The sequence below is a fragment of the Haemaphysalis longicornis genome, unplaced genomic scaffold (genome assembly GCF_048455015.1).
Source record: "Haemaphysalis longicornis isolate Haplotype H1 unplaced genomic scaffold, Haemaphysalis longicornis Haplotype H1 scaffold_9, whole genome shotgun sequence".
NCBI lineage: Eukaryota > Metazoa > Arthropoda > Arachnida > Ixodida > Ixodidae > Haemaphysalis > Haemaphysalis longicornis.
The window spans coordinates 150,579,005-150,650,946 of NW_027526460.1; the positions used below are offsets into that span (position 1 = coordinate 150,579,005).

The 71,942-nt window shown below is 47.0% G+C and overlaps 2 protein-coding genes and 1 pseudogene across 3 annotated transcripts; all 3 read right to left on the reverse strand.

The window, feature by feature from the left end:
• Positions 1-4,719: 4,719 nt before the first annotated feature.
• Positions 4,720-10,549, reverse strand: LOC144152534 (thiol S-methyltransferase TMT1B-like). 2 transcript variants are annotated; one of them, XM_077683828.1, is made up of 4 exons: positions 10,243-10,544; positions 7,826-8,232; positions 7,461-7,610; positions 4,720-5,081 (listed from the first exon to the last, which is right to left on the reverse strand). In XM_077683828.1, the coding sequence occupies exons 1-4, from the start codon at positions 10,325-10,327 to the stop codon at positions 4,845-4,847; spliced, it is 879 nt and encodes a 292-aa protein (XP_077539954.1). In that variant the 5' UTR covers positions 10,328-10,544; the 3' UTR covers positions 4,720-4,844. The 2 variants fall into 2 exon arrangements, with proteins under 2 accessions (XP_077539954.1, XP_077539955.1); XM_077683829.1 differs by lacking the exon at positions 7,461-7,610 and having other exon boundaries at positions 10,243-10,549.
• A 16,966-nt stretch (positions 10,550-27,515) lies between these two features.
• Positions 27,516-58,813, reverse strand: LOC144151521 (thiol S-methyltransferase TMT1B-like). Its single transcript, XM_077682603.1, has 4 exons — positions 58,711-58,813; positions 47,644-48,050; positions 47,279-47,428; positions 27,516-31,002 (listed from the first exon to the last, which is right to left on the reverse strand). The coding sequence occupies exons 2-4, from the start codon at positions 48,028-48,030 to the stop codon at positions 30,766-30,768; spliced, it is 774 nt and encodes a 257-aa protein (XP_077538729.1). The 5' UTR covers positions 48,031-48,050; positions 58,711-58,813; the 3' UTR covers positions 27,516-30,765.
• Positions 58,814-64,725: 5,912 nt separating this feature from the next.
• Positions 64,726-68,148, reverse strand: LOC144151462 (uncharacterized; annotated as a pseudogene).
• Between the last annotated feature and the right edge of the window lie 3,794 nt (positions 68,149-71,942).

A 71,942-nucleotide genomic window follows, 5' to 3' on the forward strand; every position in this document is an offset into this window, starting at 1 on the left:
CATGACACTGCACCAGGCCCTTCACTACAGTCTAGGACGCATGCAGCTAAGGCCCTCTGCATACTTGCCCGGGAATTAACAATCTCAGTGGTATACGGAAAAACTCACATGGGTACGTATTAGTACCCTTGACCCGCACCTGTAACGTCCCCTTCCACTAACCCTCCCACGGTCTCACGCAACTCTTCTTTGCCATTTCTGGCTGGCATCCACAAATGCTAACTCATATCAGAGCCCTTCAATGCTTTACATTGAAGGACTCTGCTCATAATTAATAGGAATGGCAGCAATTGAGGAGTGCTAAACGTGCGGCACGCCGGGGACGATACGCCACGTTTTATGCGAGTGCCCACGCTATTTGCCTGAAAGAAACAAGCTGTCGTCAGCACAGAGGAAGCTCGACTCTCGGCGGCCATTTTTGGAGGAGAACATTCTGTGTCGCTGGCCTTTTTTGTCATGCACTAAGAAGGCGATAGAATAACATTTACGCTTTCTACGGTGGACGAACTTAAACTCAAGGCTACAGACTGAAAGCCTTCAGTGGCTATCACTTAACTTGAATGTTTAGTGATTCAGCGCTCAGCATACGTGTCTGCTGCAACCTTTCTTCATTCTTTCGTTTCAAGTTTTTGCCTATGTTCTCTTTGGTATGTGTGGGATAGCAAACTAGGCTCTAGCCACGTAAATTTTTGCTGCCTTCGCTCTACATCTTTCCTTACTTCGTGTCTGGCCGATTTACGTTTCTGCAGCAAAGGCCGCCATTGCACACAACGCCATTTTCAGCTTGTTTCTTTTGTGGCTGTACATTGCAGAGCACATCCTTGCTAATTTTTCCGGAGACGAAAACACGACGTGACAGCCCTCCCTGGCCACCTGGCCACCTGGGGTCATGGGTAATTATTGTGGTCACCGGGTTTACCCTTCCCTTAATGGCGATTTCAAAAGCTCACTAACGTCGTGCTCCTGACTTTGTCGCTCAGGAGTTGTAGCTATTGAAAGGTTCCTATAACTGCTGATCCTTCATCACTCACCCCTTACCGATCGAACAGCGAAAGTTTCTTCGAGAAGGAAGGATTATGCAGTGTGTGGTGCATTAGTACGGGTGTAGAGTAGTGTATTTACCAAAGTGCGAACTAGGCATTCAAATGGGTATTCTAACCCTGAATATATAAACGAGATAACATTGGTTGGTAACTTCATGGTGGTTAAAATTTTTCCTGAGCCTTAACAGGCGAACCGTGGAGTAGAATAACTCATGTTATAAGGGCTTGAAGTTTGCTATGAATTCCTGAATGAAGGTGCCTTGAAGAATGTTGACGTGTGTTTCAGTGTTAAAGTTGACTGTTTGTGCTGGCAGTAGAGTTCGCTTACCTAGAAGGCAATGTAGGGTCATTGTGCGGCGTGTTTGAATATAGCGAAACGAGCTCCTCGGGCAATATATCTTTGTTGTGATTTTTAGGCGTGCGTTAAGCAACAAGTCAACGGTAGTGTTGTGGTAAGATTTGGGATTTTCGGGGTGGTGTGTTACGTGGAGCATCGGCACGACCCAATGGCCAACGCCTAATTGGAGCAAGCGCAGGAAAGTGTTAATGACGGGAGGCACCGACGACGAGAATGTGGAAGGAGACGAAGGCGTGCGAAGGAGGAACGGTTAAAAAATTCCCCCGCATTTCCCCGAGGGGGAGAATGTGAAAGTGCGAATGCACGGTTGTCGGCCCGCTTGCGGCGCTTGCGCTCGGCCCCCGCAGCCCACCGCCTCGCCGCCTTCTCTTCCATCTCTTCCATCGGGTTTGTAGTATCACGTGTACACCACGCAGTTATCAAGCCGCTATAACGCCGCTGAGTCGCCAACGCACGCCGCTGACGACGTAGTTTGAATGCGTTAAAGATATAAGGCCCGTCACTAACACTGATATCACCGTCGCGTCCGTGGCTTGGTCGGTAGAGCGTCGCGCTGCGGCCGCAAAGTCCTCGGATCGAAACCTGGCGCCGGATGCTGTTTCTTTATAGAGGAGCACTGCGGACGCCGACGCCGCCGCCGGCGGTGGATGGTTTGGGGTCGCTTATAAAGTGTATTCACACTTAAAAGAAGCTACTCGTTTCTGTGTTCTCGGACATCCGGGCTGGTCTGCGGGCCTTGCGTACCTCTCGTTACTGTGTTCTCGGACCTCCGGGCCGGCGAGCTGGCCCGACGTACCTCTAGTTTCCGTTCCTGAGGAGCACTCCTACAACCCCGCTGCCCGCATGCCTCACGGAGTAAACCCGAGGCGGGGAACCTGATAGCGCTGTGCGGTCGAGGCTTAACATCAACGCAACCTGATGCCTTGGCGCTTCGTGGCGTAGGCCCAAGGAGCACAACCTCATCAACAGGCTCGGCCGATCACCGACCGCAGAGACATCCATGCCTACACAGTGGTGTGGTTAGACGCCGTAGGGAGATTTTTTGTAAACATTTGTTCCACAACTGTCCTTGTGCTTGTGAAGTAGTCGCAGGTCTGTTGTTTCGCTGGTTGTTTGCATAAAGGAAAGTACATGTGATGGAGATATACCGGAACGAGTCGTTAGGTTTGGTGCGAGGGGTTGGTTGGACCTACGACACTTCCAAAAGTGTCAGCCCGCCAGGATCCAGCTAGCATACTGACCAGTACGATTTACGTACCGTGAAGAGAGGCCTCACTATGGACTTAAAAATCTTACAGCCCTAGGCGTCCAGAACGACTTATCTGGGCCTGAGCTCGGGAAGTGGGTCGACAAAGAACGCGCCGACCAGTGCGTGCAATCAATCGCTTAACGGGAAGCAAATCGCGAGAAGGACGAAATTCAGAAGTCCGCGGACGAAACGCAGAAAGCTGCGGCTAAAAGGCGCAAAGAGCTTCTAAGGCTGGAATTCCGACGTCTGGAAACGCCGGCAAGAATACTTCCAAGCATATTTACAATATTTTGAGCGGGTAGCGTCTGCACAAGCATGGCCACTAGAGATGTGGGCCACGGCGATCATCATGTGTTTCTCTGGGGAGGCCTCGACCGCTACAGGCCGTATAACAGCCAAGGAATCACTGAATTACCCAACGGTCACAAAGGCTCCGCTGTTGCGCTTTCGCTTCACTGCCCAGTGCTGCCAAGATAAATTACCGAAAGCGCAAGCGATGGATGGCGAGACTGGATAGCAGGTGGTTGAAGGCTCTCAGGATACTTCGACCATTGGTAGATAGATGGCGAGCATGCCAAAAACATTCCTAGGACTCAGGGACCTCGTCGTCACTGAGCTTTTTGTTTGGTGTTGTCACGCCAAGCTCATTGTATTCGTGAAGGAGTGAGACTTCAAGATGCTGAGTTCTCGCGCCGCCCACGCCACTTGCTTCATGGAGGCCCAAAACATCACGAACATTAGAACGACAGTGAAAAGAGTACCGCTAGAGACGGAATTGACGCCAAAAAAATCAGCTGAAATGCTACATATGCAACTGCATCTACCACACTGCACCTGGCTGTCGCGCAACTTTACGGGGCCCACCAAAATGCAAGAAATGCAGCAAGGTTGGGCGTAGGACTGGAGACTGCAGGACGAAACAACCGGACCAACAACATGTAGATTGCGCCGTCACACGGGCCCGTAAACAAGTTCGTAGTTTTCACTGCACCCGCCCCTACTAAGGACCTCGAAATCGCAGACCTTCATAGTTCAGCAGACTAGAAGGCGCCTTGATTCTAACTAGGTGGAGTACCCGTCATTGAAGGATGCTTACCGAGGAAACGGGTCCGCGTCCTCAGGGCACGAAAAGCAACACAGTCATTGTTGGACAGGCACTCGGGGCAGATGAGAGACTCAATGTAGAAACGAAGGACTTTTTGCTTCTCGACGGGGCTGCCAAACAACTGCCGCAAACGTCATTAACGTTGATACACCCTTCTTGTTTGGTGATGTCACTCCATCCTGCATGGAAAACCCGCTTTATGATCAGGTCATTGGAAATTTACCTTGCGTGAGAGAATCACACGATCCTGACCCATGCTGGGAACCCTCGTGAAGCACCAAGAAGGGACGAGCCAACCCCGGTAACCAAACCGTACCGCTGGGCACTCCTGCGCTTATATCTGAAGTACCCAGGGCTAACTAAAACAGGGTCACACCTTTGAAGGTTCCATCGATTAGCGGTTCCCAGGTGTCGCCAGCCGAACTAGCGCAGGAACAGAAAGATTGCACTCTACGTCGCTGCTACGGCAAAATCGGCAACCCGTTCTTTTCCCGGGAAAGGGCCCTCCTGTAGGTTCCTGGAGGAAGACGCTATCGTGTACCGACGGTATACGAACTGGCGACACGTCGAACGTACCATCAAGTGGTTGTGCCGAAACCACTTCGCAAACCCATACTGGCAAATGTGCATGAGACCACCATGGCCAGCCACCACGGAATACGGCACACAAATAAAACAATTCTTTAGAAGTTCTACTGGCCTGATTTACACGGTGACGCACGGTGGATTGTCAGCTCCTGCGACACCTTCCAGCGTTCTACGCCAAAGGGAAAGGTTGGCATCCATTGCCTCTTTGGGCAACATCACAAACAAGCATGTCTGCGATATTTATTCTTGCTTATGGTGTGAAAGATCGGTTTAGCTGGAAGAAAAGGTTTAGACATCGCAGACAAAAGGAGCATTGCAGAAAATATTTTTATTATTTATTTAGAACCATTTACCACGTGTACGGATGTATTTTGAAATATGGAGGTGGCTAAATCCGAAATAGGCATTGTATTCTGCACACGTCTGCACTTAAGCGATTGGAAGATACGTTAAAATTCTTGTAATTTTTCACACACGGCTTGAAAAATACACTTGGTAGTTCTACGCCACAGCCTGCCCATAAGCATGACGGCTAGTCACTATGGGCATGTCGACATACAGATAGTTAACGGTCACGTCTGAGAATCCCAATTTCTTCATCAAGTCATGATGGCAGTTCCTGGTGAGATGACAGTGACAGGCGGTCAACTTCCAGAGAGGACTAACCACGTCTTGAAGAAGCCTCTGCCATGTTCCTCTTGGATAAGCTACGTGTTCAATAAAAATGAGGCGACCACCCTGCAATAAAAACATAAAATGGCCCATCAAAATGGCGTTATCAGAAATTGCTACCAAATCATGGCTGGTAAATGGCATAATTAGTTCTATTAGGGTTATGTGTGTGGTGGTTTTCAGCCTGCTTTCCTTCAAGGTGCCGCTGCAATGTGTTTGAAGCGATTTAGGAGCATTTTTGGTGCATTTTTCCCCAATAAATGCATTATGAAACCTGTCGCACACGCTTCAGCTTTTGGGTATCAGAAAATAACCCGTAAATTAAGCTGGAAGCTGCTCTAAAACGTCAAAATGCTTTTGACATTCCAAATTCATATATCATGTATTTACGAATTATTCCTGCATTGTGAATATATAGGCGGAAACCCCGCAAGTTGCAGGCACTGATGCAGCTTCTGCACCAGTTATAATCGCTGATAACGTGCTTTAATGCGCCGACACTGCAAAGGCGATGAGACGCACCGTAGTGGAGGGTTTGGGATTACTTTGACCACCGCGGGATCTTTAACGTGCGCCTAAATCTCGAACACAGCCATGTTTTCGCTTTTCACCTCCATATGAAAGCGGCCACCTTGGCCGGGAATCAAACCCGCGTCCTTGGGCTCAGCAGTACAACACCTTAGACACTCAGGCACAGGTGTAGGTTAACCAGTCATGATCGTACTGTCGTACAAGTGTGCCTTCTGCGTTCGATGTTTTTGCAGAGGTTTGGTAACGAACCTGTGTTAGACTTAGTATGCAAACCCTAGACGAGCCGAACATAAAATATATTGGCTCTAATTCAGACTGTGAGGGCTACTTGAAACAAAGATTTCAACGACACCCACAAAAACTGCCCATGCGACGCCACTTCAATTCACACCCGTGGCTCTACAAAGAGGGAAACCAGAGGTTCTGCTAGCCGTTTCCTTGAATTGGCGGGGGTGGCGCCCCGGCGCAGCAGCGTCGGCCACGGGCGGGCGAGAGCGGCGGACGCCAACGCTGTAGCCCAGCCGTAAGTCGGCAGAAAGAAAACAGAGAGGAGCGTCTTTCCAAGGGTGGGACAGCGGAACCTAGCCATCCTGATGTGTTAGCTCGGGGCCACAAGCGCAGAAAACGAAACAATTCGGCATGTGAGCTTAGTATTCTGTTTATGCCTGTTTCAATTAGCTAGTTTAGTAAGTTTTAGAATGGCGAGAAAGATGAGGGAACGTTTATATTCGCTATTTAACAGAGCCAGTTGAACTTGCGCCTTTTTTTGGTGCGTCTGAAAACACAACCGTATTGGTGTTCACCAATTGAGAAAGTGGAGTCCGATTCCTGGAAGGCAAAGCGGAAAAGGTGGCGTTTCTTCAGCGGCGAGATGTCTGTATGTGGTCCCTACATTTTGTTTTCCCGCCCTGCAAACCAATTTTTAACGTATCTCTGACGTACAACCACTTCATTCCGGCGGGTGCGGGTGGCCCAGGGGTTGCTGTCGAACAAGTTAATCAAGCCATGGGAAGAAAGCGCGCAACGGACGTGAAGCTGCGCCAAGACAGGCGCATAATAAACGTCGCTGAGACAGTACCGCTGACGCGCCTTCCGGCGAGCAGGTTCCGCCGCTCGGGGAACGCTGGGTAAATTCGCCGCGCCATTTACAGTGTGATCCGTGAGTGAAATCCTGCGTGCCCCCCTTTCCCCACCGCCCTTGCCGCCGCCTCCGCCGCGTCGGGTGCTCATTCTCCTGCATACCGGGAAAGAACCGTTCGCTGGTAGAGGGAGAAAGCTTTGCTTTAAAAACAAATGGGTGATTGTTCTACAACCGACGAGGGAGTGCAAGTGTTTATAGTAAACAGATTATTTGAACGTACACGGGCCTTTCCGTAAGAATGGGCGACCCGCTCTCCTCCGTGCGCGATCTTCAGGCGCGCCCGAGTCGCACGCCTTGCTTCTACTTTAGACATCCACAACACGGCGTTTCTTGACCACCCCTCGTACAGCGTGCCCACCGTTCCTTGCATTCTGACATTCTCACTGGTGACGTTCGCTTGCGTGGCTGCCTGTATCTCCTTTTGTTGTCCATCACTATTGCCATTTCTTTGCCGCCATTCCTATTCCGTCTTTATTGGTCTACCCGCAGTGGCTACACACATCACAAGTACAACCGGTGATGGGAACCGCTCGTCCCGTGGAGACGGCATACGATGAGTGCGTCACCAGAGGCAGGGAGTGAGCCGCCCTTCAACTTGGCGCCTCCTTAGAAACGTCGGCAGCGGGACTAATGCAGCGCCACTGGAGCCGCACACTCTTTTGTTTCCTGTTGTGTCTCTCACGGAACGGATCTACAGCGAAAATGTTTACTCAAATTCCCAATACATTCCTCCACAAATACAGAGAAGTCATGTCTCAATCACAAATACCTACCTTCACCAACAGTCTCTTGGCCTCGCTAAGCACTTTGGCGGGGTCATTGACAGAACAAAATATGTATGTTAGCAAGACAACGTCAAACTGGGCGCTGGTCAGCTCACTCATATCCTCGCCGTAAGCTGCAACCCATCGCTCCAACTCTATCTGAAAAATCGAAGACTACAATTATTATCAAGATGGATGAAATGCATACGAAACAAAAAGAAAATTGCCTGGGTGCATTGCTTCTTTTCTTTCAAATTCAAAGAGAAACGACTGCATTTTGCTCTTCTAGCCTAAAAGGGTCATTTAAAGACGGAGGTTTCTTAGGCTAGCAACGTTTCAACAAAAGCACTCCAAACAGAAGACCTGTGTCATACCTGTGGGTGACGTTTGAGTTCCCTCCAGAAGAGAGATCCAAACTCCCGGTTCGGATCGACGTTGGTGTACCTAATGACACGTTTCATGTGTTTAAAGTTGGCTCCAGTTCCGGCGCCAACCTCCAAGAGCCTCAAGGCCCCACGTTTGTTCAACTCAGGGTCGTGAGGCTTGAGAGAGTCGAGTGTGCTGAGAGCTGTGCGCCGGGCATTGTCCATATCCACAAACAGGATGGGCACGAATTGATAGAAGAGGACAAAATAGTGTTGGCGTGCCTTGAAAGAGAACAGCAAGGGCACGAGCAACACTAGGCCGAAGAAAAGAAATAACAATGTCCACAGCGTCCCGAGCAGTGACAGGAGAAGGTTGCGCTGCCTAGGGGTGCTCATGGTTAATGACTCGGTGCGGGCTGGAATAGCAAAAAAAAAAGACTGCTGTCAAGAAAGTAGCATCTGACAAAAAGTATTTATTTTCTATTTTAAGACAATCAAAAATTACGTTGTGATTATATGCAAAGGGAAAACGCTGCTTTACAGCGCCATTCCACCTTAAAATACAGCGCAACAGTAACAAAGACACAATAACAAAGACAAAGACACTGAGGCACACAAGATGAGCTCTGATTTCCTACTGAAAGCTTATTACAGAAACAAGCCCTATTTGTAAACACGCATGCGCGCACCTACGATGAAACATTTGACCCGATAATCAATCCACATTAACTTTGCCGAAAACATGATATTGTCTCGAAGCCAAGAACGCCGTAGTTGTCTTGAAGGAGAAACAAGTTTATTGGAGCGAACTCTCGCTCCCCAAACAACTCAAAATAATACAGAGGCGGCGAAGCAGCGGTCAATAAAGTGACTTGCACAGGCGAGTGTCGTCGAATCGAATGCCGCGGCGTCTGCTCTGCAGTCTTTTATCTTTCGGCGCGAGTGTTTCTCGAACCGTCGATTCTCATCCAGAACATTGTAGATCACAGAAGATTATTCTGGGCTAGCGACGTTAGGGTGAAACAGTCTGCTTATGTGAATGTGATAGCCCGTGGGGCATAAAAATAAAGAATGGAAAGCGCGCTTTGCTTGGGAAAAAAATAACACACCCGGGCGTGGCCTGGCAGTAAAAACAAACAATAAATAAGAAAACCCGTACATGGTTCGCGGCAATATGCAAAACAAACCCCAAAATGATTGCCAAGCCGAGACTGCAAGGGCACCAGCGGAAAATGCACTGCGAAATTTGACGAATGCCAAGTCATTCAGCGTCATTGTCACCAGATTACAAGGAAAATTGTAGAGGCTGTGGAAATCGCAAAAGGCTAGGCGAAGTTTGTGTCAGCGCTGCTTCCATAGCCCTCTCCACACAGCAACTTGATTATCTGCACGTGCGAAACTGAGCAATACAGCTAGTCATCTCAATGTACGTACATACACGTGCTTAGTGCTAGAGGTGTGGTAATGATTTTGGGAATTGTTTTGTATCTCATGATTTCGGCACAGTTGATATTGATTTCTTATCGGGTCGAATGTTTTATCGTAGGTGTGCGCGTGCGTGTTTAGAAATATAGCGTGTTTCTGTAATAAAGGTTCAGTTGGAAGTCAGTGCTCGTCCTGTATGCTTCAGCTTAAGTCTGGTTCTGTTGCGCTGTATTGTCAAAACGAATCAACAACTCGCCCAATATTACACAGTGCCATTCCAATCTCACACCTATAGTGAAAATGAATTCGACATTTTTTTCATTTTCTTAGCAAAAAAACAAATCTAGAGCACTCACCATAATATGACACCTATCTGATACGCCAGTCATTTTTAGTTAAACGCATCTTGCACATTAGCAGAGTCAACCCACAATCACACACATCAGTGAGGAAAACAGCGTTAAACTCGCCGCCTGTGTACGGGAAGGGTATTGCCTACTAAAATACATTCCATTGATGTCCAGTTTGTAAAAATTACTGTATATACCACTTTTCAATTTCCTGAATTCTATGCAACACTCAAACACGGCGTGAATTTGTCGTTTCATTTTGAACATGCGTAATTGGTTATGTTATTCCCTGTATACTCTCAAGGGTTTGGACCATGAAGTACCTATTACTTCCAGCGAATACCTAATTGTGTCCCTAGAGGCAGTGAAATGCTACAACTTCTTTGTTGTTCCCGAAAGGTTTAGTACATACTATTCTACAGTTAACAAAATAATGTGCAAAGATTTCAACTATATGCAAGGTTCCCATTGCATGTACGCTTCTTTCAAGAGATTGAAATGTTAGTGGTACTGGTATGAGTTGTGTACTCAAGGCGCAAGTGGGTATAGTAAGGGCGGGTGTGCGATTCTAGAGTATATTAACCTTGACCTCATATATTTAAAATTAAAGCGAAAGTCTTACTTGTATTGCTACAAAACAGAGCAACTAACCTGAGAAAGGCTTCGGTAAATTCTGAAGGTCTCTGTATAACTTGCAATGGCGTTGCTGATAGACAATGTATATAAGAAGATACATCGGGCCTTTATGCGTTGTGCAGTGGGCAGGATGACCGGGGAGGCCCGCTGTCGGTTGTTCACCTGACTATTTGTCACTTATGCTCAAAGAACCCTTTGTGGGGAAAGAAAAATACCCTCACCTATTCATCAGCACGAAAACATGTCACAGGCTTGGTATCCTCGTTCTGTGGCTAGGTGTGAGTTATATACCCTGGCTTTTCTTTACCAGTTATTACTGTAGCACAGCCGCCAGATTGACAGTGCCATCAGGCAGTGACCGCTTACTCCTAATGCAGTACGATACATCTGCGTATGCGAATCTCGCAATATGCCTGCTTCTGGCACGAGGCACGGCGAGCGCCCCGTCATTTTCCGCTGGATGGTAATATGTCGGACTGTCAGGGTCTCGCAATTGAAATACACGGAGACGAGTCTGACAACAGTTTCAGGTCACTTGAATACCTTCAGCTGGGAAATGATGCAAATGGATCGGTGGTCGAGCCCACGAGCTTAACGCCGATGACGATGCCGCTGTGGCGGCTAACACTGCTCCCCCATCGTCATGTGCACCATCACAGTGGACAGTCCGCTGGAGCGGGTGTACACCAGTTCTCGAGGTATCGTCAACACGAATCACGAGGCCAAAGCCGACCGTCATTGTTGCGGTGTAGCTTGCCTGTTCTTCGCTATATGCTCGCAGGGTTGCGCGAAGCCACTTGCTCGTCTTTCGCACTACGAAATATATATATAAGGGTACAAGCGAACAAACACTTTGAGCTTGACTACAACAGCCCGGGGAGGCCATGTGGTACGTCCCTCGAACCACTTCGGCTGGGGTCTGGGACCTCTGGGTACCCACCACTTTAAAGGGTACAAGCGCCCCCTGTCTTGGCGGGGGATGAAGGGCTTCGACACGCACTACCACTGCGGCAGACGTGGCAGGTTCCTCGGGAGCCGCTGGTCACCCGCCACAATAAAAATGGGGACAGGCGCCGCCCGTATGGGGGATCCAGTGGAAACCGTTCCACTACGTCGGTTTGTACAATGCGCAAGCCGTAGTTTGTTACGTTTTATAGCATTTTTTCGTTGTATATTGTGTATGACTCGAGATACACGGTCTCGTAAGGGACCCAATCACGTAGGCCGTCTGGCTAGTGCCGCGGTTTCAATGCTGTGCAACACGAACGCCGGGGTTCGCAACGCCTACAAACGGTTGTTTCGTCCAGTGGAACAGAGTAAATTTTTTATTTGTATATTTAAAACTTCCTTTCCCGTTCACCAATCATAGTTTTATAAAAATATACGCGGTAATTGAAAGGCCAGAAAGTGAGATTGTAACGTTAGAATCTGTGGTACTTGCATTCCATTTTGTGAGCTTCAACAAATTGCATTGGGGATCGCCATGCGGCATCTTCCTTTTGGTGAAGTTTCTTTCATTACATGGTTGCTATGAAAGTACTTCGCGTTAAAGGTGGTAGGAGTGTTATTCTAACTGCGTAATTTAGATGTACTTGTATTTTGTCTCGTGGCAATTTTAAGCAACGGTTTGAAAGTGCATTTTTAGGGGCGAAGCTCCTTAAGACGTGGGTCTGTCCATCCTCGACGTATGTATGTAGCCACCTCTAGTTTAGTTCTTGGATTGTTTACTAGATGGCGGTACTTGTATATGATGAAAAGATGCGCTTGGATTGTTTACTAGATGGCGTGGCTACCTCTGGTTTAGTTCTTGGACTGTTTACTAGATGGCGGGGAGCGTTGTAATAAAATCCGTTCGCTGTTGGCGCGCGCTCGGAGTCGCCCGATGGATAAGGCTGCAGATGTGCGAGCCCGCGAGGCAGAAGCGCTCCGTGAAGCTGCGCGACGCCGCCGCCAAGATCCTGCCGTACGAGAGCGGGAGGCCGAAGCGTGTCGTCTGGCTGCGCGACGACACCGCCAAGATCCCAGAGTTCGAGAACGAGAGGCCCAAGCGTCACGGCAACGGCGCGAGGACCCTGCCGTACGCGAAGCGGCACGGCTGCGGCGCGAAGAGGATCTCCAAAACGTCAGAGAACGGGAAGCGGCGAGAAAGCGCGCGTATCGGCAGGCAGACCCCGATGCAGTGAGAGCTCGTGAGGCGTCTGCAAAACGCATCAGGCGAGCTCAGCCACAAGGTGCCGACGCGCGGTTTAAGCGATACTTTCTAGACGTTACGTTCGGACACAGATGTAGTGGGCGAACTTTGACTGAAGAGTCACGGTTTTACCGATGATTTCCCCTCAGGAATCGCCCACTCATCATCATTCACCCCGTGGATATGCTGTGAATTTTTTTTTAAAATACGTCTGTCAGATACCATTTCAACGACGGTTTGTTCGTCTGTTCTTTTTGGTGGACTTGATGTTATATTAACGCCTGAGACAGGGCGTTCCCCGAACACTGAGGTCAAGCGTCCTTGCATGTACAGCTTCGTATACTTATGACAGTAATAAGTTACCTTGCAGAGTCTACATTTAGGCTGCACGTAAATAGACTGCGGTACGTCGTTGCGCTTCTGCAGGGAAAATCTTCTGGTGATAACTTTTCAAGTCATGCAAGCGGATGCGTTTGCTGGAGAACCGTGGTGTATGCGGAACTCGTTGCATCAGCGGCGTAACTGGGGTGTGCCGAATATGCTTCGTCGAATTTCCCCCAGGCACATGGTACTCCCCAAAAAGCGGGACTTTGAACGCTTTGGTTGATGTGCTACGTAGCTATAAAATTTCGAGCATCGGTGTGGTGAATTTACGACTGTACACTACTACTTTCTATCAGATTTGGACCACCAAAGCCTCGAGGCCTATTGGCCTTTGCATATACAGATATAACTCAAGCAAACATCCTCGAGCAACCACCAGTATTAAATAAATGTCGTATTGGTCAAACAATTGCAAGAACAAATTTGTTTGTTATTCCGAACCCTTTCAAGTATGCCTTTACAGCTGAAATCTCTTCTCTTTGTTTCCCTTTCTTTCTTTCTTTCTTTCTTTCTTTCTTTCTTTCTTTCTTTCTTTCTTTCTTTCTTTCTTTCTTTCTTTCTTTCTTTCTCTCTCGTTCTCTCTCTCTCTCTTTCTTTCTTTTTTTCTTTCCTTCTTTCTTTCTTTCTTTCTTTCTTTCTCTCTCTTTTTCTTTTTCCATCCATGTTTGTGTGTGTGCGTGGGAGCGTGCATGTGCTGAATATGCCTACCTGGGTGCGTGTGTGTATGACAGCTAGAGCCAGAAAAATAAGGTGAATTTCACCTCAGGGGCACCTTTGTGGACCATGAATAGCTCTATTGACTGCCGATTCTAGTCTTGCTGGCGGGTGTCGCCAATAATGATGATGGGCATGTTAAGAAAAGCCGGAGAAAAAGGTTGGACATGAGTCCTGCACTTTTGTACCGTGGGGGAGAATGACCTATCATCTATTTTTCAATCATTGTGATGCACTTTTTTATGCGCGCAACATAGTCGACAGTCATTTTATTTAGCATGACAAAGTAGTTCTTGCTTCTTACTCTGTTGCAGCATGACAGACGATTCGACACAATAAGCTTTCAAAACGCACAGGAGACCTCGCATAGTACGACCTCGGACACCCAGTCGGTTGATCAACCGCTTAGTGGAAACGAGTAGTGTAACAGTCATCAAATCTGAGTACTCGCATATGTCCCGTCGTGGAAAGATTAACGTGGAGGCCGAGCCATGCCAGCTGTACTGACAGGGGGCTACCCGTGGAAAGCCGCCGCAACACGTTTGCCCTGATCTTTAGGCGGGGTATTCCCGTCCTCGTTTCATTGCCGTGTTCCCTCACCTGCTAAGGCACTTCACTGTCATAAATCAGTCAACGTCACTGTGTCACCGACGCTATCAGAGGCGCGAAGCTGGTTCTCCGTTGACGACAACGCCCTGTGATTTCCCTAAAAATACGCTTTTTGGTCCCCTGTTTGCAATTAAAAGTGTTCAAAACGATAGAAAAAATTTCCCCGCATTTCCCCGAGGGGAATTATGTGAAAGTGCGAATGCAGGAGTTGAATTTGCGCGGTTCGGTAATGTTCGCGAAAGAGATATGACTCACACACACACACAACTACAAAGACAGAAAGATGCATTAATTCACAGGCATCTATTTGTGCTGTCGTTGTACTTGATTGCTAGAGCGGATCTCAGCTTTGAAATTTCGTGTCAGTACTCCTTTAAGCGGGTGCATTAGCCCTTCTCACGCCCGATTCCTGGCCAATCCCCCACGTGGGTATGTGCCATGCACAGACGCCTATTTGTGTTGTCGTTGTACTTGATTGCTAGAGCGATCTCAGCTTTGAAATTTCGTGTCAGTACTCCTTTAAGCGGGTGCATTAGCCCTTCTCACGCACGATTCCTGGCCAATCCCCCACGTGGGTATGTGCCAGGCACAGACGCCTATTTGTGTTGTCGTTGTACTTGATTGCTAGAGCGATCTCAGCTTTGAAATTTCGTGTCAGTACTCCTTTAAGCGGGTGCATTAGCCCTTCTCACGCACGATTCCTGGCCAATGCCCCACGTGGGTATGTGCCACGTCAGCTGCCAGGCAGCGCACGCCCATCTCCCCCCGTTGCCAAGGAAGACGAGGAGATTCCTGGCCAATCCTGCACGTGGGTATGTGCCATGTCAGCGGCCAGGCAGCGCGCGCCCATCTCCCCCCGTTGCCAAGGAAGACGAGGAGCGCGCGCACCCGCAGCTGGTGCTATGTGGACGGACGGCGGTCACCGGAATTCAGGGTCGCTTGTAAAGTGCATTCGCACTTAAACATTTGGTTGGTGGCAGCCATGAGCGTCGGCAGGGGGGTAAAAAAGGGGCACTGCACCCCCCTGAACCAAAGCAGCAAAATTTATCCTTCCTCTTGCACTCCCCTTCTACGCCCACCGTACAACGGGCTTGCCCCTTAAGACAAAATCATGCTGACGTCCATGGAGGTAGCCGATCTTCTTGTGACGTGACAGTTTTTACCCGCGCTCGTGAGGCGTGACTAGACGTGGGGGGAAGGGGGGGAGGCAGGGGGTACTAATTCCTTTGAGCTCACACGCATGGATCCGCTCGCTAAGTTCTTCCGTTAGCAAATCCTAACATGAATCAAGGTTGGAAAGTTAGGTGTGCATCATGGAAGTTTTGGTGCTTATAGTGTCATTCTAAATGTTTAGGTGGTGTCACCACTGGTCACCAACATTGTCGTAGCTTTCACGCGGTACACAGGTGGTTACTGCAATTAGATATTCTTGTTTGTGGCTCTATTGCTGGCTCGTGCGCCCCGAGGAACTGCCCCTGCGCTTCTTAACTGTGCAGCTCGTCATTGGTATTTTCAGAAAAGGGTCTGTCACCGGCGACGGCCGGACCATACGTGTTATGCCTGTGTATCGGCTTGCTTTCCATTTCGAATTTTTTTATTTAAATATTTATTTCGGGATACTGTCTATCCCGTTCTGAGATTATTATAGGCGTGGACTCACATTGTAAAAACGAACAATATACACGCTAAAAAACATCTTGCAAATAATTGTCAGATATCAAAGCATATATCACGGACGTGGTGCAAAATTCGGTGCAGTGAAAGGCAAAGAATCGTCGTGAATGTTTATTTATTTATTTATTTATTTATTTATTTATTTATTTATTTATTTATTTATTTATTTATTTATTTATTTATTTATTTATTTATTTATATAAACATACTGCCAATCGCTCACGGGATTCTCGTAGGTAGGGCATATACACAATAGATTGTGGGGTTACACGATCGCTGGACTATATACACATTATATACAGCACACAAAACTTAGTATGAAACATTGTACATGTAACAAATCTAAACAAGGAAGGGATACACTTTACAAAGGCAACATACTGTACAGGCTTCAAAAATTAAAGTTAAAACATTCATCTGCGTGTGGGATTACTTACCATTACTCTTCAATGCAAACCTTCTCAAAAATTCATGCTTGCTTGACGAGATGACACACTCATTAACACGGTGATAACAAGTTAGTAACGTCGTGTTAGGTTTTTTTAAAGACGATAGTCTTTCTTGGGCTACTTAAACTGAGAAATTTTGGTCTGTCTGTATGTCTGTATTTCTGTCTGTCTGTCCGTCTGTCTGTCTGTGACTCTATTCAGCCACCCGGCCAAAGCAAAACAATGCCTGGGCAATAGTTTTATATATTCACAGCTAAATCTACCCAGCTAAGCCCGGTGTAATGTTCCTACTTGTCACATTGTTGAAGAAGAACAAGACATTACGCCAATATAAGACAACAGAATAATACAGAAGTGATATTTGCACTGTTCCTTTATAAAAAATCGTACATGCTTGATTTTTCCAAAATTAAATACTTCATCAACTGCAGAAAAAAATTCACTCCGCCGTCGCCTGCTGTCGACCGCGCCACTATAGCTACTGGTGCCATTTGAAGAAATCAACCGGCAACAGTTACGAAAGGTTCCACTAGATAGGTTCCGCGTTCTTCTTGCAACGCACGTGGAGTAGGGAAACGCGGTTCTATAAACGTTGAAGTAGGGCGCCTCGAATAACGCGCGTCTTCGCCGTAAGGCAGGGTTCGCATCAAGACACCCGGTTTGGAGCAGTGGAACGCGGGAAATTTAAAATGATTTAAGCAAACCTTTGGCGTCTTTACCTTGGGAGGAGCGCGACGCAAGAGGGACATGAGTGGTGAGCGGGTAAGCGAAGGGAGGCATTTACTTGCAAAAGCCGATAAAGACTATCGTCTTTTGACGGCATTTGCAACGAAAGGAGCAGATACGCGGCCAATATTTTTTCTACCAGTCTGAAAAACTTTGTTACAATCGCAGTACCAGTTATATAGTTGGCTGAAGCATTCCATTCCCTTATTGCTAACGGAAAGAAAGCATACGTAAAACACTCTACGCTGAACCGGTATTTCATTAGCTTTTGGGGATGTTTCAGTCTGCTTAACCTTGATCCATCAACGCATACGTAGTTTGAGGCCTTTACATTGAGGTTACCGTGAATGAGTTGAAACAAGAATTTTAATCTAGCAATTCTCGATCGGGTGCAAAGTAGGGACATACTGAGGCCACCGAAAGCATAGACACACGGATTGATATGCCTTCTGAAAGCTGCTACCCACCAAGCAGACGTACATCACGGACATAGAGGAGTGGACAAACGAAATCAGGGAGAAGGAAAAGGAAGCCACCAGAACCATCGAGGCGGAAGACAACGCCCACCTCATCGAAGCCAAACACTCGATACAGGCAAGGTGCAAGACGCAGCGAACCAACAGAAAACTGCGCAAGAAGGTGGCCGAACTAAACAGGGAGATATATTTCCACAGCATTCCCTTCCTTCGTTCCCTTCGTTCTATTGTTGGCTGTGCTCCCAACAATAGAACGAAGTGTGCAACGAGGCGGACAGCCACATGCACTGCGGCAAGACGTGGAGCATGCTGAAAACCTCTTAGACGAGAGCGCAACCAAATCCCACCAGCACGACAACCTGGCCTGAATCATCCACAAAGCCAACAAAGCCATAAAAGAGCACGGCGAAGACGAGACGGAGAGGAGAATCAACAACAAGTACCTACCGACCGCACTCACCGAGGCGCACGCTGAATACCAGGGGGAGCAGAACGACTGGCAAGACAGGGACATTGAAGCGTGGGAGGTGAGGGCCGCCCTACAAGACCTGAACACAAAGTCGGTGGCGGGACCCAACCGCGTCACAAACAGAGCACTCAAAAATCTAAACGAAGCGGCCATCGAGAACCTCACGGCCTACTTCAACAAGTGCTGGCGCGTAGGGTCGCTGCCCCGACAACGGAAGATGGCCTAGACCATCTTAATCCCAAAGCCAGGCAAACGTCCCGGCATCGAGAACCTCAGACCAATCTCGCTGACGTCCTGCGTAGGCAAGCCGCTAGAACACGTCCTCAGGAACAGATGGCAGAGGTACCTAGAAGACGGAGGGCTCTACCCCAACCACCATCATTGGGTTCAGGAAGAACCTCACCACCCAACACGCCATGATTCAATTAAAGCACGATATCCTCGACGACACAACGGGAACCAGAGACAACAAGGCCATACTGGGCCTGGACCTACAGAGCACCTTCGACAAAGTGGGGCACTTGGCGATCCTGGCGCAAGTGGCCAAGCTAAACATGGGCCGCAGGACATACGCGTACATCAAAGACTTCCTGACGAACAGAACCGCCGAGATCATCGCCGGTGACCTGCGGCTACCAGAGAAGCAGCTGGGCTGCGTTGGAACTTCCCAAGGCTCGGTCATCTCACCATTACTCTTCAGTCTGGTAATGATCGAGGTGGCCGAGAGACTCTCGCGAGTCGCGGGGGTCGACACACCATATACGCCGACGACGTGACGCTGTGGGTACCGGGGGGGAGCAACGGGTACATTGAGAGTGCGCTTCAAGAAGCAGTCGAGGCCATCGAAGAGCAACTAGATGGGTCGGCCTCATCTGCTCCTCAAGTAAGTCCGAGCTACTGGCGATTCCACCAAAGAGGACAACCGGAAGGACTAAGGGAGACAAACCCGAGAGAGAGAGAGGCAAGATCAGGATCTAGACGAGAAGCGGCCTCACGATCCCTGTGGTCGAGAAGATTCGAGTACTCGGCATGCTAATCCAACGGAAGTGGGTGAATGGCGAGACGGTCAACAAAGTTACGTCCAATGTCCACGCGGCCCTACCGCTCATAAAGAGGGTATCAAACAAGAAAGCAGGAATAAAGGAGTAGAGCCTCATGAGACTCGTACAATCCCTCGCAATGAGCCACGTAACGTACGTGGCAGCATTCCACAACTGGAGGCAATGCGAGCGGAACAAAATCAACGCGCTGATACGCACTTCGTACAAGGCGGCACTCGGGCTCATCGACCGTACGAACATGAAGAAACTCCTGGCCCTCGGGGTGCAGAACACGCTGAAGGAAATAGCAGAGGCGCAAAGAATGGCGCAGCTCGCGCGCCTCACAGAAACAAGAACAGAAATACAAATACTAACGAACCTGGGCATAAGCCTGAGGAAACAAGATAGAACAGAAGAGATAATCCCAAAAGACATCAGCAGAAGGCTACGAGTACACCCAATACCCAGTACCCCGCTGTAATGCCTGAAAGGCGCTGTGGGTACAAGAGCAAATAAATACCGAGAAACATGAATTCAGAATACAAGAGGCAAAGGGGAGAGGCAAGAGCCAGGGCACTCATCGACCTCCACGCCAGAGACGAGGGATCCGTATACGTGGACTCGGCCGAATACCCGGGAGACGAGGAAGCCTACGCAGCAGTCGCAGTCAAAACCACGACAGGGACAACTAAGGCAGCAGCAAGCGTGTGCACACGGAAGGCGCATCGGGCAGAGGAGGTGGCCATCGGACAGGCCATCGCCGACACCAAGTCATACTCAGTGACTCCAGAACGGCAGTACGCAGCTACGCCAGGGGAAGAGTGAGCAGCGAAGCCCCGCGGATACTGAGACAAACAAAAAAAAAACTCCCCCCACCTCCCCGAAGGGGATCGTGCGGAAATGCGAATGCATTGGGTGCACCGATGAGTGCGCTGCGGCAAGCAGTAACGGAGAGAGGCGTGCGCTCCACTGCATTTATATACATTTTCCGAGCGCAGCAAGCGGAGAGAGGGTACGCGGACAGGAGTGAGGACCCGCGCAACACGCCCGCCCCGCGCGCGAGCTCTCTCTCCCGCCGAGCTCCGCGATGCGAGCGCCCTCACACGCCCGAGCGCGCTCCTCCTCTCCCCTTGCCCTCCGCTACTCCCGCCCGAGCTATCACCTGCTCCGGTTGCTAGGTGCGGCACAGCTGTTGCTAGGGGCGAGGAGGAGCGCGGAGAGATAACACCTGCGGGCGCACGCCGACGGAGCACGACAACCCCCGACTAAGAAATGCATTCGCATTTACGACGACGACGACGACGACGAAGGCAGAACTACGAGGCGCGCGCTCACGTGCGCTCGTTACGACGACGACGACGACGAAGGCAGAACTACGAGGCGCGCGCTCACGTGCGCTCGCGCTGGAGGAATGCATGCGCACGCCGGCCAACGGAGCAAGACAACCCCCGGCTAATAAATGCATTCGCATTTTAAACGAGAACCGCCGCGTGGCGATCAAAAGGTTCCCAGCACACATGGGCGAAGACGTATCGGAAAGAGGGTACGCAAACCACAACGAGGTGGCGAGCGCAGTGGCGTGAGGAGTCACTAAACGCGCTGTGGCAACCGAACCCGTCGATCCAACGTGGTGGTGGGAGTCCAAAGTCAACATGAACACATACAACGAGATAACGGAGTGGTACAGACACGAGAGGAGAACGATGCCACCGCCCCACCCGGGCCTCACCAGGGAGGAAGCGTTGCTATATCGGCAACTCCAGAAGGGGACGCTACCCACCCCAGCCCTGATGAAGCACGCGTGCCCGGACGTGTACATGACTGACCTATGCCGCACATGCCAGAAGGAGAGAGCTTCAACGGCTCACATCCTATGGTACTGCAGCAAAAATCCACGCGAAGCGGCAACGAGGAAGATGATCCCGCCGCTGCTAGAAGCAGCGACGAGGAGCTACGACAGGGAGACCCAGACAAAGGCCGTCCAGCAGGTCTCGGCCGCACTCGAAAGGCAGCGACCCAGCGAAACCGAGGGAAGACTGCTGCCCCAGACCATGGGCATGCGTGATCTACCCGAGGAAGTAGCGGGGCCGCGGACGAAGTAGAGGCGACACCAACCGAGATGACGACAAGGCTGCGTCGCGGCGAAGCACCCTAACAAGACCAGGGCGTCAAGCCGTCTGCAGGCCTGTCAATAAAGTTGTACCGTACCGTACCGCAATCTAGCAATCTTGCCTCGATCATCGAAGGTAAACAGGCCAGCTTGTTTCATAGCTCGCTCTAAGCGTCGCTCATTTTATACCGGTTATAGATTATATAACAAAAACTGCTTTTCTTCGAATACCTTCGAACTTATTGATTGATTCTTTAGTAAAAGGTGGCCAGACGATAGTGGGGTATTCTAGTACGGACCGGACTTACGTCGTGTAGACCAATAGATTTACGTGAGGTGGTGCCTGTCGCAGTCGGCGTCGGAGCATAAACAGGCGTTTCAGGGCGGAAAACGGGGTGTTGTTTTTGTGCGATTCCCATCTGTAATCGGTGGTTATTGTAACTCCTAGCTTTTTATGCTCCGTTACACGCGCAAAGGTGTTATTGCTGATATTGTAATAAAAGTCAGAAATGTTTCTTTTACTGTTTACAGTCAGGAGCGAACACTTTTTGGAGTTTAGTGGCATTTTATGTATCTTGCACATACCTTAGGGAAGGCATTTTGTAGAGTTAAAGGGGTCCTGAAATACCTTCCGCCGATGCTTGGATGTACATGTAACCAAATAAAGCAATGTATTAGCAATCTCCTCCCGCAAGAAGTTTGTTAAAGCGATGAGTATTAGCTGAGAAATCGTAAATAACAAAAATGGCCACGTATCTGCTCCTTTCGTTGCAAATGTCGTCAAAACACGATAGTCTTTATCGACTTTTGCCAAGTAAATGCCTCCCTTCGCTTTACCGCTCACCTCTTATGTTGTTCCTCTTGCATCGCGCTACTCCCAAGGTAAAGACGCCAAAGGTTTGCTTATATCATTTTAAATTTCCCACGTTCCACTGCTCCAAACCGGGTGTCTCGATGCCAACGCTGCCGTACGGCAAAGACGCACGTGAATCGAGGCGCCCTACTTCAACGGTTATAGAACAGCGTTTCCCTATTCCACATGTGTTGCAAGCAGAATGTGGAACCTATCTAGTGGAACCTTTTGTAACTGTTGCTGGTTGATTTCTTAAAATGGCGCCAGACGCTATAGTGGCACGGGCGACAGCAGGCGACGGCGGGGTGAATTTTTTTTCTGCAGTTGATGAAGTATTTTATTTCGCAAAAGTCAAGCATGTATGATTTTTTATAAAGGAACACTACAAATATCACTTCTGTACTAATTTGTCGTCTTATATTTGCGTAATGTCTTGTGGTTGTTCACCAATATTGACAAGTATGAACATTACACCGGGCTTAGATGGGTAGATTTAGCTGTGACTATATAAGACTATTGCGCAGGCATTGTTTTAGTTTGGCCGGGTGCCTGAATCGAGTCACAGACAGACAGACGGACAGACAGACAGACATACAGACAGACATGCAGAAAGAACAAAATTTCTGGGTTTAAGGAGCCCAAGAAAGACTATCGTCTTTAAATACGCGCATTCTCGTCGCTCCGCGTTTCCTCCTGCTTTCAACTTACTCTCCGCTGTTGACGGAGCACGAGCCTTCCCTCCCATGATGCTGCGCTCCTCAGCGGTGACGTACTTCCGCTTTTGCACTGCTCGGACGGCCGTCTGCTACGTGCAAGCTTTGTTGACACCATGAATCCCGCACTCCGCTCAAGGCTGGAAAAGCGAAAGAAAAATCTGGCCGCATGTGTGCGGCGGCCTGGCCTTGCCCTTTCGCGGTGTACGTTGCTGGAATTGCTATTGGCGGCACGTGACTTTTTATCGGTGGTGAACTCGCAGCCGCACGGGGAGGATCGTGCGCTCGTTTCCTTTGATGCACCAACTCGGTTTATCCAAAAAGCGCCGTATCAGATGTGGCCCCGCTGGTGCCGGGCCTTATTTTGCGGCGGTGGTAATTCCTGGCGGCAACATGTGAAAAAGACATTTTAAACAGATACAGAACCCATGCACATAACGCTTCAATCATGTGACCAGTTCAGCTTGGGGCGACGCGAGGTGGAGAGCGGCAACGTTGGCAAAACATGCTCCGCCGCGGATCTGAGCTTTCTAGCGCTGGAGCGAGCGCCATTTGTTTGACATTCTCAAACATCGGTTGCCTTGGCAACAAGGCGTAAACCACTCTAGAAGTCAGTTACGGTTCCGTGATCCCGGTTCAGCTCGGGGCCCTACCTCGCGCCATGTGGGTACTGCAGGCGTACCACTCACTCCCATTGGGAAGTGCGAGATGCGTTTTGCATTACAGGAGGCGTTGGCGTGTGTGTGTGGACTCCTTTGTTTCGCGATGAAATGCGACGTTGTGCTTCTGCGGGTGGATAGTGCTTCCCATGGTCCGAATTATCTTTCTCGAGCGACGTACGACTCAACCTCGCATGGGGTATGTGCAGTGTGCGTGGCTAAAAGCCATCTCGGCTTGTGCGCCAGAGTTAAGTGACTTCCTGTTCGTCCCCGCAAACCGCGCGCGAGGTGAGTGCCGAATTTACGACGGGCAGGAAGAGGCAACCCATCGTCTGTCAATCGCGGTTGAGACTTGCAACGCATGTTGTGACGTTGTGTCTGTTCGAAACGCATCTCTGGATTGTTTTGGAGTTGAATAAAATGTGTGCACCAAACCCCGGCATTCGGCTCAGGGCGTTCTCTGCGATTGCACGAAAGAAGGGCCACGGTGCTTCAACGCTTTCTTTATGGAACGTACTCAGGTAACAGAATATCCATGTCGTGTTATGGCCGTGGTACATTCAATACAAACGGTTAAGCATTTGTTTACACCTGTTTCGTTTGTCGTAAAATGTCCAAGCACTCCGGCACTACTCTGACAGATCAGCCGGCGAGCCGACGCTGAGCAGGCGACTCATCTCTTTGCCGGAAGTGCGTGAAAAAGTCGCCCAGTAGCAGGATGTTTGGCTCATGACGAACATCTGGGAATCGTTGACGTAGACATGTGAAGATGGCGGCGTCCGAAAACACGAAGGGAAGGATGAGAAAAAAGCGAAAAACTTTGCAACAAAAGTGTGAGCTTTCCGCTGCGCGTAAAAGAGTAATACTTGGCACAGATGACTTTGACGACACAATCTAACGATTGCGCTAGTTCATTTAGTGTGCTCAAAACGCCTTGCAGGGCCCCTTTAAGATATCTTTTATTGTTGTTATTTTGCTGAAAATCTCACAGTCATCATAGGATATTTTTATGTTAACTGGGACTCTTTATGGTAAATCATTAATAAAAATAAAGAAATGAATAGGTGCTAAAACAGAGCCCTGATGAACTCCTGATGTTACCTGCGTGATTGCGGATGTCTTATTGTTGAATTCTACGTACTGCACACGATTAGTTACGTAGTGTTTAATCCACTTCACAATAACAGTGTCGCCAAGCACATTTTACAGCTTTCGTAGTAATGTTACATGAGACACTGTAACAGAGGCTTTCGAGAAGTCTAAAAGATTAGGTCAATTTGTTTCTGAATATTAGGGCACTGTGATAATTGTGCGTTATTTCGACTAACTGCGTAACAGTAGATAAAGCTTGCCTAATGCCGCTCTTCTACCTCGATAAAATGCTCCGGTTCTGAGGAAATGACATAATGTGTTTGAGGATGACCTGTTCAAGTATTTTGCACACAGTGCATGTTAAAGATATGGGGCAAAAGTTGGTGAAATTACCCGAATTTTCTGATTTATGCACTGGGACAGCCTTGGCAATTTTCTATTCTTGTGGTAGAACACCAGTTAATAGTAACTTGATGAAAAGAATGCATACCACATTTACTCGTGTAATGGTCGCACTTTTTTCCGAAACTTTTGATGCGAAATAAGGGGGGTGTTTATTACGCGGGGTAAATTTTTCGCAAAAAACTTTGAGCACAGAAAAGGCAAACAAGTTGCGGGTCAAAATTTTTACAATAGGTCTCATGAACATAAAAAAGTACGCCCATCTTCCCGCGAGGGAACCCTGATGTGATGCGACGCATTGGTGGGGGGAGGGGGTGGGGGGGGGTCAGTAGGCGTTTCCATTGGGTTGAGTCTCTAAATCGCGTGAAACGTGTTGTGAACGCGTATGATGCATTCCATCACGTGCGGGTGTTCTCATACGCGGGAAGATGGGCGTAATTTTACTTTTCATGCACATGCATACGCGACATGAGAGAGTTGCCATCATCGTTTGGATTGACGCTGGTACTCGATTGTGTCAAACCACTCGCTGACGGGACTGTTGCTTCCATCGCACTACACCGGAAGAAGCAACGGAGTCGTCGTCGTCAAGCGAAGCACAAGCAAAGTCAAGCGCAGTCAAGCGCACGCACTTGACTGAACCGGCGCAGCGCGCTCACCGCTTTATATTCAGCACTTGAAGGAGAGGAGACAAACGGAGGAGTTTCGCATGCGCAGCGAGAGCAAATGCGAGAGAGAAGCGTCAGCGAAGTGCGCGCAGCTGTTATGATAATGAGACAGAGAGCGCGCATTGCACACAGCCATTGGCGAGAAGCACGGAGGAGAGTTGGCGCATGTGCAGTGAGCGTGCGGACAAGAGCGTGACAAGAGATGCGTCGCATCTAAAAACTAATAAAAAAACTCCGCACATCGCCGCCAGCTGCTTTGCAAAGTGGAGCAAAGTGCAGTGTTTTCATGAATTATGGAACGCGCCGGAACGAGTCTGCTGCGAGGTGACAACAGGGCTACCAATAAGTGTCTGCCACTGTCACAGTTCCGGACAACAAAATAGACATGGGGGCCGATGCAGCAAGCTTAGCACATTTTTTTCTTTGCGTTGTGAGTACATTATGTGCACTTAGTGAGAGTTTCTTCCTCATAAATATTGAACGCATGCTTGCCGATATCGCTAATATCGGCAAGTCTCGATATCGCTAATATCGGCAATAACGTAGACATGTACTCTTTGAAAAGAAAGGAAGCAGGGGGGCGCACGATCATCATCAGCTAGGCTTGGCACACATACGACATACTGCTGCGGCAAGTTCAGGGTGCGTTAATTACGCGGGAAATAAAAAAAAAATCGAATTTTGACGACAGACTGCAGGGGTTCGACCATTACGCGGGTGCGATCATTATGCGACTATATACGGCATATATTTATCCTTTAGCTTCTCGTATCTGACAAAAAAATATTAGGGACATTGGCCGGGCCCGTAGCTTTGTTTGTGTCTAAATCAAGAAATAGATTAGGTATACCGTTCTAGGTTACAGTAAGTGGGTAAATCTACTTGTGGAAAATGTATTCCATTTCAGGTAAGGTACCGTTATACACAGTGAATGCAGTTTTCAGTATTCATTTAGTGAGTCTGCGTTTACCTGGCTTTCTTTTTTGGACGTTGACGTTTCGCTAGAGTTCTTAGGTTTAAGGTAATCCCAGGACTTTCGGGGAGAGTTTTTTTTTTGAGAAAGTAGGATAGCGTTATCTCAAAGTAGTTAGTTTTTTCCTTTTTTACTTGTTACTTTCATGTCATCTATGGCTTTTCTAAGATTATTCTTAGCTACCTGTCCAGGATTTCATTTCAAGGGCATGCTAAATCGCTTTACTTGACGTTGGCAATCGATTATGCCCCGAGTGACCCATGGGTTATGCCGTTTAGTTTTCTTTTCTCTTAGAAGAACCGTCGCTTTTTATGCACTGGAAAATATAGTTTCAAACTTTCGCCAAAGCGCACCCATATCACTAGCTGCAGTCTCTAAAAGATCTCTGACGGTATAAATTTCAGTAATTAGGTGATTTAATATACTGCTATTATCTGCAGAACTAAAGTCTGAGTATGTAATGCGGAAGTTTATAGGGATTTGTGAGTCTTTGATAGGGACGCTGCAGAAGATAAGCTTGTGATCCGAAAGGCCATTCAGTATGTCAAAGCCCGTTTTCTCTGACGGGAAATGGTCGCTCAGAACTACAAGATCGCGTATACTTGCACAGTAACCCTGTACACGTGTAGGCCCATCTACTATTTCCGAGAGCTTAACAGGAGCATGGTGTCTATGATGGATTAACCACTAGCTGAGTAAAACTACATCGTCTGCCAGTTTATTTCAGGAAGAATAAAATCCCCTAACAAGACCAGCCTCGCCCTCAGCACGCGGTTTTTCATATAATGGTAGAGTGACTGCATCAATGCTGATTCCGCGGGTGGCTTAAATAACAACATGCCACAATGAGCCAGCATGAACCCAGCTATAATCTACGAAATATAGCTTCAACATCTTCGACTTGGAGCACCGTGAACGTGATGTCACTACAAATTAAAAGCGCAACGCCCCGCCTCGTGTAGGCCTATCCTTCCGCACGACGGTGTAGTTAGGGGGTGCGATTTCATGATTAAGAATTTCTTCTGTTAGCCAGGTTTCCGTTCGAGCTACGAAGCCACTGTAACACTACCTCGTGGAGCAAGCTGGCAGCCGGGGTATGAAGGGCGTGTATTTCGTGGGCCAGCTGTTCGCGTGAAAATGATGCTAGTTGTTGAAGCGCCGCCCGTGAATCTGTGAAAATGACCCACACAGAAGCTTCTTGCCCACTAATGTACTGATGAGCGGAGCGCACGGCAGCAAGTTCGGAGGTCGTCGATGTTGTTTTGCGGCTTAAATTGGCCGCAATTGTGGTCCGCATCGATGGAACCGAGACTCGCACAGCACATGATGTGGCCGTCACTAATGCATCAGTGTAGATATGCTTGTGGCGCTCCAGGGTGCTCTAGAGTGAAGTACTTTAGGGCTGTGATTGGCAATCTTGATTTACTGGTAATTCCCGGTGTTGTGGTGACAATTCGCCAGGCGGAGTACATCCAGGGCGGGACATGAAGCGGCGCAGGGCACTTCTGGCACAAGAGTGGTAGAGTGTGCGGATCTCCCTTTCGACCAGTACACGTGGTATGAAGCGCCTATACTCTGGTATGAAGCGCCTATACTCTGTTATGAAGCGCCTAGAGGGCCGAGTACTGGGATGTTGTATCGGAAGTCCTTCGCAGAGTGCAGTGTAGAGACGTAGGAGGGGCCCAATAGAACAGTCTCATGAGCCGCTGGTCAGTATGCGTAACACATGGGCCAAGGAGCCCAGTTTCTCTTTCAAGAGACGAACGTGAGGGGAACACGTAAGCGACCTGTCAAGTGTTGCGCCCACGAATCGGTGAGAGTTCACGAAAAGTATCGGGACACCTGCCGCTGAAGGATGATAGCGGGAGAGATCCCGTCTGGTGAAGGCTATTGCAGTACATCTTCTAGCCGAGATTTCGATGCCGCGTTTTTTCAAAAAGTCCACTATTGAATTGATGGCTTTTTGAAGGCGAGCTCGTAAAACTCGCCTGTTGCAGCCAGAGCTACAGGTGCAGATATCTTCGGCATAGAGCGATATTTCAACAGTGTGTGGCTCGCACTTCCCAATTCCAAAGAAGCTGATAATAAATTGGGCTGGCTTAAAATGCCGCCCTGTGGCATATTTGCGGGACATCGTGAGAGGCTAATTCACCGTCCTTCGTGGACATAAAGACGGATCTGTCAGAGAGATGATCATATATCCACGCAGATATGCGGCCTCCTATGCCTACCGATTCTAATACAGATCTTACAGCCTCGTGTTCCACCCAGTCAAAGTCTGCTTTATATCAATGAACACTGCTAGGGTAATGCGAAAGTGGAATTTTGCACTATTTATGTCATTTACAAGGGCAAGCACGTTGTGGATGCTTTTGCGAGACTCTCTGAAACCAGTCAACTGTGGGGCATACTCGTTCGCTTTGTCAAATCTCAGTCTAGACGAAAAAGGACAACTTTCTCCATCAACTTCCCCACGCAGCTCAGGAGTGCGAAGGGGCGGTAAGACTCAATTTCCGTAGGGATAATCGCGGATTTGACTTCAGGAACAATGCGATCGCGCTTCAAGCCCGGTTCGAGGTGGCCCGTTTTCCAGCTGCGGTTGTATGTGCCGAGAAGGAAGCGCTTAGCTTTGTCTCCAAGGTGCGACAAAGCTGCATAGCTGATGCCATCTGGACCCGGAGCAGAAGCCTTTTTTAGGGCAGACAAGCAACTAGCTCTGCAATTACAGAGAGCAATGAGGCAGCTGTCAGGCTGGCAGGTAAGACTGGAGCCGAAAAGGCTGTTACTTCGGCGCAGAAATCTTCAGCGATGTCTAGATCACGGCGATTCTGTCGCAAAGCCATAGAGTAGAAAGGGTGCAGAGCAGTAGGGGGTGCCCGCAGGCTACGTTGTAAGCTCCACATCCTCGTGAGAGGTTTTGGCGGGTGTAATTTTGAGCCCAATGACTTCCATTCCAGCTCAACCAATTTCTTCATATGTCGTTGTACGTGCCTCTGTGCTCGTCCAGCGGCTTGTATATCTTCGGATGTTCCCGTTTAGCGAGCACACCTTTCAGCCCTGCGACGCACCGCGCAGAGCCTGTGGTACTCCGCATTTGCCACACAGAACCTCGAGGGTAGATGAAAGGACTTCGTAAAAGAACCTCTCGCCGGTGTCATGTAGTGTATTAGGTCACTGTGCGATTCAAAATTCCCATAGAGCTCCTCAATAAGAGTATAATAAAGAGGGTAATCCGGGCAACGAATTTCTCGAATGAAGGGTCCTCCCCATGGATCATCCAGCGAGATATATATCTATGCCGGCAGGTGGTCCCTTCCGCGTGACTCGATATCGACGTACCACTGGGCCCTACGTGACATTCCGAGGGACGCCATGGTAACATCGAGTGTGCTCGATACTGCGCCTCGGCTAAACGTGGGTTTACCGCTATTAATGAAAGTCAAGCCGTTACGGCAAGCCGCAACGAACAAGCGCCTGCCTCTAACTGTTGTCTTAATGCTGGTCTTAGTGCCTAATGCTAACTGTGGTCTTAATGTGGTCGTAACCCCAGGAGGGGTTTCTGCGCGTTAAAATCTACAGTTAATCCATGCGGTGCCGGCGTCGAGCGTACGATGTGCTGGAGATGATCCACGTTAAATGCAGCATCAGGTGGAATGCATGCCATGATAAGGGTAAACTTCTGCGCATAACTTTTAATAGTCACTGTAATATACTCGTTTGTGTCATCTGGAGGCAAGGCATGCTGCACGTACGTCAGGTCGTTGCTGGTTGCGAGCAGAACTTTTGAAGGAGCCTCACCTGTTCCCGACTGCAGAATAGGGTAGCCAAAGAGCCGAATGTTTACGTGTGGCCGCTACTGTGATATTGCGATGATTTGAAAGCGGCTTTAAAACTCCCTTTGCCGTATAGCAACAGAGTTCAATAAAATCACAATAAGCCGGGATTGGGTGGCAGTCTTGTCTATGGACAGAAGGGTCTTCTATACCTGTCCAGGAACGCACCAACACAAACGTGCCCAACCTTCCTTTAAGCTTAATGCAGAATTTCTGGGATATTGAATCTTAATAAAACAATTAGGCTTTATTTAATTGAGGAACGAATTGCAAAGAATAGAAAAGCTTTAGCAATCTCCCAAACACTTAGCAGTAGTTTCGATCTGTTTCAGATCATAAAGCTTGGTGCACACAAAATGCGCAATTGTCGCCTGCAACAATACATGCACGTAGGACAATTCGGGATAAAAATCTTTCAAAAGATCTTTCTAAATCTTTCCAATCTTTCAAAAGATCTTTTTTACTGTATCTTCGGGAGTACGTAGAAGAAACATTCCATAGCTCTAAGCCACAGCCACTCCATAAGCATGGCGGCTGATGACAGTGGGCATGTCGACATGTATATAGTTGACAGTCACACCCGAAAATCCCACTTCCTTCATTAGGTCTTGGTAGCAGTTTCTGTTGAGATGGCAGTTGCAGGATCCCAACATCCAAAACGGGTGCACTATGTCTTGAAGAAGCCTCTGCCATGTTCCTCGGGGATAGGCTACGTGGTCGCTAAAAATGAGATGACCACCCTGCGTAAAGAACGCAGGTAGTACGCAGTCAGCGGTACGAAATAAAAATAAAACCAAGTGCTTACTGTTTCACATACCCGCAATGTCATTTTTTTTCTTTGTATTTGGTCGCATCAGCAACCGTAAATTACTTTATGGCATCGTTCATTTGTTTCTTAATTACAAATATTTGCTCTTTTTAACCGAAAAGGAGAAATCTGGAAATTTGGGTTACGAACTGTATTCACTAGGTGAAGGCAGAATTAAGCCGTAAAGAAATAATAGTCGCAAAAAAGGCGGCACTGTGGCTTAAGGGTGCGTTATTTACGGGCTTCAAACCTCTGGAGAAATTTTCTGGTGTTGTGCTGTGAGCACAAGGACGCGGGTTCGATTCCCGGCCGAGGCGGAAGCTCTTCTGATGGAGGTGAAAAGCAAAAACGCCCTTGTGTTCTACATTTTGGCGTACGCTAAAGATCCCCAGATGGTCAAAATTATTCCGGAGTTCTCCATGGCGGTGCGCCTCATCGCCTGCGTTGCGGCGGCCCATTAAACCCCACAATCAATCAAATGGATCATTTTTCTTCGAGGGCCAAAGTTTCGGCAACTCTGCATGTTCTGTTTTGTGACTTTTTAATTCCGCGCTATAAAATATTACTAAAAAAATCGGCAGTTTATGCTTATAATTAGGATTGGACTTCTGAAATAACGATGATAGAAAATCCCCACATTCATAATATCTAATACGCTTTTTGCATCTTCCAGTTTTCGAACATTGGCGCTTCCCATAAAGGAAGTGCAGGTGTTGTCTGAAACGCCTTTTATTCACTAGTAAAGTGGCAATTGCGTATTCTTGTCAACTGAAGAATACCCTTTGTTTCCTAGAAGGCGTCTGAAAAGTACACAAACTGATAACAATGTTCTGGAAAAATTTGTCCTGTTATCTTATTGGATCTGTAACCCGTGGTAAGCTGCCAACAATTTTTGAGCGTCTGCTTTTTGCGCTCCTTACACTATTTGTGTTAGTTTTCCTTGGACCCTGCACACCTCCTTTGCACAACTGAAAATGATGTATTCGTCATCACTTTTCCTCTCCTCAAATCTCCGAAAAATTGAGACAAGGTCGTTCGTTGAGCATGCGTTCGAGGGGTAGCAAGGAACATGGCGACTTCCGCCCAAATGCTGTGTGTCATTCTGAATCGGCTCCTTCGCAAAGCCTGCAGTGAAACAGCCCTCCACTGACGACAGCCATGTTCAGACCAGTGCTAAATAGATCCTGTTCCCTAACTTCAGGCGATAGCACTCGACGAGACGATTTACAGGGTTTACTCCCCGTATGTCCTAGGAATATTTTTGGATCATATGTGCTTGACGGATGTCTACCTGTTGAACATTGTGAAAGGTATTTTGCAATACCAAAAGGCTCGTGTCAGAGGTGGTTTTACGACACCTGCTAAACCTCTTATAGTACAATGTCCATGCGTGGACCGTCGGGTCCCACTTGCAGGGGAAAGACCCTCTTCCTTGATTTCGGACGTCTTTTATATTCTTCAGCAGACAGCCACCTGTTCTCATCTGTCGTACATTCCCGGTCATCCGTAATCTCTGGTCAAACAGTTTCGTCAGGAGATTGGACGAGGTAAAACAGTTGTCAAGATACAATGTGCTGTTCAGTGGCGAGCAGGACAGATTGTATACCGCCAACAGCCCTGAGTCGGAGAGAAATCTTCTCATCTTTTTTATTTCTCCCGCGATATATTTCGATAGCCAAAGGTACAGATTAAAGGAGCACATCATCCATAGATTTACCGCGAATGAAGATTTTGCACAAGTGGTTGCGACAATATGGCACTACTGACGATGATGATGGGGCTTTTGGGGCTTTCAGGGAGCACTCCAAACTGGCAGAAACAATGGAAGGTTTCAATTCTGAAAGAACTGCACTTTGCCAATCTTTTCACCTGCTCTCAACTAAGCGCTCCCCGCAACCTTAAAAAAATTTTATTACCGGCCAAAGCCTAAAGCGGGCCATCCCTCTTGCGATTGAAAAGCGCAAAATGTTGCTCCCTTCACGCGCCAGGTGGTCTTGAAATGTTGCCTAGGGAAGCTAGGGCTCACCTTTCGACGAAGCGCAACCAAAAGTCGTCATCACGGAGCCCGGAAAAGAAAAACGAGGTGAAATCCGTGTGCCCATTCACGCAACTGTGAAACGACAATGTTCCAAAAACGACCATTCTCGTAAGCTCCAAGACGGGAAACAGGAGAATTTTTATTACTTTCTTATTTTTTGTCGCGTAATCGCCAAACATGTATAGGTATTTTAGTTTTGTTTTCCTGGTTGCAACCTTATCTTTACTGAGAAATAATGCAACAAACAAGTGGTGGAAAAGGAAAGCAAAATACGCCCATTTGTAAGCACCTGTCCACAAGTCCTAAATAGGGTAATAATAAAAATGGAACTGCTATATTTTCAAACATATTCCATAGGTATGCGAAAACAAGGATGAAAAATCTGGTGTATTGGAAAGGAAACATAAATTCATTTTTCATGAGTTTCCAGACGATATACGTTCACTACGAGGGAGATGTTAGAAGCACGCCACCTAAATTTCTGAATATTGAAGTAGTCTACGTAAGAATGATGAATTTTAGTAATGAACACAACATTTGAGTATAATCATGGTCAAAAGACCGGATACACAAGCGAAGAATGATTGCAAGGTCGCCGGTTCTATGCAAACGTTCCTGTGTGAAACTTGCTTCCTTGTGTGTGTTCTTGTGTGAAACGTCCCTTGTGAAAGTTGCTCTAAGCAACCAGCCTGTACTAGCTTTATATTAGCCTGTACATTTTTCTTGGTGCACACCTTTAAAATGACCGATACATAACGACTGGTTGAACAAAAAACTTAGCGTCATTAAAAAGTCAAAGCAGGAAATTGTTCCGTATATCTCCATTACGACAAGCCTAATAAAAAGGGCGTAGCATGTGGATGTAAACAAAACAATCCGAATGTAAGGTTCAAATACAAATAGTATGACATTTTTATGTACAGAAATAATCATAGTATCTCACGAAACGCCTAATGAACGTTAAAGACATGTGAAAAAATATGTGAAAATTAAGGGTCACGTGGAGCTGCTTCGGCGATTTGGTATGACATTTCAGTTCCGGAAGGTGAGGGCGGAAGGTGAGGGCTAAAGACGGGGCAATGCAGACGGCGACAACGCAGAGCGCCACAAACAACTGCACTTTTATTTCGCGGCCACAGCTTATGCTCACTAGCATGGTCAGTGCAATCAAGAAGAAATATGTATAAAGAATCTTGAAACAAAATTGTCATATAAAATGCCCAGTGATGCACTTCACGTTTAGCCACGAGCCGAAAGAAAGTGCAGCTCTTGTGATGAGACGGACGCGGATGGAACGCTGACAGAACGGTCTCAAACACTGTGTTTCAGCCGCTTCCTATATTTTCGCATTTCTGTGACGGCCGAATAATGTGCCCTGTTCAAAACGAGACACTCCGGCATGCTGCTTTTAGCGTAGTCTCAAATGGCCACTTTCCTCGCTCGAAACGTTGTGTTCGCGAAGCCTGTCGTTAGGCGACGGCCAGTCTGCCTGGCCTAGTAGCCTACTGCTTATTGCAAAGGTTGAGAGGCAACGCCGGAACAACTCCACTGACATACGGCACGTGCCTTTTTCAGTGCTACTAATCGCATTTATTCTCGGCTTTCCTGCTTTCCTGAAAAAATGTGATAATTTCCAACGCACCAAAAAAGATTGGCCCCGTACCTGCTCAATTGGTTGCAAATGTCGGCCAAAGATGATAGTCGTCAGCGCCGCTGCCAAGTACATGTCTGCCTTCTCTTACCTGCTCAACTCTCATGCTGCTCCCGTCCCGTGTCGCTACTTCAGAGATAAAAGCACGCTTCCGGTTTGCTCAAGTAATTTAAATTGACCCAGTTTCACTGCTTCATGCCGAATGCCTCAAAGCGAGCGCTGCCAAACGGCGGAGACGCACGCGAATCGATGCCACCTACTACATTGTAATCCTACTCTACGTGTGTTCAAAACGGAACGTTAAATCTATCTAGAGGAACCTTTAGTTACTGTTAGCGTTTTATTTATTAAAATGCCACAAGAGAAACCTCGGATGACCGCTTTTGTATTTTTCGGGACGTACTTTTCATTAAATCAACCGTCCGTGTATTTGTAATAAAGAAACCACTGCGAAAATCACTTCTGTGTTGATTTCTTTCCCCGAGTACGCATAATATTTTGCTTAGGCGCAACAATATTGAGAATATTGACCAGTTTGGACATTGCCAAGGGGCTTAGATGTTTACATTTGGTTGTGGCTATATAAACCTGATGCAGCGATGGCGTAGTGGTAGAACACCCGTCTCGCGTGGTTCGAATCCCGGTGCTGGACAATTCCCACCGGATTAAAAAAAAAAATTCCGCGTATTCATGGAATTGCACAAAGGGGCTTGGGGTGCAGCCTGACCCCGGCGACCATTGCCGGAAATGCACTCCCTCACCAGAGCAGGATTGGCCACCCTGGTGTAGTGGTGGCCACAACCTCCCATGAATACGCCAACTAACCCTCGGCCCTCAGTCCCCAGCGGCTGTGAAGGAACTGACCACGGCGGCGGTCAGACCTGTGACGCAGCAGGGGGTGCTAAGAATCCCTGGATCCGAACAGGCCGCCAATGAAATCTGAACCTGGCAACGTTTAACGCGCGAACCTTATCTAGCGAAGCAAGTCTCGAGGTGTTGTTCGAGGAATTAGAGGGCATTAAATGGGATGTAATAGGGCTTAGCGAGGTTAGGAGGGCAGGCGAAGCCTTTACGGTGCTGAAAAATGGACACGTCCTTTGTTACTGTGGTCTAGAGGACAGAAGAGAACTGGCAGTGGGATTTCTAGTCAATAAAAGCATAGCTGGCAACATAGACGAATACTATAGCATTAACGAAAGGGCAGCAGGTCTTGTAATTAGGCTAAATAAGAGGTACAAGCTCAAGGTGGTGCAGGGCTACGCGCCCACATCCAGCCACGACGACCAAGTAGTGGAACGCCTCTATGAAGATGTGGAATCGGCAATGGCTAAAGTAAAAACACAGTATACCGTAGTTATGGGGGACTTCAATGCTAAAGTAGGCAAGAATCAGGGCGGAGACAAGGCAGTTGGTAACTATGGTCTGGGCTGTAGAAATAGCAGGGGGGACCTACTAGTTGAGTTTGCAGAACGGAATAACCTACGCATAATGAATACCTTCTTCTGTAAACGGGAGAGTCGGAAGTGGACCTGGAGAAGCCCGAATGGGGAGCACAAAAATGAAATAGACCTCATATTATGCGATAACCCTGGCGTCGTGCAGGATGTGGAAGTGCTCGGAAGGGTAAGGTGTAGTGACCACCGTATGGTAAGATCCCGAATTAGGCTAGATTTGAGGAGGGACCGCAACAAGCTAGTACGAAAGAAGCCGATAAATGAGCTAACAGTAAGACGTAAAGTAGAAGAATTCAGGATCGCGCTGCAGAACCGATATTCCGCTCTTAACGAGGAAGCCGAGTTTACGACGCAGGAAGCCAGCGACAAACTTACACGCATTATCGCGGAGTGTGCAGTAGAAGTCGGGGACACTATGGCTAGACAGGATACTGGTAAACTTTCACAGGAGAAGAAAGATCTAATCAGGAAACGGCAAACCATGAGACTCTCTACCGCAGCTGACAGAATAGAACTAGCCGAGCTCTCGAAGTTAATCAATAAGCGTAAGACAGCTGACATACGGAAGTATAATATGGAGAGGATCGAATACGCTTGAAAGAACGGAGGTAGCCTGAAAGCAGTGAAGAGATGTCTTGGAGTGGGGAAAAATCAGATGTATGCACTTAAGGATAAGCAAGGCAATGTCATCACAAATAGGGATAAAATAGTCACAGTGGCCGAGGAGTTCTATAGGAATTTGTACAGCAGCCGCGACATACAGGATAATGCCGAACGAGACAGTAGTTCAGAGGAGATAGACATCCCACCAGTAACGACCGAAGAAGTAAGGAAGGCTTTGAAAGAAATGAAAGGGGGCAAAGCACCTGGTGAGGATCAGATAACAGCAGACCTCTTGAAGGATGGCGGAGAAATTGTCCTTGAAAAACTGACAAACCTGTATACGCAATGCCTAATGACCGCAATGGTACCGGAATTTTGGAAGAACGCGAACATCATCCTAATTCATAAGAAAGGCGACATGAAGGACTTGAAAAATTACAGGCCGATCAGCTTACTGTCAGTAGTCTACAAGGTATTTACCAAGGCAATCGCTAACCGAATTCCTGCAACCTTAGATTTAAGTTAACCTAAAGAACAAGCACGGTTCCGTAAAGGTTATTCAACAATGGACCATATTCACACGATCAATCAGGTGATAGAGAAGTGCGCTGAGTATACTGAACCCCTATATATAGACTTCATAGATTATGAGAAAGCATTTGACTCGGTCGAAACCCTAGCAGTCATTCAGGCATTACGGAACCAGGGGGCAGATGAGCATTATGTGAGAATACTAGAGGATATCTACAATGGGTCTACAGCTACGATCATCCTCCATAGGAAGAGCAGTAAAATACCTATAAGAAAGGGTGTCAGACAAGGAGACACAATCTCTCCAATGTTATTCACAGCATGCTTACAAGAAGTATTCAGAACATTGGATTGGGAACAGGTGGGAGTAAGGGTTAATGGAGAATGCCTCAGTAACCTCAGATTTGCTGATTACGTTGCTTTGCTAAGTAACTCGGGGGACGAATTGCAAAGCATGCTTTCCGCACTGGGCGAACAGAGTAGAACCGTGGGACTGAAAATTAATATGCAGAAAACTAAAGTAATGATCAATAACCTCGGGACAGCACAGCGGTTTGAAATAGGTGGCGAGGCAGTGGAAGTGGTAAGCGAATATATCCACTTAGGCCAAGTTGTGACCCCACATCCAAACCATGAGGCAGAGATAATTAGAAGGATCAGAATGGGGTGGGGTGCATATGGCAGACATTCTCAGATAATGAATAGCAGCCTACCATTGTCGCTGAAGAAGAAAGTGTATGACAGCTACATCTTACCGGTACTCACCTACGGGGCAGAAACTTGGAGGCTCACTAAGAGGGTTCAACTTAAATTGGGGACGACTCAGCGGGCAATGGAGCGGAAAATGATAGGTGTAACATTAAGGGACAGGAAGAGAGCGGAGTGGGTCAGGGAGCAAACTGGTGTTAAAGACATATTAGTAGAAATTAAGAAGAAGAAATGGACGTGGGCAGGACATGTAATGCGAAGGCAAGATAACCGCTGATCATTAAGGGCAACAGAGTGGATCCCTAGAGAAGGCAAGCGTTGCAGGGGGCGGCACAAAGTTAGATGGGCAGATGAGATAAAGAAGTTTGCGGGGATAAATTGGTCACAGTTGGCACATGACCGAGCGATTGGAGAATAATGGGAGAGGCCTTTGCCCTGCAGTGGGCGTAGATAGGCTGGTGATGATGATGATGATGATGATGATGTGATGTTATAAACATATTGTGCAACATCTGTTTCGCTTTGGCCGGGCGGCTGAATCGAGGGACAGACAGACAGACAGACGAAAATGTTCGCGTTCCAGTAGCCAAAAAACCACTTCCGTCTTTAAAAACAACCTTGACTCCTCTGCTTGATGCGATGTTCGTAAACCTGTTAGAAAACCCATGATTCATCTATGGGGCGCCCGATCCCTTACTGCTTAAGACAAAGCTTTATATTTAAAAAAGCTACTCGGCGAAAAGGAACAAAGACACGTGGAAATGACGGGATCAGAGCTTTATATGGTTAGGTAAAAAAATATCCGTTTATACTGTCTACGCCAAATACTTGTCGGTAAAAAACCTGGCTGGGGCGGTGGAGGAAATTTTCGGTGGGTTTAGCTATCTCACAGGAGTTGGGGAGCGCAGCGAGCTACTGCAGGAAGCTAGCTTGTGGGCGTGAAGGTAGCGTGGCTAGCATTTTCGCGTAGATCTGGATCTACTAAACGACCGGACAATTTGGAAATGCCGTATCGACAAAATAGCTCTCCGACTCCCCCTCCTCCTGCAGCATCATCATCATCACCAGCCTATCTACGCCCACTGCAGGGCAAAGGCCTCTTCCATTATTCTCCAATTACCTCGGTCCTGTGCTAACTGCGACCAATTTATCCCAGGAAACTTCCTCATCTCATCTGCCCATTTAACTTTCTGCCGCCTGCTGCAACGCTGGCCTTGTCTAGAGATTCAGTCTGTTACCCTTCATGATCAACGGTTATTTTGCCTTCGCAATACATGCCCTGCTCAAGTTAATTTCTTCTTTATTTCTACTAAAATGTCTTCAACACGCATTTGTTCCCTGACCCACTCCGCTGTCTTTTTGTCCCTTAATGTTACACCTATCATCTTCCACTCCATTGCCCGCTGAGTCGTTCTCAATTTAAGTTGAACCTTCATAGTGAGCCTCAAAATTTCTGCCCCGTATGTGAGTACTGGTAAGACGCAGCTGTCATACGCTTTCTTCTTCAGGGGAAATGGTAGGCTGCCATTCATTATCTGAGAACATCTGCCGTATGCACCCAACCCCATTCTTATCCATCCAATTATCTCTGCCTCATGGTTGGGACCCGGGGAAACAACTTGACCTAAGTAGATATATTCGCGTACCCCTTCCACTGCCTCGCCACCTATCTCAAACCGCTGTGGTGTCCCGAGGTTATTGATCATCACTTTTGTTTTCTGCATATTAATTTTCAGTCCCACGGTTCTACTCTGTTCGCCCAGTGCGGAAAGCATGCTTTTCAATTCGTCCTCCGAATTACTTAGCAAGGCAATGTCATCAGAGGTTACTGAGGTATCCTTCATCAACCCTTACTCCCACCGTTTCCCAATCCAACGTTCTGAATACTTCTAGTAAATATGCTGTGAATAACATTGGAGAGGATGTGTCTTCTTGTCTGACGCCCTTCCTTGTAGTTATTTTACTGCTCTCCTTATGGAGGAAATGGTAGCTGTAAACCCATTGTAGATATCCTCTAGTATTCTTACACAATGCTCATCTACCCCCTATTTACGTAATACCTGAATGACCGCTGGGGTTTACACAGAGTCAAATGCCTTCTCGTAATCTACGAAGGCTATATATAGGGGTTCAGTATACTCAGCGCACTTGTCTATTACCTGATTGATGGTGTGAATATGGTCCATTCGGAACCCTGCTTGTTATATGGTTGACTGAAATCGAAGGTTGCAGAAATTCTGCTAGTAATTACCTTGGTAAGTACTTTGAAGAGTACTGACAGTAAGCTGATCAGCCTGTAATTTTTTAATTCCTTCATGTCACCTTTCTTATGGATTGGGATGATGTTCGCGTTCTTCCAAGATTCCGGTACACTTGCGGTCATTCGTAGTAGTCTCGTAGTAGTGCAATCCACCAGAGCAGAGTTTGAATCAGCTAGCTGAGACAGCTGTGCCAAGCGATGTCCCGTCATATTTTTTAAAGACGATAGTGTTTCTTGGCTACTTAAACCAAGACATTTAGGTCCGATTGTATGTCTGTCTGTCTGTCTGTCTGTCTGTCTGTCTGTCTGTCTGTCTGTCGGTCTGTCTGTCTGTCTGTCTGTCTGTCTGTCTGGCTGGCTGGCTGGCTGGCTGGCTGGCTGGCTGGCTGGCTGTCTGTCTCTCTGTGACTCGATTCAGTCAGCCGGCCAAAGTGAAACGAAGTATGCGCTATAGTCTATATGCTCACAGTGAAACCTGAACGAAACCTGAACCTGAAACGCGACAATTTTTCAAATTGTCGCGTTGCGTTTGTGCTCTAACCACATAACTGCTAAGTGGGGCGTAAGGGGTCTTCAAGCTGCCTATGGCAGCTTTTTTTCTTCCGTCCTCTCTCATTGTGTACTTTGTGTACTTTGTTTGTGTAATTTGTTTGAGAGAAATAAAACATATATCATAACGCATCATGTCTAAGTCCCGTTTATATGCTCAAACTTGTCAACATTGTTGAACAATAACCAGAAATTACGCCAATTTAGGACAGAAAATAATACAGAAGGGATATATACAGTGTTCCTTTATACCAAAATTCATAGATGCTTGATTTTTGCAAAATGAAATACTACATCTAGTGCAAAAAAAATTCAAACTGTCGCCTGCTGCCGCACGCGCCACTGTGACTTCTGGTGGCATTTTAAGAATTCAAGCGGCAACAGTTACGAAAGGTTCCACTAGATAGGTTCCACGTTCTGCTTGCAACGCACATGGACTAGGGCAATTCGGCTGAAGCATAGAGTTTCTTAGTAAGTATACCAGAGAGGAAACTGCCCCTGGTAATCCATGTCGTCAGATGGAAGGGGGGGGGTTCGCATGACCATTGGTTTCTTCAACGGTTTTGGGGATTAGCTTTCTTCACTGTGCAGTAATCCATTTACGAGTTACGAGGTCGCCGATATCCTGCCTGTTCTGTGGTAACCGTGTTCGGTGAAAAGGCAGGCAGCGCGTGATCGTACCTGACGTTGGTTATGCAACAGTAGAAGGAGGTATGACGGAGCAGGGAATACGCCGCCGCGAAATTTGTAGCTGACGAAAAAACGAAACAAGATGTACTTTGACGAAGAACACATACGGGAGCTACGGCTGCCTTTATCTGTCCTATCTTGCCACAAACTCGAGCGTACAACGTCCAAAAGTACCGCATAGTTTTTCATATTATTGTACAGTGCCCAATTCTGGTTACAGTCGTCCGATTCCTTCAGGTTGGGTTCAATTCCTCTCGAGAAAGCACTGGAACTCTCTCGATACGAAGCGGCGGTAACGCGACCACTCGCCGGCTCGCCGGAGAGAAAATGCCAAAATAAATGCTCTGCTGCTCAGCTTTCACCGAAGCTTCGAGTTCTTTCGAGGGGGCGAGTGATGCTTTGCCAATGCTAAGGCGCGTCGATGATTACAGAAGGGAGAAAGAGGGAAGTTGTGCACTCGTCGGCGGCGGGCGCGTTGCGGGTTGTGCCCTCTCTCTCCGCGACGGCGCAGTTATAAAAAAGAGAATCCGCGCCGAAGCCACTGATCTCCACTTAGTTGCTGGATGGCGCTTCGCCGCTGTCGCGGCCGGGCGCGCGCAGGGCCACCGGAAGTTCAACGGCTCGTCCCGGAAGTCGGGCGTCTGCTATGCTTTTCAACCGCTGAAAAGCGTCCCGATTGGCGGATTTTGGCATTTTGTTCTCACTTTATTGCATTTGGGCTACACACATTGCGTTCAGATCGCAACATATGCTATACCGAAATATGCGACGTTAATATGAAGCAGAATTTAATTGCAAAGGAGAACGAAAATGTCACTTGGATCTTGGTTTGAGAGACGACGCAGCTGTAACGGGATTTATGCTAGAAATTTATGCTAGGGATTTATGCTAGAAAGAAAACAACGTGAGCACGGCGACAGGCTGTAGCCGAGTTCGTGCGCCCGTTCTGTCAAAACAGTTGTCAGTAAAGTGGTAACTGCGGAGCCTGCTGCCTGGGGATGGAGAGCACACGGGCACAGTTAACCACGGTTAAACAAACCGCGGTTAGACAAAACCCGCAGTTTGCTGCGTTACACGACAGACGAAATTGCGGTTACGTCGCTAACCATGGTTAGCGCAAACTGAGCTTGGCACCTCAGTTCGGTCACGCTAACCGCACTTTCTGCCGCCGCAGTGCTCAAAATCGCACAATTCAGTTCGGACGCAAGTGGCGGCGCATCAGCGGAGGCCAAAAAAAAAAATCACCTGGCGTTCGGAAGAGACAAAGGTTCTCAAATAGCACGCGCCCAAAAGCTGTCCCCAAGACGCGCTTACGTTCTTTGCATCGCTCTCGCAATCAGCGCGACTGCCCGTCAGCAGCGGCTCGTTTCCCGATCCGCCCGATCAACTACGACAAACGCCGTGCTAAATTTGTAAATTCCGCGCGTCGTCCGCCAGAAATGGATATAGCAGGCAATCTTGAAGCGTTTTCAGCACACGGAAACGATCGGCGTGCGCGTCGGCCGTGCCTGTAAACACGCCGGCGCGCCTGCCCGCACGGCACTGCTTGCGGCCCGAACCATCCCAGACCACGGCAGCAACAGCTTATCGCATCGCCGCTCTTCGAAATCAATCTGATCGCGGAAAATAACTTCCGCATTCGAGAAAATGGATGTTAGTGCGGTGAGAAATTGTGCTATGGATTGTAATTCGCAGTTGTAGAGATAGCGGTGGTCAAATATCTACCGCGATGCTAAGATGAAAGTTCCCAACACCGAACAGACCTAAGCAAACCAAGCCGGTTGCGAGCTGTTGGGGAAGCCCCTCTTCTCGCCTCGCACGAGTGCGTTGCGTTTGTGTCAGAAGCTAATGCTTTAACGATATTTCTTTTTGTCTACACTGCTTCTATTTTTTTTATCGTGAAGTTAAAAGTGTAGTAATTTATTTTTGTTGCGCTCATAATCAAGTGACTGCGGTTAACAAACTTGCGATTTCGCGTGTAACATCCAAAACCGCAGTTTGCGATAACCGCGGTCAAAGTTATTAACCATGGTTAAACTTAGCTGCGGTTACTTTCGCCGTGTAACTAGGGTATACGTTTGCCACCCAACGCCGGTATAAATCTGGCTTAGAGCGAGGGATTCTGCGTAACAACAGCCACAGCTTAAAAACGACACTGATATGACATTTGCGTTTCGCTGCGTATCACGCACGTCGTACAGAATATTGTAATACTTCCAAGTGGAACGTCTTCCCAGACGACTACTCTGGTCTGCTTGTGCAGTTTACGGCGCAACAAGCAGGCATTTTTGGCGGAATGCGTGCGAAACCAGCCCATGCATAGCATGCGCTATGCTGGAACGGCCCGACTTCCGGGACGAGCGCGCGAACTTCCGGCGGCCGTGCGCCGGAGAGCTCGAAGCGCCATCCAGCAACTCTAGTGGAGATCAGTGCTACAAATGGATGCAAATTTGACACTCGCTAGTGCTTTGGCAAAAGCTCGCTTGAAGGAGACCGTCAAATGACAGCAGCAACAGCTGCGAGAAATCACTTCGGACGGAATGTCTTCTTAGCAACACAGTTGTGTTCCGAAGTGATGCCGACTTCAAAAATATTGGTTTAAGAACATCGTAATATGGCCTTCCCACAATCTGTGCTCACAGTGAAGTCTCTTCATTAAGAAAAAAAGCTAGTCTAACTCCCTGCGATCACGGCGGAAGGAGACCAGCAAAGGCGATCGGGCCGTGCACGCCAAGACTAAGGGAGCGGCCCGTCTGGACCCCGGACACCGTGGGGCGGTAGACGCAACACGCTCGACGGGTTGCAATCCCACTGAACGCTTCCCCGGCGTGACGGCGCGGTTTAAGCGGTGATTTGTGTCCTACCAATTCGGCGTCACATGTGAGGTATCTGATCGTTTGTGGCTTCAAGGGTACTTCAGTTCCGCTACCACGGTAACCAACAAACAGTCTCGTTGGTAGTCCACATTTACAGAGGGGAATGGCACTGAATTTTTTTTGCCTTTGTAGATATCGACAGACATTTTGTAGAAATAATAAATGTGTGTTTGAAGATAAGTGTTTTTTTTTTATTTATTCGGCTTAGGTAAGGTACCAAGTAGCACTAAGCGGTTGTTGTATTTGGGTTAGAGAACTCGAAACTTTCCCGTGGCAATCATAAACTTCAATGTTCCAAAACCTAAGAGTACTTTTGACAAACAACAGGTGGCGTCTTGAAATTCTTTGTTAGGTATTTCGCGCATACAAGGCGGAGGAATATTACGGGGTCAATGAAACTGCACGGACCTCCATCTAAAGTTCATATCATGCGAAATTAGGAAACTGGCGAGTTACGAATATTCCTCCTTTCCTGGTAGGCGATTTCCAGTGTAAGGAGCAGTAGAGATACCCCTGTGTTTTATTGTTTGAAATCTGTCTCGTTAAGAAATCAGGACTTATGACTTTTGTGCAACTTGCACTAAATCTCGAGTACGGCTCCCGCCACGGCCCGGTGTTGTTAATCTTTTCCCGCAAGGTTATACTGACGGAGTGAACATTCCACTGTAATGAACATTTCGCCGTTGTGAAGCATAATGCAGTCGGTCGTATCGCTCTGTTCTGCGGTAATGAGGCTCTCGTTCGCGCTGCAGCACTCTGCCAAAATGCACTTTTCAGCTCCACTAGAACTCATTAGCCATTATGTCCTCTCCTGCACAAGGGATATGAACCTACACAAGAAGGTATCGATGCTTTCTTTGGATACTCTATAGACATGTATTCCAAGAATATTAATGTGACGTCGATGGTGCTTACATAACGGGAATCCATTTTGTCGTTGTCATTAGCCAGTGGCTACAGCACGAGCGAATATATGCACCTAGTGCATATCGGCGATAGCACTTACGCCTAGTCAAAGTGAAGCCAGAGTGTTCGTCACAGACTAACAGCACGCGTGTCGAAACTTTGTAAACGGCTGACTTTAGGTCACAACGCTTCTTGTAATCATTGAAAAACCACCTACGAGACCAGTGAGGATTGAAAGGGCACGGCTCACGGCGACCTCATTGGCAACTATATTGGACACCTTCTGCCTCCAGATTTGACCCGCCGTGCCGCGCTCACGAAGCCGAGCCCGAAAGCACGCACCCTCTAGTCACATACCACGAAATCATGCAGAATTTTACGCTGTCCCGTAGGAATAATCGCTTCCCACACCAATCGCTACAGGTACAAGGAGAGATTAGTACACGCTTCAGGTGAATATCGTCCTTCGCGCCATCAGAATGGCTTTTTTCCTTTGATTCCACGCTATTTCCTCCACTTTCCTCTTTCTATGGAGAAATCAGAACACTCAAACATATAGCAGGTGGCAACGACAAATGTACCCTACGAGCTCAGAATATGCTAGCAGCGACTGATATTTTTTAGCGGTATGACAAAAACAGCGCGAGGGGGCAGGACACCCGTAAAGGGGAAAAGGACCGGTGCTGACTGACGACTAAATTTTATTGAAAAAAACCGCGGAGGATACATGATAAATACAAGAGAACGCAGTAAAAACAAGAAATAGTAAAAACCAGAAAACAAAACGCCACCCAAACACGTTATCTATTTTGCATATACCGCGATTAGAGGCATGCTAACACAAGAGGCCCCCTTTTTGTACATTGTACACGCCTCCGCAACTTCACGTGAGCGTTGTTCCGGGTATCTGCTCACAAACGACGCTGAGTGCAGCTTTGGCAAGCAGCCATGCTTTCCCCAATAAGTGGCCAGATAGCTCCCTTGAAATTAACTCAGTGAATTTTTGTGCTCGCGCAGGCACTCATTAATTTATTAATGCATCGTCAAGGGAATAATCATCTGCCCTTCGGACGGCTTGCAGAAGGACCGCGGGACGTTGTGCACACTACCTTGCCTACATTCCCTGTAGGTGCATTTATGCCTAATGTGACAACGTCCGCAGATTAGGTCATCGCTGTTCTCTTTTCTGTAGAACCTTGCAGTCTTTCGGGGGGATAAAGAAACAGCGCTTACGGCAGACTTTTTTCTGGTTTTCAATAACTTGTGGGACACACCATGTAAGTATGCGGTGAGGGACGCTTTTTATTTTTTATTTATTTATCATTATACCAACAGCGCTAGTTTGGCATTACAGTGGGGGGGAAGAAGTACATATATATCATGGACAAAGAAAGCAGATAATACTGAAGATATGAAAATACAAATTGATGTTCAGAGCAAATCGCTGACACAAATCCAGAGAAAGAACCGTTAATGTATGCGCAACATCCAGGTCGTTTTGTTTGGTGAGATTCTTCTCGGGCCTACCTTCGGTGATATCCTCTCGGAAGGCTCCAGAAAGATACTTGATCAAACATTCTGCAAAGCTCTCCTCCTTGAGCCACGTTCAAGTTATCTTTGAAGCTATCTTCGTGATTTCTGCCTTTTTTTAAATAATCTTCAGTCGCCAGTCAGCCCCCGCCCTTGTCGCTTTTTCGTGTGCCCTGTCCTTTGCGCCGTTTTATTCAGCGATCCTTACCGACTCGCCCAGCTCCGCACTCTTCTTTCAGAGGTAGCCGCTTTTTTTACATTACTGGTGTTAGCTGTCCAATTGAAAAGTATTTGCACCTTTCACATCATTGCACCGATTAAAAAAAGCTGTTTAGTGTAGCCCAAAGGACTAAGACATGTCAAGGTTTAGGTAAAAAAATAAACATGTGACAACGCAAATAAACGCACATACCTTCACCAGCACTCTCTTGGCCTCGGTAAGAACTTTGGCTGGGTCAATCACAGAGCATAACGTGGACGTTAGCAACACGACGTCGAATTGGTCGCTGGCTAGCTCGCTCATATCCTCGCCATACGCTTCGATCCATCGTTCCAACTCTATCTGTAGAGTGCAAAAAAGACGTACAATGTAAGCACGGATGGATTACCCAGAAGATATTTGTGGTACTAAAAGGTAAATTATTCCTCTTCGTTACTGGTAGCCCTTTACTACTCGAAAATTAGACAAACTTTAAATACACCATTGAAAACGAGACTGCTTTGTTGTGCGTAACGTTGCATCCAAACCAGTTTCAAGAAATATGTTGAAGCTCCTACCTGCGGGTGCTTTTTGAGTTCGCTGAAGAACAGAGATTCAAACTCCCGGTTGGGATCAACATTGGTGTACTTGATGGGGCGAGTCATGTATCTGAAGTTGGCTCCAGTTCCCGCGCCAATCTCCAGAAGTCTCAACGCCCCACGTTTCCTCAGCTGCGGGTCGTGAGACGTGAGAGAGCCGATTGGGCTGAGTGCCGCGCGCCGGGCATTGTCCCTATCGACAAAGAGTATGGGTACGAATTGGAAGAAAAACACAAAGAAGCGCTGGCGCGCCTTGTGGGAGAATCGCAGGACGGGCTGGAATACGAGGCTACAGAAGAGAAATGCGAAAATCCACAGCGGCCTCAGCAGCGGCAGGAGCGCGCTCCGTTGACTAGTTGGACGCATTTTGGTTGACTCGCTCGAGGCTGAAACAAAGAGGATAAAATGGAAGCAGTCAGTCATAAATACGTCTAATAGAATAATTTTATTGCGTTTGTCATAACTACATCACTAGAGCAAAAAGGTAACACCTGTAGAGGTAGTTAACACAACACCCTCGGGAATTTCCATTGCAAACAATTAAATGTACGACATAAAAGAAGATGTAAGACCCTTCTCGAATTTGGTAATCACAAGCACAGTGGTATTACGCCTTTGGGCGCACGGGACCTAACGTAGCAACACTTTAAACACACACGCACAAGTCAGGCGAAGAAAGAAATCTTCGAGAAATCTTCGTTTGCTTACGAGGTTGCAAAATTAAATGCGAAACAATTAAGCTTACCCTGAAGACACTTACTGCTTGAGTGGGCACGTTGCCGCATAATTAAATTCGTGCGTGCTGGCTTACACATGACGGAATTATTGCAATAGATTGCATGTTACTGTAACTTTGTGACCTTTCAAGTAATTCCTTTAGGGAGTAACAACCCTTTCAGAGAAATTGCGTTTGCCTGTTACCTGTTAAAAATTTGTCAATTACAATGCCTCTACTTTTTTGCGATAGCAGTCAGCTGTGCAGCAATCACTCATCTCTTGGCAAAAACGGTCATGGCTTTTCTGTTTTTTTTTTGCGAAACCACTAAGCACGGAACCTAGAATATACGTGCGCCACTTCACTGTGCTTTGTTTCCAACGCACCCTTTGTTTTACACCGGTGACTACGTCAGGGTACAAAAAAAAAATTACATTAAGGAGTTGGTCGTTAGTAATTATAAATATGGCTCTTTTGATTTTATTTATTTTTACGCGGTGATCGCAAGTTAGTCAGGTTTATTTAGAATGAAAAAACGTTTTCTGATTCGGAACTGAGTGCGCACAACGGAAACAACCTTTGACAAACATTTGAGGTGCGTATTTGCAGTACCGATTGTTACCACTCGATTTAGTGGCTACCTCGCAACATATACCACGCTACATACATAATTGACACGTTTGTTTTTGAAATGAGCCAAATCCAAAAACAGGAACGAGGTCAGACAAAATTGTTATGACAAGAAAAACTCGGCCAATTTCTTATGTAAAAGAGGTTGCAAAGATATAGGTCAGAAAAAGCACGAACACTTGCACGCAGGTTCTATTTGGTATCGAAAATGAGTCAGGTCCTGCTGCGGCACGGATAAAAATTAGCCCTCAATGGGAGTTTGGTTTTCGCTTGATTGTTGGGACTGTATCGTGGGTTTTCCTTTTCGGAGATGTCTTATCATGGATTCAGACGGCAAATAAGAGATCAGCGAAAGATTTGTCCCCAGCCGTCGACAACAAAGTGAACAGAAGAAGTGAACGAAATAAAACTAAGGGATGTGAAAAAAATATTTCATCACGTTTCCCCGGCCCCTACAGAGAAAATCTGGTTATTTTTGTTTATTGATGTACTTGCACATTAAATATTTCTTTACTCGACCAAATAGCCCCCGCTTAGAAGCCCAGGCCAACACCCTCCCACCCCCTCTCTGTCGGTAGGAGCCACTTTAATAAGCTGAAGAGGAAGAAGATACAACCAGCCTTCTGGTGAACCTTCTCAGAAATGCATGGCAAAAGAATGAAGAGCTTGCTAACTTCGTGAGAGCCTTCAGCTGTGCCTAGGAATATGATCCTTCGGACGTCTTTGGGGAGAGCTGCTTATATTGCAAATACTCAGCTACCCTTTTTGTGTAGTTCTAGTGTCCTTGGGGCTGTGTTGCATATGTTTAATGGCCTTTTCGCCGAAAATGCATGGCACCAATATTGAAAGCTAATTTCAGTGAGGTTTTATTCAGAATCGCGCATGTAAAAGAGTGTTTCGGTTCAATACCAGCCAGCTCAGTTTCCTAATATTGGTGAAATCCGCATCATTATTTGTAAATACTTGTGCCCATGAACTTCGCCTCGCTGACATGCAAAACATGTCATAAAATAGCTTTCACAGCGTTTCATTTAGGTTCTGTAAGAAACTTTCGCTTTTTTCTGAAATTATTTTTAGGTGTATTTGAATCATTTTGAAACAAATACGTCTCAGTTGTGTGCTACAATCATGAAAAAGTAGAGCGAGATGTAACGAGGGGCGTAATTGGTTACTCTAGAGTAATTTTCCCATTGACTTTCTGAGGTTGTAATTGCAATTGGAATGGTTTATTTTGGAGTGAAGCAATTACTTTGGGTATTTTTTCGCCAACGGGAAAAAGTCTTCCAGCAGCCAATGGAATTTCGGATGCGTTCGACGACCAGTGACGGTAGCTATCATATGTGTAACTCGTCTAAGGTGTGCTGATGCCTCACACAAATGGAAAATTGAAGCTCTAGTCGTGCCCGTTTGGCGGCAGCTGTCGTCGTCATACCGTAGGTGTGTAGAAGAGAGTCGTAGGCTTATGTAGGCTTAAGCAGCCAACACTAACATTCAGCCAAATGACGTGCTAGGCGACGTCAATGTGCCACGCTGTGGCAACTGGTTGAAGAAGTGAGACCGCTCAGCATAACATTAGACCTTACATTGCGTGGGCTTCTCTTCGATTGCTGCTTTTGTCCTAATTGTTAACCATACCGGAGATCACGGGAAGCTCCCCACTAAGAAACTGTGACTCTGTACGACGCTAGCGTACCAGATAGCGTGACACATACGCCATGTGGCGCAAATGTGTCGCCCGGGAAGGTCATTATGCTTCGGAGTTTGAAAACCGTTGGCAGTCTTCGATTTCGAGTAAATTTTAAAGCTAGAAAGCCATGGGGAGCGTTGGCTAGTTCTGTGTTTTGCTTGCTCTGTCTTGTCTTCCTAGCACCGCTTGTTTACATTTACAGAACTTTGAAAGCTGTGTACAGTGTTGAGATACGTGATTCCGTAATTCGGTGGTTAAGCTACTTGCTCGTCACCTCACGTCCGCCCGATTTATTCCCGTTGCTCCCACGGTTTGTGTTCTTATTTACACGATTCCGGGTAGCTTTACAGAGGAAGGCGTTCCTGACATACCAATATTAATTAACCTCGTGGTGCCCATGACGCTTTAGGTAGATTCACAAAACACTGAGAGAAAACGGGGAAGGATTCTCTGCAGTAAGCGCGCTTAATGTGAGGTTGAAGTTGAAATTTTAGTTGTTTTTTCGCATATAACGGGAGATGACGGAACGACCCGGGAAGAAGCAAAACGCAGATACTGATAGAGGCTGTCCCCAGAAAGCAGTCATGGGCGGCTGCAAAAATACTCAGGGAGCATAATATACAGAACATACAAAGGGGGCGTCCTGATCCTCATTAAAATGTTATTAAAATATCACACGCACACGCACGCACGCACGCACGCACACACGCACACACGTACACACGCACGCAACGCACACGCACACGCAATCGCGCACGCACGCAAGCACGCACACACGCACACACGCGCACACACACAGTAATTCAGATTTATCTAGAGAGCAGTGCAGGCCACGTAGGCGAAAGGTTCTGTTCGGTGGTTTGAATTGCTTCTTGCAAAGCGTCTTGCTGCGTCTGGGCAGGGCCCGTGCGTGTCCATTGTAATATCATCGGCGTAGATACCATGACTGATGTCTAGGATATTCTTCAATTGCGCTGGAAGGTCTTTTACTGCCAAATTGACAAGAAGTGGTGATATGACAGAGCCCTGGGGTGTTCCTTTCGGTGGAGTCGGGAGTTAGTCTCTTCTCACGCTCCCAGTGGCAATTGGGAAGAAAAAGTGGCATCCATCTCCACTGGTCCACCTTGGCTCGCGCGACATTTTGCAACCAAGAGACGTACTATTTCCTAGCTATAACTGTTCGCCTGTAGCGCGAGTGTCTTGTGCTGAGCCCTTGAGGTGCGGACGCACGATAACTGTTTTTTTTTTATTTTTTCTGATAACGCCGCACACATTACGGCCAGCAACAACAGCTCCGCTGTTAACAACAGATGGAGATTCGTCCACGGTTCAGAAGCAGCAGAACGTGAAGTAGAAGAGAACCGTTATCCGACAGGCATGCGTGGACGAACTTCACGATGGTCGCCAAAACACGCACAACAAACTTTGCCGGTGCCGGAAAATGGTAACGCCGCCAGCCCGACTCCACAGCTCTCAGATATGACACAGGGAGGCGCGAGCCTCCAATGCTCTAGCATATAAACTCAAACGCGTCTCATCTGCCCGATTTGACGAACCAATGCCATGCGCTACTGTCGCATTCAGGTATACGCGCTTGGTGATACTAATGTGACATTACAATTATGATACAAAAATTATAACGCATTTTAAGTGCACCTGATATCTTAACTTCTATACTGCAATTTTTATTGCACAATATTTCAGTTTTGATTAACACGAGAGGTATTTTTAATGTTAACCACTGGGCTCAATACCTTTTTCGGTAGTACGGTTTCGTAATTTCTGATAAATTTTAGCGTTACCTCTTCACGAGACCTTTTCGTCCGCATGAGGACAAATGAATAATAGATATTTATATGGAATAAGTAGGCAAGCACGGTGGAACAGTACACGCCGGCTCCCTACAGCAGGAATTTCGCCTTTTTTTTGAGGACGGACACTGTTGCCAAGTCAGGTGTGAATGTGGAGGGAGTTGCAAAGGTGAGGTTGGTTTTGCAGAGTAGCTTCGTGGAAGGCTGCACCCTTTTTGTTGTTTCTAAGGTAACCCAAGGCCGTATGCTGTGCATTGAAGTCCCCGAGGGCCACAAGTTTGTGTCTTTTATTACGTTGACGGACAATTCGTAAAGGCGGTCGATCCCTGAGAGATGCTGGGTTGGAGGACTGTAGATGTTCAGGACATACAGGCTGGCTTGCGACTTGTTGCGTGGTAGAAGCTCGATGAATGTGTAATCAAGGGTGGTAGGTAGGGTGTGGGTTCGGGCAGTTTATGCGGCATGAACGAGGACAGCTGCTCGAGATTGTACGTCGGTGGCATATGTCGTGTACCCCCGGAGGGACACGCTGTCTGTATCAGTTTCCTGCAGAGCGATCACGTCTGGCGAGTGTTGAAGGGGGAAGAGAGTGAGAGGCGGTTGTTTCTTTCGAAATGAGCGACAGTTGTATTGCCATAAACACCCACGGCCTTAAAACATCTGCGAAGTGCGCGCCAGCTCCCGGAAATGCACATCATCTGGACTCCTGGTCACGAGTCCTTCGAGGGGAACGAGGCGGCCCACGTCGCTGCCCTTGTTCATACACACCCGGCCGTTCCTCAAGAAGGCGAAGTCACACAGCCCCTTCGCTCTCCCAAGCCCGCTACTCCTAATTCATAAACGGACATCCTCGCCCATTACCGCCACAACCGACGAAGCTTCCCACCACCGCATCCCCATTTATCCAGAGCAGAGGCGACTGCCTTTCGCCGACTTCCGACAAATTCCTATCCTCACCCCACTATTCTCCATGCCATGTACCCCACCCTCAACTGCCCTACGAGTAATTTCTGTCTCCAACACGGCACCCTGTACCACATGGTATGGGAGTGTCAGAAAACCCCTTCCCTTTCCGCAAATCCACACCCAACGTACGAGCAGTGGGCGGACCAGCTGGCCAGCTCCGACCTCTCAGTCTAGCGTAGCGTGGTGGAGAAAGCTAGAGCAGCCAGCGCGGACCAGGACTTCCCGGACTAAGGAAGACCCGACCGGGCGGGCGTCCAACCATCAGCTCTACATAAAGTTTATCCACTCCACTTTTGAAGGCGGAAATAACAATACCACTTTAAGTTGTGGTCCGAGTTAGGGAAAAAAGGTGATTCGTTTCTCCCCAATGGCTATGCGATTCCCAACGAGCGATCCCTAGTTTATTTTTCGTTTACTATTTGCTGGTAGGTAACACTTGAATATCATTATTTTGATTGCTGCTAGATAGAGGTCGCTTCAGAGCAAACTTCTATGTGGTCTCAACGAGCGATTTCATGAAACACGACTTTCAAGAATCTGGGGATCGATGAATCTTGACTAGGGTAGCCCCAAAAACGGCAAAATATATTTCAAGCCTTCACAGCCATCTCGCTCCAAGAAATTTCTGTTTAAAGCTTTACTTTTAATTACTGCCCGCCGCAGCCAAGCCGCCTATTTAAGCGCTTTATCTGTTTTCTTGCCTATATGGTACGTTTTAGCCCGTGTGACATGCGAAAATGCGTTCCCTTATTCGCGTTTTACTTTTGTATTATTCGCGCTACAGTGTGTCCAGAAGAAATATGCTGATGTTACATGCCCGGAATTCAGAACTTCTCATGTATTGGGCATCTCATCACTAATGCTGAGAAGAAATGGTGTAGACTCAAGAAGCGCTCAGGTACCGTTTTTTGTTGTAAACGTGCAGTTTCAGAGTTTACGCGGCCAGTTTGGGGCACAGATGCTTCAACCAAGAACGGAGACGATTCTCATGGACAATATGATCAGATGAATCCATTGTGAGACATTATCAGATACAAATATTTTAAGGTAAACTTAGTCAAAATGGTTTCTTATCATGAAGTAAAGAAACGAACCCCGCATAGAAAGGTTGGTCTCAGTGTTGTCCAATATTTTACTTTGATTTTAGGAAAAGCGCACCCGGTTTTATGTTACGCAGCCGACATTCGATTTTCGCCATATACAGTTTGCCACGACGACACCTTTCGGCGTTTCAATTTTGAGTTGCAGTGCCATGTATGAAACGAGTGTAAACAAGAAATTCGTCGCTGAGTTTATTCCTCAACTAAGCCACTTGTACGTACTGTTTCAACACTAGCCGTATTCATTTATGGGGGAAATACATTAGTTGTCCGAAAAGAGATTACGAAGGTTCACATCGACATGCTGCTGGTGTTTCTAACAAGTTTTTGTTCTTCCATGTTGACATCCATTGTTCCGAAAGAGCAACCATGGTTACAACAGAATGCCTACTCATACCTCCTTCTCATTGATAGGAAATCATTTTCTCGAACACAACGGGCTCAATGTTTCTGTCTACCTGAAATGAATAAGCACGTTCGGCTACAAAATGTTCATTGTAAAGGTTATCCACCTGTGCATTTCTTTCAATATACAATGTTTGTTAAGCATTTGATGGATGTTATTTCTCATCTTTACCGAATGCGTCAGGAAGTTCCAAATGTCTGACTGAAATTGTGCGCATATATTGCCGTTTCCTCTCACCAGATCAGCGGTCTGCTTAGGCACTGCGTAAAAATTCAAAAAAAAGTTTTGTTGCAGCATCTAAGTCGGTATTTCGGTGCAGGAGTAGTGTATTGGTCTTCTGTTCGTATGTTCGTTCCAAAACTTACGGTAAAAAATAATTTTTCAACTTTCTTTGTACAGTAGACTCTCGATAAACGGAGCTTCAAAGGACCGAAAAAATTAGTCCAGTTGAACAGGTGTTCCGTTTACTGAGATAGATGTGTGAAAGTGCACATTTGTGTGCGTACGCACTCTTCATACCATTTCATGGAGCTCTAAGCAATAAAAGGTGAATGTAGCTGATAGTTTTTAAGAAAGCAAGAAAACTAAAAATGTTTTAGGCACAGCATTCACAAAGTTGATTTGGCAACAATTAGATGCTGTGCACTACAAAATTCATCAATTATTTTTGTTTGATTCCTTGAAACTGCGTCTTCACGGAGGCTAGAGAGGCCTCAACTTCGCGAGTATTAGGAGCCACCGAATGTAGAATACGGCAACGCGGTAATGAAGCGCCAATAACACCACGATGGCACAAACAAGGCAGAAGGAGCTGAGCCCTGTAACCTCAGTGTCTTGAATCGAGACCAAATGACTGGGCCAAGAACTGCGATGTTGCATTCGTTGCGCTAACACGGCTGAACACTAATGAGAAGAGGTTTACGAGGACAACTAGGTCAAAAAAACATGGATGAAAAAAAAACAAAAACAAAAACAAAACAGCCGGAAGCGCAAAAAGCTGATTCTCATGCCGATTGGTTTCACAAATTCCATTTCTAGTTCCGTTTACACAGTGGTGCAGAAATTTTAGTTCCGATTACGGAATGTTTTTTTTGCGTTATCTGAATACAAAACCAACCAACTTACCGGCTACTGTTCCGTTTAAGCGGCAATTCCGTTTAAGCGATTTCCGTTTATCGAGATTCTACTGTACTACAGAGCTCCGAACCAACTTTTATACGCTTCAATTTAAGTTCGGATCTGATTATTCCCCACAGAAAAATTTGCTTTAAAGGGCAGCCGGGGTTTAGGGTTGTGGGGATTCTCCCCTGTGAGCGCCCACGTTAGGCCGTTTCAAACTGCCGCGCGCCACCTCTCCTGCCATCTGGGAACACACGGCAGAAAGACTGTGCGATGGAGGGGGGGCGTGGCACATCTTTGGGCACGCTAGATAAGGGCAGCGGGGCTTGGTAGCGGGGGGAGTTGCCGGCCGGGAGCGCCGCCGGTCACAAGAGAGAAGCCACCGCCGTCAGGCCACCTCGAAGAAGACGCACGTCAGCAAGGCCCGCCGTTCGTCCCGCCGTACCGTAAGCCCTGGGACCCTGAAGTGCTTTTGTTATGTGCTTGGTTGATTGTATCCCCTATTCCATTTATATTTCATTTTCCACTGCTTGAGTAAAGCGCAATTGTTCCTCTTGCAATGTTCTGTGCGTGATGTTTTGACGAGGCCGTTGCCTGAACCCCCCTCGGTAGGCAGAACTCACTACAGGGTAAACACAAAAGACCGGTAGGTGATCGCTAAGATTACACGATAGCGTTACTTATACCAAATCATCGGCGGGAGAACATTAATTACCAACTGAGAAATGAATTACTTATTACCGGTATTCTCGTTGGGGCATAAATTGCATTACAGTAGTCATGCGACAGATAAGTTTCTTGGAATTGAAATCTGATGAAATTTTAATCAATAGCTTATGTATTACACCTAAAGCACGACGTCCTCAATAACAAAAACTTGGCAGGGTTGAATGAGATTAAATCATGTTTGTGGAGTCATATCTCGGTTTTGCTTGCTTAGCCCCGCTCCTCCTCCTTACATGTTAGTGTTTGAGAAAGCGGCTGCCAGACAACCGCTTTTGTAGCAGCAACTACCGCAAATCCAAGTGCATCTCTAACAACACCCCGACTCTGCACAGTGCCGTCGGTTCTTTTGCCGCGAACGCACAGTTAACTTGGATGCAGCAGGCTCCGTTGGCGGCGGCGCATAAAAAACTGACGTGTTCGTTTTGACTCCGCAACTCCCAGAAGGGCGTGGGGAATCCAAAGGAGACCTTGTCTTTATTGATTTTCAGATGTTCTGAAGGACGTTTTTTTAGATTGTTGCGGGAGTAGTAAAGCTATCACTCGAGTGCACCGAGCAGGCGGTCATTCTTTGCCCTCCACGCCGATCCTTCGACATTCCACACCAGGCCATCCTTCAAGAACTCGCATTCGCAAACTGAGGCGACCACACATGCTACTATACCACCTCATTTCTTACCCGTCTCACGGCAAAAGCAGGCGCCACGCAACTTCAGTCCGAAATGTTTAAAACCACACCAAAAGAAACAAAGCACAGGGTAATGAATTTTCCCTAATGTATACATTATTATGAAACACTTACCCCGCCTACTACAGGCCATCCAAAGATTTCACTACGCCATATAAGCAGATGACCTGCCTCTATTGACCTCTACCGAATCGACGCAGCACCAAGAACACGCTACGTGGAAGAAACGGAACTCCAGCTCGTCCCCGAAAGAGATGCAAAGCTCTACAAAGGAAAATCAAAACGTTTGACTCCTACACCCTGTGAATATTGTTGAGCAACGAAGCTGAAAGAGGGGGGTCGCGGTATTTATGGTAATGTTTACCATGTGCGCATAGTAACGCAGCCTTCTTTACTTCACACCCAGTCCTTCCCTTTTCTTGTGCTCTCCCCTCCAATTGTCGCGTGTCCACTCCGCCCGACACTGCTAGCGCGTATGCACGTCATGAACGCCATTTACTGCAGGGTGAATGATGCAGACATTTATTCTCTTTTTCTTCTAACTCGTCTGCAACTCGTTCTTTCCCTCGTATATGCATAGGTTCCTGTAGGGTAAACCTCCTGAGCAAGGATGGCTGTTTTGTCGAGGCATATACAGCTTCGCTGCAAGAACGTCCAGAACCAGCCAGATCACCATTTCTCAACATACCAAAGATGGATCAGCGCCTAATTGTCCTACTGCAACGCACTTTCACCCAGCTTATGCACATAATCCTCAGTCTCCGACCAATGGTTCGGTCTTCAGAAAAGCGACACTCCTCGCAGCACTCAAGACGATTTCATCAGAAGGGTCATGTAAGGGACACACTGCCTGGCACACTTAAACCCGCGGAGACGGGAAATAGAACACCGCCTTTCAGTCAAGGCCGTTTCTGTACTATCCCCATAGGCAGCAGCACAAAACAACCTTACAGCACAGCGTACATAATACATAGAAGGAGCTACAAAACTGTCATCGCCTCATAATTTACACGGCTCAAGCTCATGCCGACTGCGGCAGCTCGGTAATTCGAGCAAAGAAAATGCAATACTCTGGCTATTCGACAATACACCACTTAAGATACATGAATCAACTTAAGAAACCCGCACCCAGTCTATAACCAGGCCTCTCGAGAAGCCAGAGAACGAGCCCTCGTGAAACAGTTCCCGCAATATTTCTCACCCGGGGCACGAAAACCCTGCGGTCCGTTGAACAACCAGCCCTTGCCGTGCGTGCCACCAGCGCCGACTGCAAGGAAATGAGGGCCGCGACAGTCTAACAACGTCTATCAAGATAAATACATCACAGAGCTGACGGACTGTCAAGACGCCTTTTCCAACGTCCACCTAGGCCTCATATCAGCCACGCCCTGACCATTCACCGAAGTGTGTGCAGGTCCTTATAATAGATAGCCACTGGAATACCGGACACAAATTCTATGAAAAAGCTAGGCGGCCCACGCCGCTTACCGCGTTAATTCACGCCAGGCGATTTCCCGAAAGGGAAAAACACGTAGTTTCGACGCAGCCTAAGCTCAGCTTTCTTCAAAGATACACTAGCCACTATTGCCATTAGCGACAATGGTTCTCACCACTGCAGCCCCATCTATCTACAGCCGAAGCGCCTGCTTTTCTTCGGCTAAAACCAACTGTGTTTACGTGCCCGATCTTTACCGCGGCGCCTACAAATACTGTCCCAACTGGACACGCTGTACCGCAGCGAATGAGACTTTAAGTGAACCCCATTCCTCACCTCCGACCTTCTGCAAACCTACGACCAGTGGGCGGGCCAACTGGCCCACTGAGACCTTTCAGGCCAGCGTAACCTAGTGGAGACGGCCTGGATAGTCAGCGAGGACATGAAGCTTCTGACAAGGAAGGCTTCCCCCTGGTTGGTCGCCCAACCATCAGCTAAGACTTCAGACTTCTAACCACACTTCTAAGAACAAAGGTTCATTTACTGGTGTTCTTGTGCACGCCTCTAAAGAAGGGCCTCACAACACTGTTCGTAATTTCGCAAAACTGCCAGGCAGCACCACCACTTTCTGAAAAACCTCCTTCGCAGACCGTCAAGGTTGTAAAAAATCCTTGCTGATGATGCCTTGTTGAAATCCACCGTGGTGACTCAGGTCTGGGGCGTTGTCTACCGAGCCCAATGATGCGGGTTCAATCCCTGCTCCGGTAGACAGGTGTAGCTTTGCGCGTTAAATGCCCGAAATTTGAATTTTGTGATACCTGGTTGAAAGTGAAAACCAGATGAGAGGACTAACAATAAATGTGCACGCTTTCCAGCTCTTCTGCTATCGGGAAAAATTTGAGCAGCAGACAATAGTTTCCAATATTCCTCAAATAGGGGTGAAAACTTCTACATCAAATACAAAAAAAGCAAACTCCACTGCTTCTTCATTTTCTCAGATGATTTGCTGGCATAGGTTGACTTATGACCCAGGAAGGTGCACGCGCCCGAGAGACAGGTTACATATATGTTATCTGGAGAGGTCAGCTGTGCTAGCTGCAGTGCTTAATACGCGAGATGGAATAATTGCTATGAAATGGAGTGTATGCGGGAAATTGTAGACTAACAATAAGAGAGACAGCAAAACAAACCACACGCACTGAAACCATGCGCCCCTCGGTTTAATGACGACGATCGTCGAACGCGAAGCTTTCTCGTGACGGATTCTTCGGTTGTCGTCTGAGTTTGAACAGAGTTTCGAACATGTACAAATGAAGCAGTCGCATGGACGCCGAATTCATAACGCGAGGTACTCAGGGTCAATTCCGGCGACGGAAAGCGTTTTTTTTTTACTTCACCACGCGTTTCCGCGTTACGGACGCCATCAGTGAGAACACGAAATCTTTGCTTGAAAACGCCAGAAACAAAACGTGGAACAGAAATTTGTAAAAAGTAGAGAAAATGGGGGCCAAAATGCACAGAACGCCAAACCAACAACAAGAAAAAATCTGTACGGGACGACGCAGACGTGTTCAGATGTAGTCACGCCCAGTGTTCGAGAATTATATTTTTTTTTCTAATGAAGAGTCCAGCACGGTCCTTCTCGGTCAAATGTATTGACAGTGCTAAAGGGCCAAACAACTGAAGAACAACGTCATCCCTTCTGTTGCCCACTTTTCTTACTTTCAACAGATTTTTCATAAGCAGTATCCAGGTAATCGCAGCATATGCGATTCTTCACGGACAGTAACCTTATGGAAATTTTCCGCACATAAGCACTTGCTACATAAATGCGGTGGACAAAGGCCAGTTAGGAAAATATGCGCGCATTTTGCTGTTTTAAGAGTTGGCCGTCGTATGGGTGCATTTTAGGAGCGGAGCTGTTTTAGACCAATCCTTTTCGTCCGCCGGCTCAAGGTCGGTCGTAATAGAGGAGTACTGGGAGTTTCCGACACCAACCAGTAGAGGTAAAAATTAAAACATAAGAAAAACAAAATAATTACGGAAAATGTCGAACCGTGTAACACCCTGCATTTCCACAATAATGCAGATTTCGGAAAAGTTTCAAATGTCATCGTTGTAATAACGTACTGGTCGTACGAAATTCTGAAAAACTAAATTTAATTGTTCCACGTCTCTGAAAACTAGTAGCCGTGTTGCCTTCGGGGTAGCGCGTTGCCGATTTCACGGCCTATAGGTGCAGGGTTCGATTCCCGGGCCCTCCCTAACCATATTTTGTTTCTTGAGGATTCTGGGTTTTTCGGAGCGACGTCCGAAGCCATCTATTGGTGTTCGCCTAAACAGCTCAGATGTTTAAAGTACGCCGTAGCGTTGCAGTACGTTTTAAAGCATCACCGCAAATGATAACCCAGTGTGATAATGACGCGCAGGGCTGCACGGTAATGCACTACCTATGCAAACTGTAACGCACGCAGGATCACAGAGAAACCTTGACAGCTAAGACTATCATTGAAAGGGCTTCACAGCATACGCACAAAGAAAACTAATTCAAAATAAATCATAAGTACTGGCAGAGTCCTTCAAAGCATCGAAGGACTCTGGTACGAGGTTAGTTATAAAGATCGCGAATAGCCTGCCTTCCTTTACAAAAATATACCAGACGTTTAACTAGCCTGATAAAGTGGATATTATTGGTTCAAATAAAGCGTGCTATCACAAAAAATGTTACCGGAGATTTATTGCCGTATCCAATGTACTGGCGAGAAAATCTTCTGACATAGGCCGCTACAAATTGTGCTACATGGTGGAAATAAACGCCAAAATACGTGGCTTTGTGTGAACCATGGCCTAAGGAAATAACTTTATTGAACCATAGGTTTTCCACTATAGAGATTTCCTACAGCTGCGGCAGTTTCGGGGTAAGACGGGCGTTATGCGGCAATTCCACCTATGTAAAAACGAGCACGCTCCCTTTAGTTTCGGAATCAATAGACTGCCTTAGTAATACAAACACGACAAATGCGGATGGTGGCAGCAATTTTTACTCCTCATTTTAACGCCAGGGGGCAAAAAGAGTAAGGGGGCAAAGACAAATAACAAAGAAAAGGCGCAAAAACACACCTGAAAAACAGGCGCTGAACGCCAATTCTGAGTTGGCGTTCCTAGAGCGATACGTGTTGCGATGGACAATTGTATACCTGATTATTAGAACATTTGCTTTTTTTCTGGATCAGGTTTGGTTGTCGGCGTCAACTGCACAACATATTACAGTTTCTAAAAAATGCTTCCAGTTGTTGAACAATTGATTAATTGTAGTGTTTAACGCGCCGACGCAACGCAGGCGATGAGGCGCGGCTGTAGTGGAGGGCTCCGGATTAATTTTGACCACCTGGTGATCTTTAGCGTGCGCTGAAATCGCTCACACACGGGCGTTTTTGCTTTCACTGGAACCTGGAACTATCACTGGAACCTGACTCCTAGCTCAAGCCACCCAAAACCCGTTTGTCACGAAATAGGCAGCTCGAATCACTTACTACCTATATACGTCATAACTAACATCTTCAAATACTCTTTTTTGCCTCGAACCATAACAGAGTGGAACCGGCTACCACACTCGAACATTGCAAACATCGATGCCATAAAAGAAACTGTTCACTGATATGTATTTTTCTGTACACAATAATTTTATACCCCTCCTGCCTATGCTCTTGAAAGGGAGTTCAGCAAAAAATAAATAAATAAATAAATAAGAAATGATTACTTCTTTAATTATTTGTGTAATTAATTACCGATTATATAAATAAATAATTAATTATTATTCAAATAAACAATTATTTAATGAACAATTGTTAATTATATAATCAGATAATTAATGATTAAACAATAATAAATGCTCCTTAAGTACATGAACCTCGAACAAGCTCCTATTAACGTTCAGAAACTTGCCTTTACTGCACTAATGCGTCCAAAATATAATATGGTTCGCCATTTGAGCTCCCCACCAACCATACATATGAACTAATATTGAATCTCTGAAAAACCGTGCAGCTCGCTTCATATATTCAGACAAGTCACGTCATTCTAGCGTCACAGCGCTAAAACTAAAGCGCTGCGCCGAATTACTTGATCTAGTACATCGCCGCCAACTTTCCCGACTATAAGCGTTCGATAAGCTTAGCAGCATGTGTGACTTCACAATGGTTTCTGTTAACCACCTCCCGTAATTTTTTCATGCCACGACGATTCCTACAAAGTTAAACGTGTAAGTTCTCGCTTATCCGCTTTTTCCTTGTCTTTCATCCCAAGTACAATAGTCGAATGGAGTAATCTATAATCACATTAAGAATTTCAAAAAGACGACAAGAAATTTCAGGAACTGATCCAAGAGGCAATCTAACGCTTTGCTCTGATACTGTGTTTTACGTGCAGAGCACTTCAAGGGTCCGCCTTCTCGTAGCTCGCCCGCTGGACCCAAGTAGAGAGCTACACGGCATTCCGTCGTAGGGGCCGTCGTTGCGGCATAGCCCAGAGGCTTCGAAAGCCAAGCGGTTTATGTATAATAATCGTTGAAAACTCGTTAGATGCTGGCGCTTGTCATGCATCTCCCCGTTGTTTGCGCTAAGAAAGCTGTTCGTACATCTGGGGCAAAATATACTTAATTAGCCGTTAGCGCCCGTGTCTATTTAGTAAGGAACGCTCGTCGGGTTGGTTTATACGACAGTAAGCGAAAAAAGTGGCAGTGCAACGCCGGCACGTGCGGGAGAAAACGCAAGCCCCAAAACAACAGAACTCTTCCTGGCGCAGTTTCAGGAAGGCGCCACCGAGCACTGCGAAGGCGGGAAATTTGAATTGCATTGGATGGTAGCAGTGAGCTGATAACGGCGCTTCAGCCGATTGTGGCGAATCACTGCTGTGTACTTCGGACAACTTTTACATTGAATTCAACGGATTTCATTCATAAGTTCGCTAATTTCTTTTTTGCTCTGTATATACCGTTTTTTTTTGTTGTGCTAATGGGTTGCACATCGTGTTTGTGTTGGAATTTCAACCGTTTGTATTGTATTCGTGTCTTTTGTCCTTGTTATTATGCATGACATTTGGCACTATTGTTCTTTACAAGGTTAGAGTGTGTATTTATTTGCGCCCTCAGTTTGAATATTACCGTTCTGTTTTTAACGCAAAACTTCAGTACTTTCGTCCAGCGGTTTCGCGTAGTATGCCCAAGTTCACCTTTTGGCCGGAGACACACCCCCAACGACACACCTCTCCAAGCGCATCGCGTGATTCGCCGTGCCCGCTGTCGCCGCTGGGCACAAGGCCCCGTTTTAAGTCGTTCTGCTAACGTAGCGGCGGCTAACGCGACGCGAATGGCCGCTCAGGTGATTGGCAGGCGACCAACCCCGCAGCCTCCCACGCATGCGCCGCTGGGTCGCCTCGGGCAATGTGACTCATCTTGTGCCGCGTTCGCCATGAAAAAGAAATGCCGCGTTCGCCGAGAATGAAAGCGACGCCGTGCCTCCTTCTGCAAGCGTTGTACAGGACCGAACGGCTTTGAGCCGTCGTCGGCCATACAGCTACATCAAACGTAAACCAAGCGAAACCAAGACTCTAGCACACTAAGTCAACTTTTGGCTTTGCATAACCAAGGTTAGCTGAGCTACCGCAACCATTTGTCTCTTTTTCTCTGCCCTTTTTTGTTGTGCTTGTGCAATACATGTGCAAATGTAACCCCCCTATACAATACGTCCTCATGGGGTTCTTGAAAGTGTTATTATAATTAATTAATAAAAAATATAAGTAAATAAATAAATAAATAAGGGGGTTTATAGCTGGAGGCCAGCAAGACGCTTGAAAAAAGACGGGCTCCAAAGGCGAGCAAGGTAGCGGAGGCCTAACTCTGAGGGCGTTCTCTAGAGCTACGCAATGCTAATCGTGCTTCCTCTTCACGCACCCAGCCAACACCACCTAGATAAGTTCAGGCCTCTTCACTGCCGCCGTGACGTCACGCACCTGCCCCGTCGACGCGCGCGCGCGAGCCGCTGAGACGCGGACGCTTCCCGCATGGTGTCTACTACACTTGAGTAAGACATTAATTTATGCATTGCCGCGATAAAGACATAGAATATAAAATTTCTGAACGAACGTTATTTCACATCAAGATTAAATACTGCTGCTCCGCTTCATCTTGGCGGACGTGACACCTTCAGATAGCACGTAAACGAAACGTACACAAGTCCCGCACACCTTGCAGAATATTTATTACAAAGTAAGTACCATGTATCACAAGGAACACACGAACTTCCAGCTTTTAGTAGAGTCATATTGACATCTATGACCACATTGTGCGATATAAAAACCGAAACTGCAAGATTAGGCAAAAAACAGTCAAACAAAAACAAGACACTAGATTATTTATTACAATGAATCAAAATCTATTACAGCGAAAAACTTTTAGCATTTGGTGCAGTCATATTCACAGCCATAATAACATTGTGGGACAAATAGAAAATCCGAACTGGCCAGCCTAAAAAAACTAGCCATTAGTAAAGCTTGCTTTATATTTTAGCAAAGTTGGCACTCGCAAAGTTTACTGTAGCTATAGCAAATTTTTTTGCTTTGTGTAGGCTTTTTCTTTCTTGACACTGTCATTCCTGCAAGCATCATAATTTTTTAGAAGCGTGTAGACAGCTGGTTTTAGAATATTCTTGAGTACGGTATCTGGACGGTCGCAGCTTGCACACATGTCGAACTCCTCGCCGTCACTTAGTAGAAACTGCATGATGCTCAAGAGGACCATCCTTTGGTTGGCTTCTGCATGAAACCGCTCTTCCTGTCCCTTGCTTATAAGGTGCTCTAATGATGTCGTCGTGCCAAGAACAACATTAACAACGAAAGGCTTCTGAAACTTCAAGCCTCCTCTGCTCATGCTCTAAATGAGTACGTGCTCACTTTGCTGCAGTTCTCGGTCAGTGATCATGAGCTGTGACTGACAATCCTCACATGGATCACGTTTAATAGCGGCATGCGCACAATAGCCGGCAACGTATGCCAAGTAACGTCAGTTTGTGATGCCTTCAGGTCAATTTGGGTGAGTTTGATGACATACTTTGCTATCAGCATCTCGGCATCAAGCTCCTGTTCATTTGGTTTCAAGGTCAACGGCATGTCGTCCAGCATCAAAGTGTTCTGCAAACGAATCTGTCTCCGCTTCGAATACCTCTGTGATTGAGACATTGTAGTGAGAGCCACACATTTGGCGGTACTTCCTCAACCAGGCCTTAAGGCAATCTGTTTGAAACTTCCCCAAAAAGGACGTACCTAAATCCCAGCTCATCAAGGCAATACCGTGACAGCTCAATCAATGAATACGTGCTCAGCCAGAGAGCAATGTGGGTCTCCTTTGCCAAACCACCAGCCGTGGTGCCCCTTCGTCTCCACCTGTCAAGCCAGGTTATGAACTGATCGAGATACTGAACTTGCAAACAAGACATATCCTTCACAGGCTGCTGCCAGACATCACGTAGTCTGTGCCCCTTTTGCTGGAGTCTTAACATTCGCAATGCTCCACCACCTGACAACCAAATCAATAAACGTGGCTGTTTCCTGCAGTGCAGCAAATTCCATTTCTGTGCTTCAAGTGACAAAGCTGATGACACAAATCTGTTAAAAACTTTCAATACCAATTTCACATTTTGACGCTCTAGGTAGCTTGGATAAAGTGCTTTATAGGCCAGACCATAGGCAACCTTTGCAAGCTTGCTTTGTTCAGCCTGGTACAGCTTCCTCAAAATAGTAAACGAAGCTTTTTGGTCCTCACCACTTCCACAGCTTATAAAAGGAGGGTAGAAAAATGACTTGTCATCATCCTTCTGATTGAGCCAACAGTTGCGTATACACTTGCACAAGTGAACAGTGTCAACAACATGAAACAATGGCTGCCGCGCGTTGGCAGGATGAGGAAAAACAATCCCTGGCTCATTTTGCTCACTTAATAGAGACATCATTTTCTGGTGTGTGTCATTGTTGTCTGTTATGACCGCAACAATATGCAGACCCGCACTTTCAAGCCTCATGATTAGTTTCTTTAGAACGTCATGCAGCTCCATTGCTATGATACGAGTTACCGGAAGGATATGAGCAACATCTCTATAAGACGAAAGCAAACACTGTACCACGAAGACATGCGCTGTTTTTACCGGTTCCGCAAAATGCGCAGCAAACCCTGTCAGGCAGCCACCTTTATGTCAAAAAAAGTGCTGCAGGTGTATTTCGTCAAGAATTACTTTCACATTTTTTTCTTGAGGCTTCGGAATGGTTGCTCGGCGCTTAATGTATCTCAGAAAACCTTCTTCGCACTGTTCTTTCGATGGGCGCACGTCATGTGCAGCACAAACTCGCTTGATGGTAGTGTCATGCGGCAAGACAAGCTTGTTGCTGTGGCAAAAAAACTCGTATGCGTGTGGAGAAATTATGTGCCATATACTGGTCAAAACCAAAAACTCTGCAGAATACCGCACGCCATTGCTCTTCTTTGTCAGCACCTTGCACTGTTCCTTCAGGAAGATTAGTGCGTCAGCCATCTCATCATCACAAATGTCATCCAGCAAGGATAAAACCAGCCTAAGCACTCCTCCCAACTTGTCCTCCTGTTGATGGGCCTTCTTTTCACAATAGCGCTCCACGCTGTCGAGAAGGTTGTCCAGCGCGCGGACATTATGGACTTTGTCAGAAATGCACACATCATCTGACACCAACGGAGCGCACTCACAAAATACACGGAAACGGACAGATCCTCTGCTACAACGACAGATAAAAGCATCTCCGAGGCTGGCAACGCCGGTTCAATGTGGGCGATGATGAGGCATGTCTCGCATGCTGTTGTACAACAAAACTTCTCATTTGGACGCTCATAACCGGAGACATCAGTTCACCCGAATTACGAACTTTGTACTGTTTTTCTTCGTTTTCAAACGCTGTTTGGGACTCGTGTATTGCTTTCTGGAGTAGCTCATTCAGTCCGCTTTCTTTTCACTTCAGGCTTTTCTCGCGACGTGCGCGAATACGAGATATACGAATGGCAGTCTGGGAAAATGGCTGGGAAGGCGTGTGGAGTTAACCGTGTCAACTTCATGGGAGCTTCAATGGTTCTTCCATCGCAGTCCGTATACGTTGACGTTGTACGCAGGTGTTCCATCTTCAAGAAACGCTCTCGAGAGAGAAGTCGCCCTCCACCTTGCCTGTCAACGTGTCCGGACACACCGAAACGCTGCTCGTACGGCGTGAGAGGCTCGGGCAAGTTTGAATGACGTGAAAGGCATGCACCCCGAAGTTAGAGTGTACTAGAAGTTTTAGAGTTAGAGTGTACTAGAAACTTGTGGTACACTCTACCGGAGTGAAGACGCCTGAACTTATCTAGGTGGTGTAGGCCCAGCACCTTGCTCCTACCACCATCATCCTGGCGCATAATAGTCCTTTTTCGAACGTACCCCGTTGCTTGCACAGGATATATTGACGCACACTAATCAAACGGCATGTTTTGTACTTGTGCCCACTATCTCCAGTACAAATTAAACAAACAAACAAATAAATAAATAAATAACATGGAATCCAAGTTTTCGAAAAAAATGGAGGAATTCTTTATTGTGTCTACAGAAATAAATAATTTCGTATTCTTCGTTAGCACCCCGAACAGAGTTTTTATTTGTTTTGTGGCAACCTGAAAGCAAGTAAACCCTCGGCCGCTAGGTCAGATGAAGCTTATGCTTCGGCGTCTAGCCCTTATAAATTTGTTGTACAGTATGTTTTCCCAGGTATTGTATTACAGCGTTCGTACGTTATCTACGCCATTCGTGTCTTTTTCTGTTTATTTTCAGGGTAAAGAAAAATACTGCTGCTAAATGGTGTGAAAATCTCGCATAAATCTATTGTCGGCCTCCTATGGATCTATGCATAATAGGCCTATCTTGCAGTCAAATTGTTGCAATTTAATAGAACATTTTGTGACTATTCCATACGTCCAGGTGTAAACAGCTACTTCGGGAGTGTCCGCTTGAGAAAATTTATTAGGAGCTGTGAAGCTGTGTAGCATAAACATAGACACGTCGTGGCTGAATTGCTTACAAACAACACCATGAGTTGATTTTTCAGAAGGGGTGCGCGTTTTAAGGATATAATGTAATGGCAGGGTGGTACTTACTAGACGCGTTCACACGTTGGTTGCTAAAAGTAAGGAGAAATATCTCTGCGCAGATGCTTTACGTGAAAAATCATTATACCGATCACCCCGCACCATAATAAGCATTGACGTTCTTTAACCAGCGTAACTGTGTTTTTCAAAATGTTACAGTAGTTGAAATATTTTTTTAAACGCTACAGTGGAAACAAATATTGCTTGCACATCCCCGATACATCCACGGATTTACGTTACTACCATTTCTGGAGGGTATGATTTCCCATTTAGCAGTTTAATTCTAGAAATTATTATACTGGGTAGCCCTTATGTTTTTCAAGAAGAATCGTGGTTTGAACTTTTGGCCTAAACGGCAATAAACGATAAATTCGGGATATACGCGCTAATAATTCGCCATTAGCTTTGACCTAATTTTAACAAGGCGATGTACAGGGACGAATCTGAGGTGATTCAACTTTCATAAGGCGATTATTGAGGCAGCGCCCCGTTGGTGGCAAACAGGGTGTTGGCTCAATAATCGCCTTCGGGAGCCCGGGTGCGGTTCGAAAAACACAAGGAGCACGCTCGCTGCGGACGTTGCGAAATGCCCAAGTAGCCTGCCTTCGTTGGAGTAGTTGCACGTGCTGGCTTGATATCAGCACAGCATCCGGCGAATGATAAGACAAGCCTCGCAAGCCGATACCAGGAAACAGGATTGTGTCAGCGCACCATCCGTTGCCGAAACGGGAAAGAAATTGACATTCTGGGTAGTCAGGAGAGACTGCGCGGGCGCTCCGAGATTATGTGTGCTGGATGCTAATGATTTGTCAGTAGTGGAGATTACGGTGGCGTATAGATTTTTTTTGTAGATTGTTATTTTCGTTTTATTGCTTTTTATTCCTGCCGTCGGATAGCACGTGCCTTCGGTCTTTTGCTATTTATTGACTCTTTTGCGACAATAAACATCCATTGCTAGTCAACGCCGTGTCTGTGTTCCCTTCTTGTGGTCTTGTTTCCCTCGCTGTTTGTTCATCGTTTTATTCTGTACGTTTACAACTCTACCTTGGAGTGAACAATTGATCCAGTAAAACTACCCGAGCACAATCACATGTTCGCGCAATCGTTCTATTATTTTTGTGCCGTAACAGTGACGTAAAATTGTCGCGTCACTGTGATTTCCTTTTATCGGGAGAGTTGCGATGAGACAGAAGGTACAGCCCATTGCTGTAACAAAACCTCTCCCGTAGGTTTCCGTGTACCGGCCGCACAGAGTAATTGTGTAACGTTTGAGTCTACACTGTGAGCTTATTATGAATGTCAATAAAACCCGGCGTAGTGATGGGGTCGTGTTAGCGGCCAGTTTTCATGTAATGGTATTTGTGGAGTTTTGAAAAAACAAAAGTTACAGCCGTTTTCCACTGATCATTCGCGGTCAGGTTGCCTGTGCCGGAAGACGCTTTGCGTTCTCACAAGGAAATATGCCCAAACCGCTACCCATAAACAGCTTTGTTGTCCAAAGCGATGGCAAGGGAAGCAGTCGCACGAAAAGAAGCCGTAGAAAACATGTCACTACTCTACAAGGGGTAATGTATAGCCAACCTGTAATTGCTGGAGACACTGCGTCGAGTACAAAGAAGGGCTTTGCTGCGCTGGCAAGTCACAGGTGTGGGAAAGGTCGTATCTTTAAGTACGTTGCACCCAAGCGGCGAATCGGGACTTACATTAACCTCCAGGGATGACGTCAGCCAGTGTTCTGTAAAGCAGTTGCGGCGTCGGTGCACTTGATCGTGGACGGACAGCGATAACTAATGTATCCGCAAAAGACACGACATCAAGCATGAAAACCGCTGTAAATGCTCTTGAGAATTCTTCTTGTCACTGGGGCGTTTAAGTGCGCTGTTCCTGCTGGAGCCTCCCAGCGGTCGCATACGGCTTGTGATGGCGCAAACAGTGAGATTATCGCGGTGCCATTCACACGAGTGTGCTGCCGTTCAGAATGACCGCGATAAATATCTGTTTTGCATAAAATACTGGGACAATCTCAAGACAACACTTGGGTGCTGCTATCACTATGCTATCCGACGATAGCTGGTATCAGACATTTTCGGCGGCAGCTATACGAGTGCACTTGTGCGCCGAAGGAAAGCAATCAGCGCCAAAGAAGACGTCGTTTGAGGCCGCCACAACAGCTGTCGCGACACCGCTTAGCCTTTAATAATTCTTCATCCGCATGCTGTTTCACCATGGTTACAGCAACCGTGTTCGCGAAAATCTCGGAGCAGGCTAGCCATTGTCTTTGAGTACGTAAAGGATATCCTAAAAATGTGAAAGGGGGGGATGGTGAGGGGTGAACTCACCGATGCTAAAAACTGGCCACTTAGAGAAGCCACACAGAACAGCTCCGGATTATTTTCACCAACTCGGTATCTTTAACGTGCACCAGAACCTCAACGTTTTGGCGTTTTCGCTCTTGCCTCCATCTTAAATGATGCCGCCGCGAGCGGGATCAACCCACCTCTTTGAGCTCGTAAATAACGCCCTCCTTGCAAGTTTACGTCTGTACGAGCACCTATTTTAACGGCTGCGCGCACGTTGCCAGGCCAAAGCTATTTTTAATGCAACACTTTCTTAGCGCTGAGTCCAAAAAGTAATGCATGCCCCCATAAACCAGTTGGTCGACCGAAAAGTTCTGATAAGACCTCTCGACACATGGCGCGTACTTGAAACTGGTTTCCATTATGTCAAAACGGTTACTTAAAAACGCGAAAAAGAGCCGGTTCTAGATAAGATCATACACGAATAGATCATAAGAAACAGTACATTAGTACAC

Coding starts and splice junctions, on each gene's coding strand:
- LOC144151521 (XM_077682603.1), bottom strand. CDS start 48,030: ATGCGTCCAACTAGTCAACGGAGCGCGCTCCTGCCGCTGCTGAGGCCG. Junction 47,429..47,643: donor AACTCAAAAAGCACCCGCAG/GTAGGAGCTTCA, acceptor TGCACTCTACAG/ATAGAGTTGGAACGATGGAT. Junction 31,003..47,278: donor CCAAGAGAGTGCTGGTGAAG/GTATGTGCGTTT, acceptor TTCTTTACGCAG/GGTGGTCATCTCATTTTTAG.
- LOC144152534 (XM_077683828.1), bottom strand. CDS start 10,327: ATGTATCTTCTTATATACATTGTCTATCAGCAACGCCATTGCAAGTTA. Junction 8,233..10,242: donor TTTACCGAAGCCTTTCTCAG/GTTAGTTGCTCT, acceptor TTGCTATTCCAG/CCCGCACCGAGTCATTAACC. Junction 7,611..7,825: donor AACTCAAACGTCACCCACAG/GTATGACACAGG, acceptor TCGATTTTTCAG/ATAGAGTTGGAGCGATGGGT.